Below are 60,948 nucleotides of genomic sequence, written 5' to 3' on the forward strand. Positions count from 1 at the left end.
GGGAGCGACCTGCCGCCGCGCTCGGGGTCCCAGGCGGCCAGTGGCCGCGGCGCCGGGAGGGGCAGGCGGCGTAAGGCCGCGCTCGCTTGCAGCGCGGCGGCCAGGGCGAGCGGCCAGAGCCCAGGCGGCTGTTCCCGCGGAGCTCGGCGTCGGCTTCTCCCCGCGCGGCCGCGATGCCCGGGATGGAGCGCGCGGGATGGAGCCCCGCGGACTGCCGGCTCCGGAGCTCCGACAGCAGCTGCTCGGTGCGGGGCATCCGAGTCCGTGTGCGAGTTCAGGTTTTACACATCCTCAACACCGGTCAGGTTCCTCCTGTAAAACAGGGCTGTTGATCCGCAAAGATCATTGGAAAAAAAAAAAATCCCACGGAAGAAGTCCTTACGGAAGTCAAATTAAAACGTGTGAAGGTTTATATGAAATGTCTGGAACAGATCTGTAGAAGGGCTGGGGAGGGGGTTGGGGGATAGAAAGTGACCGTAGATGGGTATGAAGTTTCTTTGGGGAGTGATAAAAATGTTCTAAAATTAGGCAGTAGTGATGCTAATAGACCAACCGCCTTTGAATCGCACTCTCCGAAGAGGTGAGTTATGTGGTAAGTGAGCTCTTCCTCAGTAAAGCTCTTTTAAACTGTGTGAAAGCTCTTTGTCACCTAACCTAACTAAAATTTGGGGGCACTCTAGTGTTCCAGAACTTACCCATGCATTATTATCTAATTTGTTCTCCATCTAATTCTTTGAATTGAGCAGCATTTTAATTTTTTTAAAGATTTTATTTATTTATTTGACAGAGATCACAAGTAGGTGGGGAGGCAGACAGGGAGAGAGGAGGAAGCAGGCTCCCCGCTGAGCAGAGAGCCCAGATGTGGGGCTCCATCCCCGGGCCCTGGGATCATGACCTGAGCCGAAGGCAGAGGCTTTAACCCACTGAGCCACCAGGTCCCCCAAATGGAGCAGCATTTTAGAAGGGAACACAAATAATTGCAGGACAGAAGGGACATGAGAAATGCCCTAGAAGATCAGAGGAAGACACTTGAAGAAGGCTTCAGAGAAGACGTGCCATTTGATCTAGGCCTTCAAGGATGGACCGGTGGCTCTACGCCCGACTTCACGACCGCAAGATCAACAGAGACATGCTCTACCGACTGAGCCAGCCAAGTGTCCCAGGGACTGGTGTCTTTATAAGAAGGTGAAATGGACATGCAACGACAGACTCCAGGAGAATGCCGTGTGAGGACAGGACAGAGATTATAAGGACGAAGCTGCTGGCCAAGGAATGCCAAAGCCAGGAAGGAGCAAAGAAGCATTCTACTCAGCTCTTTGTCGCATCTATTGCGAGGATGAAGACCATTCTCAGCAATCAGACGGTCGACATCCCGGAGAATGTCGACATCGCCCTGAAGGGACGCACGGTGATCGTGAAGGGCCCCAGAGGAGCCCTGCGAAGGGGCTTCAACCACATCAACGTAGAACTCCGTCTTCTTGGAAAGAAAAGGAGCCCTGCGAAGGGGCTTCAACCACATCAACGTAGAACTCCGTCTTCTTGGAAAAAATAGTGGGGAACACAAAAGAGCTGGCTACGGTTCGCACCATCCGTAGTCACGTGCAGAACACGATCAAGGGCGTCACACTGGGCTTCCGATACAAGACGAGGTCCATGTATGCTCACTTCCCCATCAACGTTGTTATTCAGGAGAATGATTCTCTTGTTGAAATCTGAAATTTCTTGGGTGAAAAATATATCCGCAGGATTTGGATGAGGCCAGGTGTTGCTTGTTCTGTATCTCAAGCCCAAAAAGATGAGTTAATTCTTGAAGGAAATGACATTGAACTTGTATCGAACTCAGCTGCTTTGATTCAGCAAGCCACAACTGTTAAAAACAAGGATATCAGAAAATTTTTGGATGGTATCTATGTTTCTGAAAAAGGAACAGTTCAGCAGGCTGATGAATAAGATCTGAGTTGTCCATCTGCAGAAACAGCGAGAAGCCGGATGATTTTTCAGACTTACTTGTGATATTTTAAAGATGCAATAAAAGCTATACTGATTTGGGGAGGGGGAAGCATTCTGCTCAGCGTCTCAAAAGGAACATGGCTCCACAGACCCATCACTTTTAGACCTCTAGCTTCTAGAACTGTGAGAGAATAAATTGCGGTTGTTTGAAGGCACCCAGTTTACGGTACTTTGTTGCAGTAGCCCTAGGAAACAAATGCACTTAGCCTATGGTAGGCATTGATAAGTGTTAGTTTCCTCCCTTTCCCTGAACACAAAACAAGAATTTTGGTCCTTACACTGTAGGTGGCAGGGAGGTAGTAAATGTTCTTGAGCAAGGGAGTTCTATGGCTTTAAGATTTGGAAGAGGAGGGCGCCTGGGTGGCTCAGTGGGTTAAGCCTCTGCCTTCAGCTCAGGTCATGATCTCAGGGCCCTGGGATTGAGCCCCACATCGGACTCTTTGCTCCGCAGGGAGCCTGCTTCCCCCCCTCTCTCTCTGCCTGACTCTCTACCTACTTGTGATGTCTGTCTCTCAAATAAATAATCTTTTTTGGGGTGCCTGGGTGGCTCAGTGAGTTAAGCCGCTGCCTTCAGCTCAGCTCATGATCTCGGGGTCCTGGGATCGAGTCCCACATCGGGCTCTCTGCTCAGCAGGGGGCCTGCTTTCCTTCCTCTCTCTGCCTGCCTCTCTGCCTACTTGTCCTACTTGTGATTTCTCTCTGTCAAATAAATAAATAAAATCTTTAAAAAAATAATCTTTTTTAAAAAAAGATTTGGAAGAGAAGAACCTGGAGTTGAGAAAGACTTTTTGCTTTAGTTCATCCACATCAGAGTAAACAGGGGTCTTAACTCATGGAAGAGGAGTAGAAATGCACAAGTGTCCCTTCCAGAGACTTCTGTGGTCTACTATGTTCTAAAAGGATGGCATGGTTTCATACTGTTCTAGTCCCAGGAAATTCTCTTTTTTAATTTACTTTTTTTAAAGTTTTATTTATTTACATCATCTCTATGCCCCACATGGGGCTTGAACACGTGACCTGGAGATCAAGGGTCTCATGCTCTTCATGGTTGAGCCAGCCAGGTGCCGCAGGAGAAAATTCTTATGGCTCCCAATCCAGAAAGCCGATCTCCTGATTGAAATTAGTCTGAGGAAGCTAAGGGTTGGATGGAGATCCCACTTCATGCTTTTCTCGAACTTAATTTGTTCGAAGCTCTGCTGCCTTCTTCTCTCCTTCAACAAACAACTTCTTTCCCTCTTGAGAAGAGGAGAGATTAATACCCTGTCCTTTCCGCGACCCTCCAGGGGTGAAGAATGGCGGCAGGCCACACCTCTGCTTCCTCTCTTCCCAGTTTCCCTGCAGTCTCCCCTTCTCTGATTCTTTCCTTCTGCTTTTGACCATGTTGTTCCATATTTGTGCGGTCGCTTTCTTGTTGCTAGCTACCACAATGCGCCTACTTTTCCATCACCTGTGTCACCTAGGACGCATAGTGGTACACAGGCACACACAAACACAACAGGGTTCCGTCTCGTGAGTCCATTAAAACAATTCTCTTCTGAGTCCTGCCAGCTTCCTCATTAAAACACTGCCCCTCGATTTCATCGGCGCCTGAATCCCTTTCCGTTTTGTGGGTTTTACTTTTCTGGCTCTTCTGTCTTTTGTCACAGTCTTTCTTTCTTTCTTTTTTAAGATTTTACTTATTTATTTGACAGAGAGAGATCACAAGTAGGCAGAGAGGCAGGCAGAGAGAGAGAGGGAAGCAGGCTCCCCGCCGAGCAGAGAGCCCGATGTGGGGCTCAATCCCAGGACCCGGAGATCATGACCTGAGCTGAGACCAAGAGTCCAACGCTTAACTAACTAAGCCTCCAGGAGCCCCACAGCCCTCATCTTTATTTATATATTTTTTAAAATTTTAAAGCTTATTTATTTATTTATTTATTAAGTAATCTCTGCACCAAAGTGGGGCTTGAACTCATGGCCCAGAGATCCAGACTCACACGCTCTTCCCACCCACCCAGCCCGGTGCCCTGACAAGCGCATTTCCCCAAGATTCAGGCATCCAACGCCTTTCCCCTGTTTCCATTGTCATTCTATCCTCTAGGCCAGTGATCTCCAGCTGGGGTGGGGGGCAGATCTCCCTTCCCCCGGAATCCTTGGCAAAGTCTAGAGACATGTTGGTTTGGAGGAGGGAGGGTGGTGACAGGGTGAGGACAGGGAAGGGACGTGTGTGCTGTTGACATCTAGTGGGTAGAGGGTAGGCCTATCTCTGCTAAACATCTTCCCCCGTTCCTCACAAAGAACAATCTGGTCTAAACTATGAAGAGTCGTTGAGGTTGAGAAACCCGCCTCTCGGCCTCCACATCTAACTGGATGCTTGTTACTTTTTCTAGATATTTTAATTCACTCCTGTTCCTGGCGTATTAGACCTACTGCTCCTTTATCTGACCCCTTCTTTTTCACGGCTTTCCGCTGCCAATCCTGAAAGCCCGTTATATACTAGGAGCTTAAGATAAATCAGTAAAGGGGCACCTGGGGGGCTCAGTTGGTTGAAGGTTTGACTCTTGGTCTCGGCTCAGGTCCTGATCTCAGGGTTGTGAGATCGAGCCCTACTTCAGGTTTCATGTTCAGTATGGCATCTGCTTGAGATTCTCTCTTTCCTTGTCCATCTGCCCCTCCCTCTGCTTGTGCTCTCTCTCTCTCAAAAAACAAAACAAAACAAAAAAAAACTAAAGAAAAAAAATAAATAAAATCTAAAGAAAAAAAGATAAATAAAAAGAAAAAAATAGGGCGCCTGGGTGGCTCAGTGGGTTAAGCTGCTGCCTTCGGCTCAGGTCATGATCCCAGGGTCCTGAGATGGAGCCCTGAGTCAGGGTCCCTGCTCAGCCTGGAGTCTGCTTCTCCTTCTCCCTCCGCTTCTCTCTCAAATAAATAAAATCTTTTAAAATAAATGAAAATAAAAGTAGCACTGTAAATGCGTTACTTCTCTATTCATTCATTTGTTCGTAGCAAAAGGAGAATTAAAAATAATTCTAAAAGCGTGCCATGGTTCTGATAGGCTGCCACCAAATTGTTTGCAGCCTCCTGAGTTTGCCCTCTGGCCCTCTGCACAGTTGAGGTAATCCAGGCACGGTCCCCCTCCCTGAACTCCCTTTCCCTTCAATTCTCAAGATGATTCATCACTTTCTCCAGCTCCGCTTCTGTGCTCCTTCAGGAGCCTGTACACAACCTGAGTCGAGCATTTATCTCACTGCGCTGTGTCTGTTCACGTGTCTCTCTGGGGAAAAGGCCTCTCACTGTCTCGTTCAGCATCGTAGCGTTTGTGTCTGGTATGTGCTTGGAATTCAGCAAATGTGTTGAGCAAATAAATGGACACCTTAGCCCATATTTAGAGCCTTCTCCACCAGCCGGGCCCCATCTGGGTCTCTTTCGCTGACGGAAAGATCATGGATGTGTGTACGGGTGTGCGTGTGTCACGGCCCTCCCTGCCAGACACGGTCACTGCAGTTGTGAGTACCACTGTCCCTCTGCCTTCCCAGCCTGCAACACCAGGCACAGTCATTTCCAGAAACCTCTACCTAGACTTGTTTTCGGAGTGCGAGAGCTGACCTCCACCCGGAACCAGAGGCCGCCGAGGATTGCCTTTAGACAACACGGCGGCCGCCACCCCCGCCCCCAGCCAGCCATTCTCACAGGCACCACCTGCACCCATTTTCTTCTTCTCTTTCCTTCTTTTTTCTCTTTAAGTGTGAAGGGAGCATTGAACATGCCTTTGTGGAATATGTCCGTGATGCAGCCTTTAAGCCTCTCTTGAAAATGGCCTACTCTGAAACATCTGCATGTCATTACAGCAGGGACTTTCAGATATTCTGCTTTATTTAAGCGAAAACGCTAGTATTTTTGTTGGTGACGGTTTAAGTCTGCGTCCAATCAGGAGAGGGAAAGTACACAGTAATTTGAACAAGGACAAGTTTATTCTACAGAATTACTGGGGCAGGGGTACCTGGGTGGCTCAGTCAGTGAAGCATCTGCCTTCCGCTTAGGTCATGATCCCAGAATCCTGGGACTGAGCCCTATGTGGGGTTCCCTGCTCAGTGGGGAGTCTGCTTCTCCCTCTCCCTCTGCCCCTCCCCCTGACTCATGCTCTGTCTTGTTCTCCATGTCAAATAAATAAATAAAATTCTTGGGGCACCTGGCTGGCTCAGTCAGTGGAACATGAAGCTCTTGATCTCGGGGTTGTGGGTTCGAGCCCCATACTGTGTGGGGAGATTACTTAAAAATAAAATCTTAAAAAAAAGAACCATCAACGATAGCAGGGAAGTAGAGAAATGAGGGACTGGAATGTGTGTTCGCTTCCGGGGCCACCATAACAAGTTACACACACTAGGTGGCTTAAGACAACGCACATCTGCTCTCTCATCGTTCTGGAGACTGGAAATCTGAAATCGAGGCGTCAGGAGGGCCATACACCTTCTGAAATCCTGGGTACTAACTGTTAGGGTCCGTGATCAAAGGAACGAGACTGATACAAAGCGAAAGTCAAGCAAAACTTTATTTCGCGCCAAGCATCAGGAATCAAACTACCGGTCAGAGCTACCTCTTACGAAAAGGCGGTGACGATGAACCCAACAAGGTCACTTCCAAGAAGGCCACTCTGGACGAGGCTGCTCTAGATGACGTTGCTGCTCCACAGATGAGGCCGCTCCATGATTGGAGCCGTTCCCAAGAAGAGGCCACTCCCAAGACAAGGCCACTGCTCAATGAAGTTTCTCCCCGGACAAGGCCGCTCCCAAGAAGAGGCTGTTCTGGACAAGACCATTTCCTGGATGAGGCCACTCCCAATGACGAAGAAGCAACAATGACAAGGAGGACAACCCAGATGACACAGACTCTGATCCCCACGATGCTACTCTGACCAGGCTTCCACCCGGAGGAAGCCACCACTGCGGACAAGGCCACTTGTGGTTCGGGGTGGCGAGGCATTTTGCAGGGAGGCTGCTGGTGTCTAGGGGCCGTTGGCATCTCAGGGCTGCTTATGCCTCCAGAATGCTGGCATCTAGGGGCTGCAGGTGTCAGGACCGACTGCTGGCCTCTAGGGTCTGTAGGCATCAGGACCGCAGGCGTCGAGGGACCGCTGACAACTGGACCGCAGATGTCTCAGGACCGCAGGCGTCGAGGGACCGCTGACAACTGGACCACAGACGACTGGACTGCTGGGCCGCCGGAGGCTGCAGGCTGCAGGTGATGGCTCGGGGCCGCCGCCGGAGGCTAGAAGCTGCAGGCGACGGTGCTCGGGGCCGCCGCCGGAGGCTGGAAGCTGCAGGTGGCGGCGCTCGAGGCCGGAGGCTGGAAGCTGCAGGCGGCGGCGCTCGGGGCCGGAGGCTGGAAGCTGCAGGCGGCGGCGCCCGGGGCCGCCGCCGGAGGGTGCAGGCGGCGGCGCTCGGGGCCGCCGCCGGAGGGTGCAGGCGGCGGCGCTCGGGGCCGCCGCCGGAGGGTGCAGGCGGCGGCGCTCGGGGCCGCCGCCGGGGGTTGCAGGCGGTGGCGCTCGGGGCCGCCGCCGGGGGCTGCAGGCGGCGGCGCTCGGGGCCGCCGCCGGAGGATGGAAGCTGCAGGTGGCGGCGCTCGAGGCCGGAGGCTGGAAGCTGCAGGCGGCGGCGCTCGGGGCCGGAGGCTGGAAGCTGCAGGCGGCGGCGCTCGGGGCCGGAGGCTGGAAGCTGCAGGCGGCGGCGCTCGGGGCCGCCGCCGGAGGGTGCAGGCGGCGGCGCTCGGGGCCGCCGCCGGAGGGTGCAGGCGGCGGCGCTCGGGGCCGCCGCCGGAGGGTGCAGGCGGCGGCGCTCGGGGCCGCCGCCGGAGGGTGCAGGCGGCGGCGCTCGGGGCCGCCGCCGGGGGTTGCAGGCGGCGGCGCTCGGGGCCGCCGCCGGGGGCTGCAGGCGGCGGCGCTCGGGGCCGCCGCCGGAGGATGGAAGCTGCAGGTGGCGGCGCTCGAGGCCGGAGGCTGGAAGCTGCAGGTGGCGGCGCTCGAGGCCGGAGGCTGGAAGCTGCAGGTGGCGGCGCTCGAGGCCGGAGGCTGGAAGCTGCAGGTGGCGGCTCGGGGCCGGAGGCTGGAAGCTGCAGGCGGCGGCGCTCGGGGCCGGAGGCTGGAAGCTGCAGGTGGCGGCTCGGGGCCGGAGGCTGGAAGCTGCAGGCGGCGGCGCTCGGGGCCGGAGGCTGGAAGCTGCAGGTGGCGGCGCTCGAGGCCGGAGGCTGGAAGCTGCAGGTGGCGGCTCGGGGCCGGAGGCTGGAAGCTGCAGGCGACGGTGCTCGGGGCCGCCGCCGGAGGGTGCAGGCGGCGGCGCTCGGGGCCGCCGCCGGAGGGTGCAGGCGGCGGCGCTCGGGGCCGCCGCCGGAGGCTGCAGGCGGCGGCGCTCGGGGCCGCCGCCGGAGGCTGCAGGCGGCGGCGCTCGGGGCCGCCGCCGGAGGCTGCAGGCGGCGGCGCTCGGGGCCGCCGCCGGAGGGTGCAGGCGGCGGCGCTCGGGGCCGCCGCCGGAGGGTGCAGGCGGCGGCGCTCGGGGCCGCCGCCGGAGGCTGCAGGCGGCGGCGCTCGGGGCCGCCGCCGGAGGGTGCAGGCGGCGGCGCTCGGGGCCGCCGCCGGAGGCTGCAGGCGGCGGCGCTCGGGGCCGCCGCCGGAGGCTGCAGGCGGCGGCGCTCGGGGCCGCCGCCGGAGGGTGCAGGCGGCGGCGCTCGGGGCCGCCGCCGGAGGCTGCAGGCGGCGGCGCTCGGGGCCGCCGCCGGAGGCTGCAGGCGGCGGCGCTCGGGGCCGCCGCCGGAGGCTGCAGGCGGCGGCGCTCGGGGCCGCCGCCGGAGGCTGCAGGCGGCGGCGCTCGGGGCCGCCGCCGGAGGCTGCAGGCGGCGGCGCTCGGGGCCGCCGCCGGAGGCTGCAGGCGGCGGCGCTCGGGGCCGCCGCCGGAGGCTGCAGGCGGCGGCGCTCGGGGCCGCCGCCGGAGGCTGCAGGCGGCGGCGCTCGGGGCCGCCGCCGGAGGCTGCAGGCGGCGGCGCTCGGGGCCGCCGCCGGAGGCTGCAGGCGGCGGCGCTCGGGGCCGCCGCCGGAGGGTGCAGGCGGCGGCGCTCGGGGCCGCCGCCGGAGGCTGCAGGCGGCGGCGCTCGGGGCCGCCGCCGGAGGCTGCAGGCGGCGGCGCTCGGGGCCGCCGCCGGAGGCTGCAGGCGGCGGCGCTCGGGGCCGCCGCCGGAGGCTGCAGGCGGCGGCGCTCGGGGCCGCCGCCGGAGGCTGCAGGCGGCGGCGCTCGGGGCCGCCGCCGGAGGCTGCAGGCGGCGGCGCTCGGGGCCGCCGCCGGAGGGTGCAGGCGGCGGCGCTCGGGGCCGCCGCCGGAGGCTGCAGGCGGCGGCGCTCGGGGCCGCCGCCGGAGGCTGCAGGCGGCGGCGCTCGGGGCCGCCGCCGGAGGCTGCAGGCGGCGGCGCTCGGGGCCGCCGCCGGAGGGTGCAGGCGGCGGCGCTCGGGGCCGCCGCCGGAGGCTGCAGGCGGCGGCGCTCGGGGCCGCCGCCGGAGGGTGGACCGCCAAACGCGGTTATAGCTCTTACAAGAGCTGTTACAGCTCTACTATACACCGTTGACTCCCCTGCTCTTCTGCGACTTCCACCGCTCTCCGCTCCACTTCACCGCTCTCCGCCGACTTCACCGCTCTCCGCCGACTTCACCGCTCTCCGCCGACTTCACCGCTCTCCGCCGACTTCACCGCTCTCCGCCGACTTCACCGCTCTCCGCCGACTTCACCGCTCTCCGCCGACTTCACCGCTCTCCGCCGACTTCACCGCTCTCCGCCGACTTCATCCCTCCTGTAGCAGCCGCTGCTCTCCTGCAGGAGCCCCCGGCTCTCCTGCAGCAGCCCCCCCTCGGCAGCCTGGCAGAGCAACCTTTATGGGGGTGGTTGAGCCCCGCCCCTACACAGGTGGCCAATTGAATTTCAACCTTCCCAGCGGATATACCTACGGCCTACTGATTGGATGACTCCACTCAGTCTGCCCCACCCTTACATTCCCCCCTTTTCTTTGGAGATTAGTCAAATCCTTGACTTTTCAGATGGTTCTACCTTATATTGAACATATAAGACTAACATTTTATCGCCCCAATTTTCTTTAGTATAGCAACAATACACTCACAGTTTCTTTAGTCTTAGTTTCAGTCCATGGTCAGCAGGGTCCTTTGGCTGCATTTCCCATTTCTGGAGGGCATCCTTACTCTCAGCTCGTTTGACATGACCCGCATGAACCCAGGCCCTGATGCCTTCCACTTTTACTGCTGTGGGGGTGGTTAGGATAACAGTAAATGGTCCCTTCCAACGAGGCTCCAAATTCCCCACTTGATAGCGACGTATCCAAACCAAGTCCCCGGGTTGGTAAGGATGTGGTTCCACCGTCTCTGTTCCAGTGTGGGCAACTCGGATTCCTGTATGGGCTTTTTTTAAGACAGATTGTAATGCCTGCAGTGACTGGAGTACAGACTGATCCGTCATTTCTGCTAGGGCAACCTCCTGTAGCCGAGGACAGAGTGGGGGGGGTCTCCCAAACAATATTTCAAATGGGGTCACCTTGCTTAAATAAGGTGTACATCGGGCTCTAAGGAGGGCAAAAGGAAGGAGATCTACCCATCCACCGCCAGTTTCCAGAATTAGTTTTGTCAAGGTCTCTTTAAGAGTCCGATTCATTCTTTCTACTTGCCCCGAACTCTGGGGCCTGTATGCACAATGTAATTTCCAATTTGTGCCCACAGCCTTGGCCAATGCCTGTGAGACTGAACTTACGAATGCAGGGCCATTGTCTGACCCAATTGCAAGAGGCAGCCCGAACCTAGGAATTATTTCTTCTAGTATCTTTTTTGCTACTACCCCTGCGGTCTCATGCTTGGCAGGAAAAGCCTCCACCCAGCCTGAAAAGGTATCCACAAAAACCAACATATACTTGTGCCCATATTTTCCAGGTTTCATTTCTGTAAAATCTATTTCCCAATAAATTCCTGGTTCCTTACCTCTTTCTCTTTTCCCTCTTCCCATTTTAGTTCTTCCTACATTAACTGCCTGGCATTGGGCACATCTATCAACTACATCCTGAACCATACGACCTAATTTAGAAACCTGGAACTGCTTGCCTATAAGCTCCTTGAGTTTTCGTGTCCCCAAATGAGTACCCTGATGTATCTGGCCTACTAACTTCTTACCTAGTCTTCGAGGAAGAATTATTTTTCCTATTTTTGTCTTGGCCCAGTCCCCTTCATAGTCTAATTCAACCCATTTCTGTAAATACTTTAAATCCTCTTCTGAATAGTTTGGTTTTTCTGGTAGTGCTGGAGCCGGGAGTGCAACTAGTTCTTGCACTTTTTCTCGAGCTGCTTGCTTTGCGGCTTGATCTGCTAAGTAGTTTCCTTTTGAAATCAGATCAGTCCCCTTTTGATGTCCTGGGCAATGCATAACAGCCACCTTTTTCGGGTCCCAAATAGCCTGGAGGAGAGCTAATATTTCTCTTCTGTTTTTAATTCCTTTTCCTTCTGCTGTTAATAGGCCCCTTTCTTTATAAATAGCCCCATGTATGTGCAGTGTAGCAAAGGCATACCTGCTGTCCGTATAGATGTTGGTGGTTTTTCCTTTGGCCATCTGCAGTGCCTTCGTGAGTGCAATTAGTTCTGCTCTCTGTGCCGAAGTTCCATGTGGCAGGGCTGCTGTCCAGAGTCTCTGCTCAGGAGAAACCACCGCGGCCCCTGCATACCTCTTTCCATTGACTATGTAGCTGCTCCCATCTGTGAACAGAGTCATCTCGGCATCTGGGAGGGGAATGTCTCTGAGATCCGGCCTTATTCCTGTGACTTGGGTTAAGACCTCCCCACAATCATGTGGATGGTCAGCTAGCTCTTCTGGCAGCAGTGTGGCTGGATTTAGCACTGCTGGGGGTCGGAAGGCCACTTTTGGTTCATTGAGGAGAAGGGCCTGATACCCCGTTACTCGGGCGTTCGTCATCCATCGGTCTGGTGGAGTCCGGAGAAGGCCCTCAATCGCGTGTGTGGTGGTTATAACAAGATTTTGGCCTAAAGTTAATTTGCTCGCATCCTTAACCAGGAGGGCTGTTGCGGCAATTATGCGGAGGCAAGGAGGGAACCCAGCTGCTACTGGGTCTAGTTTCTTACTAAGGTAGGCCACTGGTCTTCACCATACCCTAGAGTCTGAGTCAAAACTTCTTTAGTCAGCCCTGCCTTCACATACAAGTGGAAGGGCTTGGTAACATCTGGGATGACCAATGCTGGGGCACACAGTAAGGCTCTTTGTAATTCCCGAAATGCTCCTTCTGCCTCAGCTGTCCACACTCTACCATAGTGAGTCCTCCCTTAGCCAGTTCGTAGAGAGGTTGTGCCATCTCCGTGAAGGTAGCATCCACAGCCTGCAGTAGCCCACCGTCCCAAGAAATTCCCTCTTGGAGAGCAAAGCAAAAGCAACCGGTATTCCCTGGCAGTCTTCCATCCAAGTACTAACCAGGCCCGACCCTTCTTAGCTTCCAAGATCAGACGAGATCTGGCGCCTTCAGGGTGGTATGGCCGTATACAATCATAAGGTTCTTACCCGATATTCTCAGATGAGTGTACGTGACACCCTATATAACATGGAACCATCCTCCCCTTGCTGGAGGAAGCTGAACTTTCTCATACCCTACTGTTACCTTAATTTGTCCAGGCTTGGTTAGCTACCATATCTCTCTCGTTCATAGTTACATTGGCCCCCGGCCTTCTTGGGCTACTGATGCCTTGTGGTCATACCCATTCTGTACAAAGGAGGAGGTAGTGGAGGGTTTCTAAGTGCTTGAGACAGAATGATGTTTCAGACAGATGGACATGTTGTTCAAAGATGCAGAGGCTGCAGAGAGCCAGCATATTCAGAAACGTGCCAGCAGCTGCATGTGTATCAATCGGGTCAGGTCCCTGGCAGCCTCCGATGGCCAAGATTTGAAGCCTTGACTCCCGAGCTCCTCCCATAGGCCCTTGTGTGACCCATTGAGTCCAGACATCAGAGAAGAGGGACGAGCAGCTCACGGAGTTTCAGAGAGTTTTCTTCCTCTTGGAAGATGGCTTCCTAGACTCAAAGTGGACCCTCAGGCTCTCGTTTTTCTAGGGCTGAGAGCCAACACAGAGGTGCTAAGCAGAGTCCGAATTCATTGCACAGAATTTCCCCTGTTCCATCTCTCAGATTCTGGGTGGAGGAGCCCAGAGAGAACAGCTGTGATCTGCTCTGCCATTGGAGCAGGGCTGTCCCTGGATGCTGTCCTGCTCGTGTCCCTCGTGGGAACTTAGGAGCGTCTTATTTAAGGTCTGTCTGTATAAACCCTGGACTGGGCTACTCCATGGAGTAGATGACCGTTATGCCATATGAAGCCCTGCAAGATTTAGGGTGCAGTCCATTCAGACTCCATAGTGGAAGCGGTGGAGCCATAGAGATACATTCACACAGTCAGGCATTTTCCAGATTCAAACAGGTTGGACATCCTCCCCTTTTGGTATCCCTGGCTAATGGGAGGTGATCAGTCTCCCCTTCCATTCTTTTACGAATGGATTTAGCTCTGACAGTGGCCTTAGGGCTGTTTATCTCTCTTTTACATATCTCCTACTTTTTACATACAGAGTTGCTTTTCTCATTTCCATCAGTCTTAATTACACTTAACAGAATTTTGTACTCTTAGAAATACCTTAACCTCTACTTAAGACTAAATATAAACCAATGGTGAGTTGTTACAACAGAATTCTTTAGATGGCAAATTTATCAATCAGTTAAGCACAGAATGTGTTCACCAGCAGATTTCAAAAGTACAAACCCAGTACCAGCAAACAGCGCCCTAGCATTTCATCCCATTTGGTTAGGATCTAGATGTCCAACAAATTTAACTCCATTTGTCATTCAAGCAACCCTTCACAGTTTCAGGTTATCAAAGACTTCGGAAGCCACTTTAACAATTACTCATTAAACCCTTGAAACAGACAGTTAACCATCAGCCCAGCCATCCCTTCGCCAACAGACCTCATGTTCCACCTGGGCCCATTCCACTTCAGATGCCATGCTTTCCCTGCCAGCAAGGGGGAGGGGCCAGGCAGTCCACGTCGGGCCAGAGAAGGCAAGGAATTCCCCGAAACAAAAGAAGTTTCGGCAGCTGCTTGGGAATATTCCTTAAAGTCTCTGTCTCGAGGTTGGTTCATCCCACAGTACCAGTTCTGCTTACCAAAAGTGGCCCACTAGGCACTTATTTTCCATGCCCGGCTCTAATGAGCATCAGCATTGGACACCTTAACCCGGCATTTGACTAACTCTAGGTAGCTCGTTATAGCCCTTAACACACAAAATGAGTGAGGGAGAAGCCCCACATCTATTATGAGGAACAGAGAGATGAAAGCTAGCGTCCCCTTACTCTCTGCTTGCCACATTCCTTCAACCATAACAAAACACAATAGACAACAAAAAGACAAAAACAAACAAATTACCACAACCCCAGTGGCCCTCGTCCAGAGCCTGCTGCTGGAAGGGGGGGGGACTTCCTTTCCTGAGCTCCATGAGCTTTTTCATATTCCCCTATTATCTTGTTATTTACCTTTCTATTTGTTGTTCCTTTAGAGTTCCTATAACCTTTAAATGGTTTATTGAAATGTATACTTTAAAAGTATGAATTGTGTCCAATCAAGTTCTGGACATTTTCACCATCCTAAATGAAACCCCATTCAAACATTGGTCACTCCCATCTCTTGGCAACCTATCTTAAGTAATTATTAATTTACTTTCTTTTCCTATAGATCTGAGTTTTCTGGACATTTCACATATAAACAGGATCATACATGTAGTCTTTTATCACTGGCTTCTTAAATTTGGCCTAATGTTTTCAAGGGTCATCAATATTATAGCATATATCAGTTGCCTTATAGAGTACAATATAGGTTTCTGATCCTTTTAAAATTTTGTATATTGTATGAGGTAGAAGTTTAACTTCATCCTTTAAAACAGGTGCTTACTGCTATAATTTCCCTTTAAGTACTGTTTTAATGGCATTCCATAAGCTTTGGTGTGTTGTTTTTGTTTTTGTATAGCTCAATGGATTTCCTAATCGGATTTTTCTCTTTGTCCTCCTGACCAAATTTATGGAGTGCATTGATTTCTATGCACTTTTAATTTACCCAGAGCTTGCCACTGGTGGGGGCTATCTTTATCCCCAACCGTCTAAGGGGACTTGAACCCCTCAACTGTCAAAGGGAAGGCAGGGGACTCGAACCCCCGACCGCCCAGGGGGACTCGAACCCCCACGACGGCGCAGGGGGACTCGAACCCCCCGACCGCCCAGGGGGACTCGAACCCCCGACCACGCAGGGGGACTCGAACCCCCCCGACCGCCCAGGGGGACTAGAACCCCCTGTCGATCTATCAGCAGAGGGATGGGGCGTCCCCGCATCCACTCCAGCCCTGGGGAGCATGGCTGCGTCCAGCTTCTCCCCGGTGGGCTATACCCTGGAGCTCCAACCAGACAGACGGATAGGATCCCAATACCTCGGAACCCAATACTTCGAAACCCAATGCCTCGAAACCCAATACCTCGAAACTCAATACCTCGAAACCCAATACTTCGAAACCCAATACCTCCAGAGGCTTTCCCTAAAAATTCTGATGCTGGCTCAGTTCTCGTCGTTTGATCCCGGACGAGCCCCCAAATGTTAGGGTCCGTGATCAAAGGAACGAGACTGATACAAAGCGAAAGTCAAGCAAAACTTTATTTCGCGCCAAGCATCAGGAATCAAACTACCGGTCAGAGCTACCTCTTACGAAAAGGCGGTGACGATGAACCCAACAAGGTCACTTCCAAGAAGGCCACTCTGGACGAGGCTGCTCTAGATGACGTTGCTGCTCCACAGATGAGGCCGCTCCATGATTGGAGCCGTTCCCAAGAAGAGGCCACTCCCAAGACAAGGCCACTGCTCAATGAAGTTTCTCCCCGGACAAGGCCGCTCCCAAGAAGAGGCTGTTCTGGACAAGACCATTTCCTGGATGAGGCCACTCCCAATGACGAAGAAGCAACAATGACAAGGAGGACAACCCAGATGACACAGACTCTGATCCCCACGATGCTACTCTGACCAGGCTTCCACCCGGAGGAAGCCACCACTGCGGACAAGGCCACTTGTGGTTCGGGGTGGCGAGGCATTTTGCAGGGAGGCTGCTGGTGTCTAGGGGCCGTTGGCATCTCAGGGCTGCTTATGCCTCCAGAATGCTGGCATCTAGGGGCTGCAGGTGTCAGGACCGACTGCTGGCCTCTAGGGTCTGTAGGCATCAGGACCGCAGGCGTCGAGGGACCGCTGACAACTGGACCGCAGATGTCTCAGGACCGCAGGCGTCGAGGGACCGCTGACAACTGGACCACAGACGACTGGACTGCTGGGCCGCCGGAGGCTGCAGGCTGCAGGTGATGGCTCGGGGCCGCCGCCGGAGGCTAGAAGCTGCAGGCGACGGTGCTCGGGGCCGCCGCCGGAGGCTGGAAGCTGCAGGTGGCGGCGCTCGAGGCCGGAGGCTGGAAGCTGCAGGCGGCGGCGCTCGGGGCCGGAGGCTGGAAGCTGCAGGCGGCGGCGCTCGGGGCCGCCGCCGGAGGGTGCAGGCGGCGGCGCTCGGGGCCGCCGCCGGAGGGTGCAGGCGGCGGCGCTCGGGGCCGCCGCCGGAGGGTGCAGGCGGCGGCGCTCGGGGCCGCCGCCGGGGGTTGCAGGCGGTGGCGCTCGGGGCCGCCGCCGGGGGCTGCAGGCGGCGGCGCTCGGGGCCGCCGCCGGAGGATGGAAGCTGCAGGTGGCGGCGCTCGAGGCCGGAGGCTGGAAGCTGCAGGCGGCGGCGCTCGGGGCCGGAGGCTGGAAGCTGCAGGCGGCGGCGCTCGGGGCCGGAGGCTGGAAGCTGCAGGCGGCGGCGCTCGGGGCCGCCGCCGGAGGGTGCAGGCGGCGGCGCTCGGGGCCGCCGCCGGAGGGTGCAGGCGGCGGCGCTCGGGGCCGCCGCCGGAGGGTGCAGGCGGCGGCGCTCGGGGCCGCCGCCGGAGGGTGCAGGCGGCGGCGCTCGGGGCCGCCGCCGGGGGTTGCAGGCGGCGGCGCTCGGGGCCGCCGCCGGGGGCTGCAGGCGGCGGCGCTCGGGGCCGCCGCCGGAGGATGGAAGCTGCAGGTGGCGGCGCTCGAGGCCGGAGGCTGGAAGCTGCAGGTGGCGGCGCTCGAGGCCGGAGGCTGGAAGCTGCAGGTGGCGGCGCTCGAGGCCGGAGGCTGGAAGCTGCAGGTGGCGGCTCGGGGCCGGAGGCTGGAAGCTGCAGGCGGCGGCGCTCGGGGCCGGAGGCTGGAAGCTGCAGGTGGCGGCTCGGGGCCGGAGGCTGGAAGCTGCAGGCGGCGGCGCTCGGGGCCGGAGGCTGGAAGCTGCAGGTGGCGGCGCTCGAGGCCGGAGGCTGGAAGCTGCAGGTGGCGGCTCGGGGCCGGAGGCTGGAAGCTGCAGGCGACGGTGCTCGGGGCCGCCGCCGGAGGGTGCAGGCGGCGGCGCTCGGGGCCGCCGCCGGAGGGTGCAGGCGGCGGCGCTCGGGGCCGCCGCCGGAGGCTGCAGGCGGCGGCGCTCGGGGCCGCCGCCGGAGGCTGCAGGCGGCGGCGCTCGGGGCCGCCGCCGGAGGCTGCAGGCGGCGGCGCTCGGGGCCGCCGCCGGAGGGTGCAGGCGGCGGCGCTCGGGGCCGCCGCCGGAGGGTGCAGGCGGCGGCGCTCGGGGCCGCCGCCGGAGGCTGCAGGCGGCGGCGCTCGGGGCCGCCGCCGGAGGGTGCAGGCGGCGGCGCTCGGGGCCGCCGCCGGAGGCTGCAGGCGGCGGCGCTCGGGGCCGCCGCCGGAGGCTGCAGGCGGCGGCGCTCGGGGCCGCCGCCGGAGGGTGCAGGCGGCGGCGCTCGGGGCCGCCGCCGGAGGCTGCAGGCGGCGGCGCTCGGGGCCGCCGCCGGAGGCTGCAGGCGGCGGCGCTCGGGGCCGCCGCCGGAGGCTGCAGGCGGCGGCGCTCGGGGCCGCCGCCGGAGGCTGCAGGCGGCGGCGCTCGGGGCCGCCGCCGGAGGCTGCAGGCGGCGGCGCTCGGGGCCGCCGCCGGAGGCTGCAGGCGGCGGCGCTCGGGGCCGCCGCCGGAGGCTGCAGGCGGCGGCGCTCGGGGCCGCCGCCGGAGGCTGCAGGCGGCGGCGCTCGGGGCCGCCGCCGGAGGCTGCAGGCGGCGGCGCTCGGGGCCGCCGCCGGAGGCTGCAGGCGGCGGCGCTCGGGGCCGCCGCCGGAGGGTGCAGGCGGCGGCGCTCGGGGCCGCCGCCGGAGGCTGCAGGCGGCGGCGCTCGGGGCCGCCGCCGGAGGCTGCAGGCGGCGGCGCTCGGGGCCGCCGCCGGAGGCTGCAGGCGGCGGCGCTCGGGGCCGCCGCCGGAGGCTGCAGGCGGCGGCGCTCGGGGCCGCCGCCGGAGGCTGCAGGCGGCGGCGCTCGGGGCCGCCGCCGGAGGCTGCAGGCGGCGGCGCTCGGGGCCGCCGCCGGAGGCTGCAGGCGGCGGCGCTCGGGGCCGCCGCCGGAGGGTGCAGGCGGCGGCGCTCGGGGCCGCCGCCGGAGGCTGCAGGCGGCGGCGCTCGGGGCCGCCGCCGGAGGCTGCAGGCGGCGGCGCTCGGGGCCGCCGCCGGAGGCTGCAGGCGGCGGCGCTCGGGGCCGCCGCCGGAGGGTGCAGGCGGCGGCGCTCGGGGCCGCCGCCGGAGGCTGCAGGCGGCGGCGCTCGGGGCCGCCGCCGGAGGGTGGACCGCCAAACGCGGTTATAGCTCTTACAAGAGCTGTTACAGCTCTACTATACACCGTTGACTCCCCTGCTCTTCTGCGACTTCCACCGCTCTCCGCTCCACTTCACCGCTCTCCGCCGACTTCACCGCTCTCCGCCGACTTCACCGCTCTCCGCCGACTTCACCGCTCTCCGCCGACTTCACCGCTCTCCGCCGACTTCACCGCTCTCCGCCGACTTCACCGCTCTCCGCCGACTTCACCGCTCTCCGCCGACTTCACCGCTCTCCGCCGACTTCATCCCTCCTGTAGCAGCCGCTGCTCTCCTGCAGGAGCCCCCGGCTCTCCTGCAGCAGCCCCCCCTCGGCAGCCTGGCAGAGCAACCTTTATGGGGGTGGTTGAGCCCCGCCCCTACACAGGTGGCCAATTGAATTTCAACCTTCCCAGCGGATATACCTACGGCCTACTGATTGGATGACTCCACTCAGTCTGCCCCACCCTTACACTAACCTTCCACGCCTCTTTCTAGCTTTTGGCGATTGTTAGCAATCTCAGGCATTCCTGGGTTTCGAGATGTCTGTGTCTCCGCAAGTCTTCACAAGGCGCTCTCCCTTCTATGGACCCCAATTCCCTTCTTCATACAAGGACACCAGTCATCGGATCAGGATCCACCCTAATCCAGTAGGACCTCACTCGTGTCTGTAAAGATTCTATTTCCAAATAAGGTCACAGTTACAGGAACTGGACGTTAGGACTTGAACATATATTTGAGGCGGGGAACACAATTCTGCCCATTACAGATAACAGGAAGTAAAGATTCTCAACAATGCAGGAATAGCAGATAAAAGAAGTCACTACCCCAGCTGGGGATGCAGCACCCAAGGAATAGCCTCTACCTGGGCCTCCCCGGGGTGAGATCTACAACTTTTCGGAGAGAGCACCAAAGTTGCTGGGGTGCCACTTCTGGTGGAACTTGCTGGATAGAGGACGCCAGGGAAAACTGCTCACAGGAAGGTGCCTCAGAGGCATTGCACCAGAGAACCGTCCAAGGGATACAGCAGGGGAGCTTCTGGCCAGTGTGCCCGGCAGGAGCTTGGCACTGGAGAAGCGGCCTGCGCTTCCGAATCTGGGCACGGGGGAACCCACTTGTAAACCCCAGGAGCCTGCCAACTGGGCTCACTGCGACCAGGAAGCAAACTCCTTTTTTCCTGCAATCCCTCCATAGCTGCCTGCTGACACGTTTAATATGATGCCGGTTGGCAAAGAAAATATATTTAAAGGGCTCAGATCCCTTCTCAGAGAGGAGGCAAGAAGCATGAATTTGCAGCTGAGGTAATAAACTCGTAACTGGTAGAGAGACATACCATTGTTTCAGATACTAATGGACATCTCCCTTCACCCTTCTTTAGTCTCTGCTTTCCTCAACCTTCTCCCCGCCTCTGACATCCTCACCATAAGCCCTATCACTTTACCATTCAGTTGTTCTAAACTTGACACCCTCCTATCATATCCCCCTCGAAAAGAAAAAAAAAAAAAAAAAAAAGGAGACAAATATGGTACTTGTGGCAGACGGTCCTCTAATCCGGGAAGCAGAGTTAGACCAGAGGCAGGAGCAGCTTTCTCAGAGCAAAACAAATTCCGGCAACTCATAGTAGCTGACCAAAGCGGAAAGGCCCCAGAAGGGATTCTTGAAAGCGCCTCATCTGGGGAATTAAATTGATCACGAATTGCTGACACCTGGCTGGGACAAGTCCTTTAAGGGGGAGAGGGCCGAGCAATGGCTCTTCTGTATACAGGAATGTCAACTCTAACCTCCTGGGGGTAAGCACCTGTCTATCCCCAGGCACCACGTGCAGGAGGTGTTGAAATCTTGTTAAATGGTTGATGCCAACCAGAAGAGCAACTCAAACTCAAGGTTTCCTGCCATTTTCCAGGAGTGGTTGTTACCAAAGGATCTCTAGCTTACCATCCCACCCCCTCCCAGTACCCTGCAGCCACAATCCGACCCACCCCACCCACTCTGGCTGATCTGGAGCTCAGCCTAGAGGCTTCTGCAAAGGTACTGAGCAGAGACGGCTTGAGGGCCAAAAGGGATAGAGGGTACTCTGAGAGAAAGGAGAGATGGTTTTATCATCCATATTTTACATATTTTACCTGTAGCCCAAGACTTAATTTATCAGGCACATTCAGATGTATCTTCTGATTTTATTTCGATTTTTCAAGTCTATTTAGAGGTAGGTATGACAGAGTTTATTGTTCTCATTTTACAAGTGAGGCCACTGAGGCAGGGAACAGTTAATCAGAAGTGAGGCCGAGTCTGAAGGAGCCCAGAGTTTCTGGAGAATGATACAGCCATGTGTCAACCTCCAGCCACATCCCCTGCCCCAGCGGAAGCTATGTGGGGCCTCTTGCTACTGGATCAGCATACACTGCCATGCCCTGGAGTGTGTGCACAGGCGTGATAAGAGTTGTTGAAATGGTAGTCACAAGGAAGGCAGAGGTGAAAGCGCTCACCATTACTAGCCTGGCTTTAGGGTCAAGACACCCCAGTCTACATTAGACTTAATTTGATGAACGCCAGCACACCAACTTAGGGTCTTAGGGCTGTGCCTCCCTACCAGATTCTCAGGCCCAGGCCTTGACCCTTTCCTCAGGTGCTTCCTCAGGTTGATTTCTTCAGGAGACCCAGAGAATCAAAACTCTGATCAGGCATGCTCTGCCCTTGAAAGTTTTTCTTGCCCTGGGGCTTAGGAACCACCTGTTTAAGCAGAAAAGTGAGAGTCTGCAGAGGGCTCTCACTCAGCTCACCAAGGTTGAGAAGCTTTTCCAAGCAGTCACAGCTGGAAGCATCACCAGACCCCTAAGGAACCCCTCTACCCCTTCAGGCACCATACAGCCAACGGGGATCCAGGGCAGGGAGAACACCTCTAGCTGGAAAAGGTGCCGCCTACCCGCAGCAGAAGTCTCATCGTGGATTTCCAGAGGTCCCTGCAGGCCTTGGGTTACAAAGAGTTGGCTTGGTCTGGAGGGGGAGCCCTGGATGAGTCCTTGCTTCCATCTGGATGACTCTGGTTGAGCCCTTGGTTACAGGGTTGGGGAGTCCCTTTCCACACCAGGTCTTACTGATTTTGCTCTTTCCATATCATCCTCTCGGTGTCATGCCTTTTATCACTAGGCCCCAGAAGAAAGGATTCTGCTGGGCGGGGAACTCTGCACCTTCATCTCAGACCCAGGATTCAAGTCTTCCGGCTTTCTTTTTCCTGAAGGAAAAAAGGACCGGTTTGGATCAGAGAATTCTGGGGAGGGAGAACTACTGGAAACGCAGGCCCTGGTGTGGCGGTGCAAGAGTTAGGGCAGCCCCTCCCTGCCCACCGTAGCCCACCTCCAGGAAGAGGTTTCATGGCACAGCCTCTCAAGCAGCGGGACCTCATCCCTAATACTGAAGGGACGACTGCTGCTCCTCCTCCTATGACGGAGCAGGTTTCCCTTCAAACAGCGCCCGTGGGAGCCCGGAACAGAGAGGAAAGCTGCCAGACACCACTGAGCACGCCAAGGTGGTCGTCGGTCCCGCTACACCGAGCCCTCGACGCGGGCCACACTAACCCCCGCACCTCCGGGAGGAAGGTCAGCGGCCGCAGCCTCCTCCCGGTTTGGGCTCAGCCCAAGCTCTCCGGGACGTCGTGCAAACACTGGAGCCTCCCCGGCTTCTGGTCCCGCCCCCAAATCGTCTCAGCGACCTGGGGACCGGCTTGAGGGTTCCCGGAGGGCACCGGAACCGCCCTCGACGAGGCCTCTCTAGGAAACGGGAATTTCCCCTGTCGTTAGTATTCAGTTCACGTTTATTGGCCTAAGAACTAAAGAACCGGAAGATGCCCTTAAAAAACGTGGCGGCACTCTAGTCACTACAGCTGCCTCCGTAGCTCAAGAAACTTGGCCTGGTCTTCAGCCGCCGGCGGCCCGGCCTTCCGAAAATGACACCATCCGGTCCACTCTGGTTCACCGAGGACAGAGCCACCTGCCCTCAACTATAATGGCGGCGGTGCCCAGTTTGGCTTCTTGCCCCTAGGGAAGATGGCTGCCAGGTGGCTTCACTTAGTTTCTCGCCACCCCGGAAGACGGGGACCGGCGATTGGGCGGTGCCCGAGGGCTCGGAGAAGAAGGCCCTTGGCGGTTGGGCAGTGCTGGCTAAGGCTGGTTTAAAGGAGCCGGAGGTAGGAGCCGTCGAAGACCCGGGATCCGCGGGAGGCGGCGGTAAGCGGCGCGCGGGGGAGGGCACCGAGCGGCTGGAGGGAGGGCGGGAGGAGGGAGGGAGGGAAGCCAACATTTGAACCATCTGGTCCCGGGCTGGGGAGCGCGCTGGGCGGGGAGCCGGGGGGTGGCGGGAGAGGGGGTCTGTGGGCGGGACCTCCCGGGATTGGCGTGAAGAGGGTATCTGCTTGACAGTAGATCCCCGGGGATCCGGACTGAGTTCGTGATGCTCAAGCTCGGGCCACTCCTATCTGAGTGGAGCTTTGCGGAGCCCAAACTCCCAGGGAGAGAGGATCCCCGCGGCGTCTCATTGGAGGAACCGCGCTGTAGGATTCTTTCCGCAGGGACCCAGTCTGGGGGATCTGCTGGGGCGGGGGAAGGGGGAGGACCGTCGGTGTGTGGGAGTATAGCTTCGGAGTTCTGGGCCACTCGGTGGCAGTGGACGAGGATTGCAGAGGGATCCGGCGGAAAGGGAGACTCCCAGGACCGGGATCCCAGCTGATCCCGGGAGATCTCAGGGCGGATTCTGTAGGGACAAAGGCCCCAGAAGCTCGGACCGTGGGAGAACTGGCGCCGCTGCAGGCCAGGTTCTCCCAGCAAGTGCCAGTCAGAACGCGGGTGGATCCAGTGATCTCGGGCGACGGCAGCGGGAAGACACCCGCTCCGGACGGCCAGCCGGGGGCGCCCTTTCACGCCCCAGGGCTTCGGCCCTTGGGCTACCGGGAGCCGCGGGCGGACCATGAAGGGCGGAGCCCCAGGGGAAGGGCTGGCCCTCACTCCCCGCTCCCCCGCTCCCCCCATCCCAGGCTGCGACCTGGGATCCCCCAGGGACTCCCCGGAGCCGCCGCTTCCCCAATGGACTTGCCCGGGGACTCCAGGTGAGAGCGCACCCCGCCCGCCTGTCTCGAGCACGGGAAACGGGACCCTGGCGGCCGTACCGGGGAAACCACAGAGCCAACGACAGGCTCAGGCGACCGTCCTCTGCTTCTCTCATCTTCCAGTTCACCTGGCCGGTCACGTCTGTGCCGCCAGCCCCTGGCTCGAGCATTATGGGGAGCCCGGAGCCCCAAACGGCCGAGACTGCAGTCTCTAGCGGCCCCCTCACCTTTGGAAAAGGCCTCTCGGCGGGTTTTGGCTGTGGTGCTGGAAGATATTATGGCTGCCCACATGGTGAGCTCCCTGAACTGGGAGGCCCCTTTCTCCCTCAGGCCCCTCTTCAGAACCAAAGTCAGGCCAGATCACTAGTGAGGATAATTGAGATCCAATTACCTCATGCTCACATCCATTGCCAAGCAGCCTCCCCAAAGCTCTTAGAGATCTCCTTGGCTCTCACTTAATCCAGCCTAGGTCTGGGCAGGGTCTTTAGTGCCCATTCCCCACAAAAATCCCTGCTGGGCTGGAACCCCATCTCTTCAAGTGCTCTGAAGTATGAGAAACCCTTGCTTTCTTCCCAGCCCAGCGTCTAGGCAGTTCTTGGGAAACAGGCTGAGGTCTTTGGCTCCATTGCACAGGTTAGAAAAACAGGGCAGTGACTCACCCAAGGTCACTCCTTTCCATTTCTCTAAACAGCCTGTGTGCGATTACTACAGCTCTGGACATCTACTCTCTGGCCCAGAAACGGATTCAGTTAAATGCCCTTCTTTGGGTTCTTAAGCGAATTCTAGCCGTAGCCTCTGTCACTTCTGTGACATATGGCCCTGTTAGGCTCAGAAAGGCCCTGTCCAGTCCAACCTCATTTCACCGCCTTGCCCTTGACACTTCCTCCTCAATTAGGTTCCCCTGGTGTCCCAAGAAGAGACCCCCACCACACAGCACCGCAGCAACCGGCAGGATTCTGTCCTCAGCCAGCCGCCTGCCTCGCCACCCCAAGAGGCTACGTGGCCCTCACAGACCAGGTGAGCATGGCGGGTTGGACGGTAGGCTAGGAGCCCACCTGAGCCCCTCTGATCTTCTTGTTTCCGCTCTAGGCCTCCCGACCCACTGCACTTGTGCCGAGAGCCCTTGAGCCGCATCCGCCGGCCCTCTTCTACCCTGAGGCGGCGATCAAGGACAACCCCTGGCCCAGAGGAGGGCCCTTCACCAAAGGTGGACTGGGCCCCCCAGCCTACTCTGGTGGTGATGCTAGAGGACATTGCCAGCCCAAGACCCTCAACTGAGGTATGAGAATTTGGGGGTAAGGACGTAAGGGGTTCAGCTGGGATAGGTTTTGCCCAGAGCAAGGAGAACAGCATTCTCTATGGAAGACACTGAGGAGAGACCTATATGATAAAGTCTTTGGTGTGAACCCTGGCAGGCTTCTGGACGCTTGAGAGGGTCAGAATGTGGGGAGCTAGAGAGGCCATAGGGGGCTTCCCTGCCTCCCCCAAAACATCCTTTATTTACATCCAGGGTTTTGCTGATGAGACTCCCAACTTCCTCATCCCCACGAGAAGGTGAGAGGCCTGGGGCAGGGATTATCGAACTGTCCAGGCAGCAGTTGTTACCCCAGCAGCTAGAGCTAAGGGCATCAGAATTTGCTTGTCCGGTAGCACCTTCCGAAGCCTTCAGGGACTGGGGAGGTGCTGGCTTGGGTGGGCCCCTGAACCGGGAAGCTCCCTCAGCCTTTACTTGCCCCCTTCACCCCAGAGCCGAGCCCGTGACGGTTGTTCACCAGTCAATGCCTCCGTCCAGGGACCTGGATCCCCCATTCCAGCCATCTGCCCTGCCTGAGGACCCTCCGGAGACCCCACCACCAGGTAAGGACTCAGAGGGATGAGATTTAGGGCTCTGGAAAATCCTGGCTGAGCTTAAAAGTATCCAGGGCAGAGGTGGGGGATGAAGGGAAGAGGCTTATCTCCCTCCCTGAGGGGAGTTTGGTGCGTGAAGATGGGGTATAGACTTCAGAGGCCTGATGTTCAACTCCTAAATTTAGGGCCTGGTATTTTAGGTGTGGGCTTATACCTTTGTGAGGAAAGCTTAGTGGTTGGGGGAGGGGCTGAGGCTACCAAAGTAGAGCTTAGGCACCTGCAGCCGAGGAATGCCCACCTGAGCCTCTCCTTCTCCTCAGCCCCGGATCCTGTACTGGAGCCCCCATCGGTCCCACCGCCGTCCAGCCTTTTACGCCCCCGTCTCAGTCCCTGGGGCTTGGCCCCCCTCTTCCGTTCCGTCCGCTCCAAGCTGGAGAGCTTTGCTGACATCTTCCTCACGCCCAACAAAGTCCCACGGCCCCCACCCCCATCACCCCCCATGAAGTTGGAGTTGAAGATTGCCATCTCAGAGGCTGAGCAGTCCCAGGCTGCTGAGGACACTGCGTCTGTCAGCCCCCGGCCCCCTATCCGCCAGTGGCGAGCCCAAGACCACAGCCCCCCAGCACCTCTCTCTAAGCCCTCTCTGGGCCGAAGCCACTCCTGCCCTGATCTGGGACCTCCTGGCCCAGATGCCTGCAGCTGGCCCCCTGCTCCCCACCACCCAAGCCGGTCACGGCCCCGGCGGCACACCGTGGGTGGTGGGGAGACGGCCCGACCCCCACCACCCCCTCGGCCCTGTCTCCGGAAAGAGGTCTTCCCTCTTGGAGGAGTGGGAGGCTCTCCTACCCTTGTCACAACTTGCTCGTCCACCGCATCTTCCTCCTCCTTCTCTGAACCTGCAGAACCCAGGTAGTGCTCTCCATAAACCCTTCTTTTCTTTTCTTTTTTTTGAAAGATTTTATTTATTCATTTGAGAGAGAGAGAGCGAGTACATGCACAAGTTGGTGGGGTGGGCAGAGGGAGAGGGGGAAGCAAACTCTGCCTTGAACAGGGAGCCTGATGTGGAGCTCGATCCCAGGACCCTGGGATCATGACCTGAGTCGGAGTAAGACACGTAACTGACTGAGCCAGCCATGTGCCCTTCGATAAACCCTTTTTAAAGCCCTGGCACAGTCTGGGCTCAGCCTCCTTCCCTATTATCCAGTGGGCAGGAGATGGAGGTATTGCTATAAATTTGTCCATGAGCCTTCACTTTCTCTGCAGGTTGGGCTCAACCAAAGGGAAGGAGCCAAGGGCCTCAGAGGACCAGGTGCTTTCAGACCCGGAGACCAAGGTAGGAGTACAGATGGCGGGGAGGAGACAAGTGGGAGCCTGAGGCCATGCTGCACCCTTATCCTCTGCCCTGTTTTCATAGACCATGGGAAAGGTTTCTCGATTCAGAATACGCAGAACACCATCCCGTGCTCAGCTAAACCTTACACCAATGGGGCTGCCTCGTCCAATCCGGTGAGTGGCTTATCGTACGTGGAGCTGCCTTGGTGAAACAGGTGTAGGCTCAGATCCCCTGAAGTGTGGCTTTGTCTCCGCTCAGGGAACGTAATCCAGCTTGGAGGAGTCCATTTGGTCTGGACATGGTTTGCACCATCTGTAGATGGTAGAACCATCTGTCTGCCTTAGGCAGCATTCCTGGCCCTAGCATGTCCCAGAAACTGAAATATAGACCAGGCCTTGCTTATCATTTTTCCAGGGTACAGTGGCCCTGGGTTTTTCAGTGCCTCTGCTCTTTGCTCCCAGGTTGAACAAGAAGGAGTTCAGCTTAGAAGAAATTTATACCAACAAGAATTATCAGTCGCCTACAACCAGGAGGTGAGACACTTTGAAGGCTTGGGGGTGATAGAGGGAAGGCTGGAGCCACGGGCCATGCTGGTAACCAGCATCCCTCCCTGCCTGGTCCAGGACCTTTGAGACCATCTTTGAGGAACCCCGGGAGCGCAATGGGACTTTGATTTTCACCAGCTCAAAGAAGCTTCGGCGGGCTGTAGAATTTCGGGACAGCAGCCTTCCTCGGTCCCGGCGGCCATCTCGTGGGGTGCGGGCTGCAGGTGGCAGGACCCTCACCCCCAGCCTGCCCCCCAGCCCAGACGTGGGACCTCTGCTGCAGCAACGGCTAGAGGAGCTGGATGCCTCACTCCTGGAGGAGGAAGAAGTAGACAGGGAGCAGCCCCGTCGGACTTAGGAGCTCCATCTGTTTGTCCATCCGTCCTGAAGCATCTGAGGCAGTTATATATTTTTCTCTATATTTCTAGTAAAGTTTTCGATATGTTTCTGATCCTTTTGTATGTCTCTACCTGAGTTTGAGATTGATTGACAGGACCGGCTCCTGTTTGTACTTCGGCCCCCAAAGACTGGGCAATGGGGAAGGTGCCAGGGAAGGCAAGGAGGATGGGATACAGGGAAGAAGTGGGGGAAGGATCATGGGAGATACTTCCTTGACTTGAAAATTTTCCTGTGTGGAGGAAAACTTCGGAACCAGCTCCAGAAGATACGGAGACCCCGGACTCTGATCAGGGTTCTCTAAATTCACTTACATCAAGGAGGCTGAGGGACCCAGAGCGGACCAAGGCCTTCGTCAGGATGGCCCTGAATTCCTCCTAACATGCAGGCGTGAACTTGCTTCTGGATTCAAGAGATAAAAGGAATCGCCTGTAACTGAGCACCTGCAACAACCTTAGTATGCGCCTGACGTGCACACAGTGCCGGGAGCAGGAATGTTCACATTTACACGTAGGAAAGCAGGTTGAGGGGCAGTTGGCGGAGCATGCGGCTCTTGGTCTCAGGGTGTCGTGAGTTCGAGCCCCACGTTGGGCGTAGAGATTACTTAGAAAAAAAGCCAGTTGAGGGTGTAATGTGGCGTCCTCATTAAAACGGTAACCCAGGCAACCAGAGGCCGGAGTGGCCTTCTCCATCTTTCCAACACTCGGAGGCACCACGGGGCAGTGACTAAGAGCACAGGCTGCGTGTGCAGTTAGGCCGGAGTCCAAAACCGGTGCGGGCACCTAAGTGTGGGTCAGCGCCCCTCCCCCACTGTAAACGGGCCTGAGAACCGCACCTTCCTCCAAGAACGACTGTCGGCCACAGGAGCTCGCAGGGGGCAAAGCAGCGGACCCTCGGACGCAGGTGGTTCTTCCCTCCCGTAGCCGACTCCCTCCCACTGAAGGGAGCGGTAACCGGACGCGGTTTCCTCCCCGGCGCGTCCGGCGCTCGCAAGGCACTCGGCGCGCTCGGGCCGCCCCACGCCGCCGCACCCCGCGGGCGATCCCGCAGAGAGGCCGGCGCTCGCCAGTGTCCCCACGCGCGTGCGCGAAAAGCCAGGCGGCCTGTGGGCTAAGCCAAGCGGCGGAAAGAGGGAGACGACGTATCCGGCCGTGGAGCGGAACCTTCCGCGGCCGCCCGCCGCCAAGCGGCCAACCGCCCCCGAGGACTCGCGCAGTACATCACGACTCCGAGTCTCGACGCTGCCTGAAGGCGGACCAATGAACAGAGAGCAGGAAGAGGCGGGGTCGCCCGGGGGACCGCCCCAAGCGCCTACTTCGAACCAGTCGAGTCACAAGACCCGATGCGGGGCGGGGCTAGTCTGACGCATACCCAATCCAAGATTTGAGGGCGGTTACATATCACCCACTCCCCGGAGCTTGACTCCGCCCTTCGCCTTGTCGTACACTTCTCAACCTATCAACGACGAAGCTTGTGGAGGGGTGAGGGGGAAGGGGGCGGAGAGTGGGAGGAGGCCGAGAGAGGAAGGAGGCGTAGGCTGAGGAGGAAGAGGGAGGAGGGGCAGGGAAGTCCTGGCGGAGAAGAGGCCCAAGACGCCAAAGGAGACAACAGGAGGGTGCGCTGGAGCTCCCCCGCCTCCCAACGGCCGTTCCGGATCCCTTACGGCGCAAGTCAGGCAGAGACGGAGGAAAGGAGGAAGAGACTTTTATGTCGGCAGACAGAGAAGCTCTACCCGTCACCGTTGCCTCACATCCGGGGCTTTGGAGGGCTGGCCCCGCGGCCCCGCCCCCCCCCTAGCCTTTCATGGCGACCGGAGGCGGAGGCTGGAAGAGACAGGCCTGGAGGAGGCCCCTTTAAATCTCCTTAAAGGGGTGGCCGCTGAACTCGGCAGACTACATCGGCAACCTTAAAGGGGAAGCCATCGAACAGAAGCTGACAAACTGAGAACTGTGCTGTTGGGCGAGCTGGAGCGAGTGGGGATTCTCTCCTCCTCTTCTCCCCCACGCAAGAAGTTCTTTAAACTCAGCTTAAAGGGGAAGTGGCCGCTTGTGGAGGACCAGAAACTTAACTCCTGAGCCCTTAAAGGGGGCGGCCTGCTGTTTGGAGGACCCTGGACTCCTTAAAGGGGTGGCCTCTTTTAGCCGGAGGACTTGAGACACTTTTAAAGGGGAGGTCTGCGTTTCGGGGCGAGCTTTCGGTCCCTTTTAAAGGGGTGGCCCTTCCTCTTCCTCGGGGAGACTTGTCTCGACCCCTGGCAGGGGGCGGCCACCGCACTAGGCCGGCTGGACACCATCGGGTCGTCTTAAAGGGGTCAGGGGCTGGACTACTTGAGGCCTCGCCTTAAAGGGACGGCCGCCCCGTTTTCGCCGTCTCGGCTCCGCCGGCCCCACAGGGGGGGCCCTCGGGCTTGTCGCCCCGGGGGCGGCGCCGGCTCCCCGGGCCTTGGCCTTGGGGCCAGCTCGGGGCCAGCAGATCCTGCTTTAAAGGGGAAGCCGTGGCCTTTCCGTCCCTGTGTAGCCGCCAGCGCCGCGCCTGCGACCCCGGGCCTGCGGACAGGCCGCTTCGGGCCCCGCCGCCTCCGGATGCGGCGCTGAGGGCGGTCGCCATGGAGACGGCAGCGGCCGCGGCTCCGGGCCCCGGCTGGGCCGCGGAGGGGGAGCGGCGGCGGCGGCGCTGCTCGCGCCGAGACCGAGACCGGGAGCAGCGGCGCCGCCGAGGTCCCGGCGGCGACGCGCCCCGGGCCCTGTTGGCCGCCCCGCGCGGCTCCTCGTCCTCCTCGTCGCCGCCACCGCCCGCCAGGCCTTGGTCGTCAGCTTCGTCCGGAGAGCGGCCCGGAGGCCCGAGACGACGGCGGCCCCGTCCCAGGCCTCGGCCCCCGCGACCCCGAGCTCGGAAGCGGCCTGCCGGCTCGGGCAGCCGCGGGGAGGAAGAGGAGGAGGAGGAGGAGGGGGGCGCAGACGACGGGGAGGCCGAGGAGGAGCCTGAGGAAGAGGAAGAAGAGGAGGAGGACTTGATCGATGGCTTCGCCATCGCCAGCTTCGCCAGCCTTGAGGCCTTGCAGGTGGGGCCTGTTGGAGCTGGGGACCTTTGGGGGCTTCAGAGGGGCAGAGAGAAGGGTATGGTGCCCGGAGTGGGTGGAGTTGAGGGGGGAATGCTGGCACCCCAAACCAGAGCAACCGGCTCCTCTGGCCAGGCCTCTGCCCCACCCTGGGGTGGGAGGAGGTAGAGTAGTCTCCAGGGACCAGCCTGGTTACCCGGCCCGAGAGCCACTTTGGTGGCCTGGTCACCCCTAGAGAGGTCGGGAGCTTTCCTTTCTCCGGCTACGTTAGTCCCACCTCCTCCTCCACAGAAGGATGCATCGCTTCAGCCCCCAGAGCGACTGGAACATCGGCTGAAGCATTCTGGGAAGCGGAAGAGGGGGGGTTCCAGTGGGGCCACTGGGGAGCCAGGGGACAGCTCTGATCGGGAGCCTGGACGGCCCTCTGGGGACCGGGCCCGAAAATGGCCCAATAAGCGGAGAAGGAAAGAGGTGAGCTTGTCATGGATCCTTGTCCTTTAAAACTCCGGACAGCGTGCTCTTCCCATAGAGTGGTTTTCCATTAGCCGTGTTGCTGCTGCTCATAAACAGTGACTCTCTGCTCTAATGGCAGCACAGACTTGAGCCCTCACTCCTCAATCCGGGTCTGACAGAGACATGTCCACACTCAGGCTTTTCTGCTTTTGGCTTGCCCTATCTGAAATAAGTTGGTTTTTCAGAGCTGTATCAGAAAGACTTGGTGGAGCCCTAAATGAATTAGAGCAGTCTGAATTAGAGCAGTCTCCGGTCTCTCCAGGCAGTAGCAGTCTAGCAAGAAAGAAACAATCTGAGCAAATACCTTGATCCAAACCTGAGAAGCTACAGAAGGCGGAGATCCGGGAGGGATGCTGCAGAAGCCACATGCGGAAGCCGCTCATTCTGCCTGGGGGATGGGAGGAGAGTTGTGGTTAGGGAAAGCCCCCTAGGATGTCTTAGTCAGGCCTTGAAGGATAGTCATAAGTTGGCTAAGAGGAGAAACAGGCAAAGTTGTTCTGAGCAAAAGCACCGAGATGTGAGAATGTGTTCAGAAAATGGCGAGAGCACTGGGGACAGGGGTGGGCCATAGTAGGAGAAGCAGCTAGAGAGAGAACGCGTGTGTCGTGCGGGGCCTGCGGTTCCTTGCTGGGGAGTTTAGACTTGATCCAAAGGCCTCGCCAGCCGGCCTTCCTTACCTCTGGACTCTGGTCTTTCTCAGGCGTCCTCCCGTCATTCTCTGGAAGCTGGATACATAGTAAGTGCGCTCTCCCTGTACCGGCCCCTCCCCTCCCAGTTCCTCTCTGAAAGTCCCCTCTGTCCCTCGGGCCCTACTCCTCTTCCCTCTTGTGACACCTCTGTCTTTCCTTCTCCCCAGTGTGATGCAGAAAGCGATCTGGACGAGAGGGTGAGTAGGGCTAGAACTTGGTGGGTGGGCAGTGCTGTCATTTGTGAAGTGAAGTGCGGCTCAGGGGTCTGCCACGTACAGCGAGAGGGAGCCTCCCCCTTGAGTGGGGAACATAGTTAGGTTGAGCCACGACTGGATGGGGAAGGGGGGTACGGGCAGATTGAATGGGTAAACGACTTTTTTTCTTTGGTAACTAGAGCGGGTTTCTAAAGAATAGAAAGCCCATGTCTTGGTGTACCATCTTTTCCTAAGCCTTGGGAATACCAGCGCCTCCCCACAGAAATTCAGGGTGGCTGTCGAGCTGAGCCGGTCATTCCTGCTCGCTGCTGGGCCCCTCTCCCAGAATCTGAGCAGAGACCACGGTTGTGGCAGCGAGGGCACCAGACCCTTGTGACCAGTGTAGAAACGTGTCTTACGAAGTTCTGTTTCGGTTTGTTGTTAGGTCGGACGTGCTTGTTTTGAAGTGATGTGTTTTAGTCGCTCTTCTTTACCCTTGCAACTAACTAAAAAGTGTCTTCCCTGATGGGTGTCTTTTTTTCATTTAAAAAAGTGGCTGGCCAGGGCCTGTGGTGAACCAGAGTTCGGGCTGTCTACAGGAGGTGCCCACTGTCTGGTCCTAGCTAGTTGTTGCCGTGCGAGCATAGGAGCCGGTTCTTAAGAGAACCTGCAAGTCTGCGTTTCTACGAGGAATTCCTGGATTTGTAAATATCAGCAGTTAGTTTCAAAGGGTTTTGCTGACACTTGTGGCCCAAACGGATCTGTAAGTCCGGGGGGCGTATGGGCAGCAGTTAGTGACAACTGACATTTCTGGCTTTGATATGCCTACTTCTCTGACACACGGGTGCCGCCTCAAGTCAGTCCTCCTGGCCTTTCAGATTCGGGGGCTTAGCTGTCCCACCCCTTTGTTCAAGCACAGGCCCCCGGAACCCACAGTCTTTGCTGGATTTCACCGAAGCCGGTAGAATGGACTTGGCAGCACTGCCACTTCCTAGCAGGCCGTGGGGGCTGTTTGCTTTCCTGGGTGAGGGCCTCGCCTGACCCAAACCTGACCCTGTCCCTGCCCTTCTTCCCCAGGTCTCCGATGATGACCTCGACCCATCCTTTACTGTCTCAACCAGCAAAGGTTGGTCTCAAGGGCTGGGGCTGGACACAAGGGAGGGAATTGGGGGGAATATGGGCCGCAACTGAATCCATCTGCTGTCCTGTCCTCACAGCCTCGGGCCCCCACGGCGCCTTCAATGGGAACTGTGAAGCAAAACTCTCCGTAGTCCCTAAAGTGTCGGGCCTGGAGCGGAGCCAGGAACAGCCCCCAGGGCCCGACCCGCTGCTAGTGCCTTTCCCCCCGAAGGAACCACCGCCTCCACCGGCCCCTCGGCCTCCTGTCTCACCCCCTGCGCCCTTGCCGGCCGCCCCCAGTCTGCCACCCCCACCCCAGCCCCAGCTGCAGCTTCGGGTCTCGCCCTTCGGCCTCCGCACTTCTCCCTATGGCAGCAGCCTGGACCTCAGCACTGGCAGGTGAGTGGGCCAGGGCTTTGGTCTGGTCTGGAAGGACCTGGTCACTTTGGCGCCAACCCCTGCATTCTGTGGCTGGGACACGGGATGGTGCCTGTGGGATGTGACTTGAAAAAAGGATTCTGAGGCTGAAAAGCCTGAGAGACACCGGGTGCAGCAAATGTGAAGTGATGACTCACCTCCAGGGCTTCCCAGGGCCGTGTCACTGGACGTCCCTGTGCAGGGAAGTGCTCTCTGTGCCGTTTCCCAGCTTGATGCGCTGCTGAGGCCTTTTCGTAAGGCACATCTGCTAGGAGTAGTGTTCTTCAGAACACACTTTGGGAAATGCTGACATGATTAATTAAGGGTGCTGGCTTTGGAGTCAGTCGGAGCTGGTTCAGATTCTTGCTCCGCCGCTTGGTGTGGCTGTGTGATTTTTGAAAAGTCACTTCATCTCTCTGAGCCTCAATTTTCCGTTTCGGTCAAAAAGAACTGGTAATGGTCCCTTTCTCCTGGTAAAGCTGTCGTGAGGATGGACGATGAGGTCGTGCAGTGTTTCCCAAAGTGTGCCCGTGTGTCGTTAGCCGGGCGCGACATCATTTCAGCTGCTCCGGGGGCAACCTTTGTTTTAGCTGTTGATGGGCTTTAGAAAAACACGATCAGTACCTCAGCCCTTTGACGTCACACGTATTGCTGGGGCGAGGCTAAGTTCAAAAGCAGGGAACTGAGTTAAGTGAAAAAAAGTAAACGGTGCAGGCGGGTACGTGGCTGCGGCAGCCGTGGGGAAGGTGGTGTGACGTGGCGGAGGCTTGGACTCGCGTGGAAAGCGGGGCGCAGCACTCGGCCTCCAGCGCGTGCTCGCGGAAGGGTGAGAGTCCCTGATCCCGTTCCTGGTATCGGTGCTGTCCCCATCATGTCATCGTCAGCGTTCTCTTTCCTTGTTCTTGAGAAAACTAAGGCTCAGAGAGGGGCAGTGGCTTGCTCAAGGTCACCCAGGGTGTTCATGGCAAGACGGGCCTAGAATTCAGGTCGCCTGACTCCTAGGCCAGGCCAGCGAGGTGCTGCTTCCACTGTCTGAGGGTGGGAACCCAGGTGGCCTGTTGTAAGGAAGCGTCACGGTGAGCGACGGGGTTCGTGCCGCGGCTGAGGCCGGGGCGAGCCACATGGCCGGAGACGTCCGAGGCAGCTGTGCAGAAGAGACCTAGAGAGGGAGGGGGGGCTGCCGGGTGCGGGGTTACCTCAGTCTGAGGACGGGCTCCCCGGGGGGGCGTGGGGGGTCCTGGGGCCGGGTTCTACCACCTTCCGTGTTGGAGAACCAGGGTCAAGGTATCGCCCAGGCTTCTGACCCCCTCCCGGCAGAGCTGGCACCTCCCAGCCCCTCACTCATCTCCCCACTTCTCTCCCCAGCTCTTCACGGCCGCCCCCCAAGGCCCCGGCCCCTCCCGTGGCTCAGCCTCCCCCCTCATCATCCTCTTCGTCCTCTTCCTCCTCATCTGCCTCCTCCTCGTCCGCGCAGCTCACCCACCGGCCCCCGACGCCCTCACTGCCCCTGCCTTTGTCCACCCACAGCTTTCCCCCCCCCGGGCTGCGGCCCCCCCCCACCCCCCCACCACCCCTCCTTGTTCTCCCCTGGCCCCACCCTGCCCCCACCCCCACCCCTGCTGCAGGTGCCAGGGCACCCTGGGGCCTCAGCCGCTAACGCCCTTTCTGGTGAGTTTGGGGTCCTGGCCGGGGTGGGGGGTGGGGGGCCATGGCCCCGGGCTTGGGCCCAGCCGGCTTTGGGGCACCTGGACCTCAGCAGACGTCAGGGCTCGAGGAGGGAGTGTGGCTCAAGGCCAGGAGGGAAGGCCAGTCACCCGGGCCCGAGGAGGCTGTCCTGGTGGCGGCAGACATTAAAGCCTTCTCCCCCTCCCCTCCCACAGAGCAGGACCTGATCGGCCAGGACCTGAACTCTCGCTACCTGAATGCCCAGGGTGGCCCCGAGGTGGTGGGGGCAGGGGGCTCGGCCCGGCCCCTGGCCTTCCAGTTCCACCAGCACAACCACCAGCACCAGCACACCCACCAGCACACCCACCAGCACTTCACCCCTTATCCCCCGGGCCTGCTGCCACCCCACGGCCCCCACATGGTGAGCTCCTCACTGGGCCGCTGATGAGGCCCAGAGACTTGGAGGGCGGGTGTGGCCTCCAGGGGAAGGTCCTGGGACCCTGGCCGGCAGCTCACTCTTCCCTTCTCTTCCCTAGTTTGAGAAATACCCAGGGAAGATGGAAGGCCTTTTCCGGCACAATGTGAGTGTGTGTGCGTGCGGTGTGGTGTGTGGGCACAGAGGCGTCCCGGTGTGTGGCCCTGACGGTCGCGGCGCAGTCTTCAGCTTCAGAAGCGAGAGCCTTGGGCCTGGGAGAGCTCCCTGGGTGGCTCTAGGGTGGAGGCCCGGGGACTGGCGGGCAGAGCAGACGGGGCCGCGCCTCCAGCCCCAGCTTGGACCAGTCCCCTTCTCTCCGCAGCCGTACGCGGCCTTCCCTCCCGCAGTGCCCGGCCTCCCTCCGGGCCTTCCGCCGGCTGTCTCCTTTGGCTCCCTGCAGGGGGCCTTCCAGCCCAAGGTGAGCTCCCGATCCAGACGCCACCGCCTCCCACCCCTACAAACCCAGACACCGCCGTGCCCCCCGCCCCCTGCCCCCCCACCCCGGGGTCCACATACCCTCTTCCATTCCCCAGAGCCATGCCCTTTCTCCTGCCCTCCCAGTATGGACCCAGCTTTCTTCAGAGCTGTGCTCCCTGCCTGTCCCAGCCCCCAACTTGGTTCTGGACCCCGTTTATGCCTGGTGCCAGCTCTCCTGACTGACCCCTCCACTCCCCTTTCCCAGAGCACGAACCCCGAGCTGCCACCACGACTGGGGCCAGTGCCGAGCGGGCTTCCCCAGAAGGGGACACAGGTGAGGGGGGTGCCGAGGCAGGTCCCTGAGGAGCTAGAGTATCTGTTGAAGGAGAGCAGGGTTGATTGAGAGTGAACCCCTGATCCCTCCCTCTACTGTGCGATCGGGACTACCCCTGAGAATCTGACGAGAGGAAGTCTCTGTAAATGACAGTTTCCCAGGCATAAGGAATAGGAATTTCATGAAGTTGCCCCAGAAATAAGATCACTAGGACAGTGGTTTTTTGGTTTGTTTGTTTGTTTGTTTGTTTTTAAAGATTTTATTTATTCATTTGACAGACAGAGATCACAGGCAGCGAGGCAGGCAGAGAGAGAGAGAGGGAAGCAGGCTCCCTGCTGAGCAGAGAGCCCGATGCGGGGCTCGATCCCAGGACCCTGAGGTCATGACCTGAGCCGAAGGCAGCGGCTTAACCCACTGAGCCACCCAGGCGCCCCAGGACAGTGGTTTCTGTAGGAGTTTTCAAATTTTTTAAATTACAAAATCGTTGTTTTTTTTTTTTAATGACATCATACCAGGAAGTCCTGTCCATAAAACAATGAAAAGATAAGCTGCCCCTTTGTGAAGTGGCACAGGGAGCAGCCTTCGAGCCCATGGCTCTGGGAACATCGGGAGAAGCACAGGATATGTTTCCGAGGGGGGAGACTAGACCAGATCTCTTACGGTGTTTCTAGCAGCAGTAAAAGTTTTTTTCTAAAGAAATCTTACACGGAGTCTCATGACATAAAGCTGTTAATAGGATGACTTGTCTGGTTGAGAAACTTGTCTTGCCTGCCCACTAGCCCAGTCAGCCCCCAGTCTTCCGAGCGGAGCACGTCCTCGGGGCCCGGTTCGGGAACTTAGTGCGGGAAGGGAGATGCCCAGTGCGGGAGATGGGGAAAGGGGTCTTCGTAGGAGCGGGAAAGGCGTGACGGAGCCGCACAGGGGCTCCGGTGTTTGGGTGGGGATTAGGGACTGTGGAGACGAGAGGCCCAGGACAGTAAACAGGTCTGAATCGCCGCCAACCTCTGCTTTGCCATCCCCAGATCCCCGACCATTTCCGGCCACCTTTGAGGGTGAGTTTGGTGAGGACCTCAGGCTGCATGAGGCTGGGGGCTGGTGTCAGGGCACTTGGCTGAGGGTGGGTCTGGCTTGGGAATAAGTGAGAAGCCCAAGACGTGGAGGCAGCCAGATTTGGAGCGGCAGAAAGGGCGAAAGGCTTATGTGCCACAGACCTGGGTTCCGACGTAACGGGCTGTGGGACCTTGGGCAAGACAGTTTCTCTCTCTGAGCCTCAGTTTCCTAGGCCGTGAAGCGAACCTAGTCATCCCTCAGTTGTAGGGGTGACGAGTGGGGATGTTGTGTGGAAAGGCTGGGCCGAGGACCAGGCCTGGAGTGGGTGACGAGTGAACATTCTTTCCTTCCCTTTCCCTCTGGTTATCCTTCTGGGGCGCAGAAGCCAGGGAAGTGGTGTGCCATGCACGTGCGCGTGGCTTACATGATCCTGAGACACCAGGAAAAGATGAAGGTACTGGGGCTGGAGGGCTGGGGCAAGTGGGCTGGCCTGAGCCCTGGGCATCTGCCTTTGGCAGAGCTTGGCCGCATCTTGGCCAGAAACGTCCCCTCCTGTCCCCGGTCGCTGCCTGAGCACCTTCACAGTTAGCACTAGCTTCTCCGGCTGAGGAGAGGGGGGGTGGCCCGAGAGGGCTCTGAGAGGTGGAAGTCAGGCACCCGAGCCCCAGCTTGGCGCCCGCCAGCCCTTGGGGGGGCCTTAGGAGTGGCAGGGCAAGAGCAACCCCCCCCCCGGCTCCTCACTCACCACCCCTCTCCCTGTCCCACGCAGGGCGACTCCCACAAGCTTGACTTTCGGAACGACCTCCTGCCCTGCCTTCCGGGGCCCTATGGGGCCCTGCCCCCTGGGCAGGAGCTCCCCCACCCGGCCGCCTCCCTCTTCACTGCGACTGGTGAGTCTGGCCAGCCCTCTCGGGGCCGGAGGTTCCCTTTCTGTAGCCCGAGGCCCACCTTGCGCCCACTCAGCCTCACCGGAATCTCCCACCTCTCTGCCCCAGGTGCCGTCCACGCTGCAGCCAACCCTTTCACGGCAGCTCCCGGGGCCCACGGACCCTTTCTGAGCCCCAGCACCCACATTGGTAAGAGCCAAGGGCACGTCGGGCAACCCCAGCCCAGTCCCTAACTTGAGGAGTTCTCAGGCTGGGGATGGAGGTTAGACCTGAGAGGCAGCTGGAATGGGGACCGGCCTGGTGCCGGTTGCTTTGTGACCTTGGACGAGTTACTCTAACCCCTCTGAGCCTTGACCTCCTCACCTCCGTGCAGTGGGCTAGGGCAGGGCAGAGTGCCTGCCAGGCTCCGCGGGCTCAGACGCGGTCTCTGAAACAGCCAGCGGTGAGGTAGTGCGCCCGAGGGAGGCTGTGCGGCCCAGCAGAGCAGCGGCACTGGCTCCGGCTCCTAGCGCTTTCGGCGGCCTTTGTGGGGAGGTTTCAGCTGGGTCCGGGTAGAGAGGGCATTGAGCCTGATGGCACAGGGGACGTGCTCGTGGAAGAGAAAGCTGCGAGGTGTTCCCGAAGCGGAATAGGCTCGTTGTTCTGCCTGGCTCCGTGCGCGAGCTTCGGGTCGTCGGGTCGGGAAGGGCCCTGCATGTCAGGTCGTCAGGCGGGAGGAGTCTGGCAGGGATCTCCCGGCAAACGGTTTGCGGTAGAGCTGGTCTGGGCGGCCCGTGTGGGGGATTCTGGGGTCAGAGCCTGATCTCGGGGGTCAGAGAGGCGCTGGGGCTGGCGGGGGCGGGGTGCCACGTGGTGGCTACATGACTGACCGTTGGCGAGTCACCTCACCTCTCTGAGCCTGTTGTGTCATCCTGAAGCGGGAGTGGTCCTGTCTGCCTCTCGTGGGGCTTGTCGTTGGTGAGGTTCAACACCACGATGCATGTCAAAGCTCAGCATCTCGCACGGCCCAAGGAGCAGCACCCCGTTGTTAAAACCGAGTCGCAACGGCTGAGGGCTCCAGGGCCTGCTTGCTGAGCTGCGCCTTCCCTGCCAGTCTGCCCAGTGCCCTGACCATTGCCCTTTCCTCCCGCAGATCCCTTTGGGCGTCCCACAAGCTTCGCCTCCTTGGCTGCCCTCTCCAACGGGGCCTTTGGAGGCCTGGGCAGCCCGACATTCAGTGAGTGCTGGGCGGGGCGGGTGGGTGGCTGTGGCAATGGGCTGGAGGCCAGGGGTGGGGGGGTCCCCGAGCGGGGCCTCCTCCTCCTCCTCCTCGTGGCTCCTGTCACCCTCTGCTTCACCCTCTGTCTAGACTCCGGCGCCGTCTTTGCCCAGAAAGAAAGCCCAGGGGCCCCACCAGCCTTCGCCTCCCCGCCAGACCCGTGGGGCCGCCTGCACCGCAGTCCTCTGGCCTTTCCTGCCTGGGTCCGGCCCCCTGAGGCCGCCCGGACGCCAGGCTCAGACAAGGAGCGGCCTGTGGAGCGGAGGGAGCCCTCGCTCACCAAGGAGGAGAAAGACAGGTGTGCCTCCCCACCCTGCGCGCTGCCTGCCCTCCGTGCCACCGGCCACCGGCGGCTGCGCCGACCGCTGCAGGCCCTGCCTTCTCTCCCCAGGGACCTCCCCTTCTCGCGGCCCCAGCTCCGCGTTTCTCCGGCCACTCCCAAGGCCCGGGCTGGCGAGGAAGGGGCCAGGCCGCCCAAGGAGTCCGTGCGGGTCAAGGAGGAGCGCAAGGAGGAGGCCGCCGCCCCCGCCGCCGCCGCCGCTGCCGCCGCCGCTGCTGCCGCTGCCGCTGCCGCCGCCGCCACCACCGGGCCTCAGGGCCTTCACCTGCTGTTTGAGAGGCCCCGGCCACCCCCCTTTCTGGGCCCTAGCCCCCCGGAGCGCTGCGCCGGCTTCCTGGAGCCGACCTGGTTGGCAGGGCCCCCTCGCCTGGCCAGGCCACCGCGCTTCTATGAGGCTGGTGAGGAGCTGACCGGCCCCGGGGCTGTGGCCGCCGCCCGCCTGTACGGTCTGGAGCCCGCCCACCCCCTGCTCTACAGCCGCCTGGCGCCACCACCGCCCCCCGCTGCAGCCCCGGGGACCCCTCACCTTCTCAGCAAGACCCCCCCGGGAGCCCTTCTGGGGGCACCGCCTCCGCTGGTGCCCGCGCCCCGGCCCAGTTCCCCACCAAGGGCCCCTGGCCCCGCCCGGGCTGACAGGTGAGGGGAGGGGAGGGGCGGGGGCACAGCTCTATCCCCCTTTCCTGATGACAAGGTCCTAGAGCTGAGGTTTGAAGCCAGGGCTGGAGGGCAAAGGTCGTGACCTCACCAGCCACCTCTGAGGTCACTGAACCTGGGAGCCGAAGCCCCAGCCCCCGCAAGATCAAGCATCAGATGGACCTTGGGGTCACTGGGAGGGCAGAGGTCACAAGCCTCTAGAGAAAGGGGTGTGTGTGAGTGTGTGTCTGTGTGTGGATGAGCGGTGAGAGGGGGTCATGTCAGGGGTCACAGCTCGTGACCTCCTGAGGTACACCATCGCTCCCCCTGAGGGCCCCTAGGCCCTTGGCCTGCCTCCCCAAGGGCTCAGTAAGCCAGAGGCCAAAGTGCCCCCCCCTCCCCTTCACCTACCACCCAAGTCCTCATGCCCTCTCAGGGCTGGGGGAGGAGGGGCTGACGGAAGGGGGGTTCCATGTACATATTTATCTCCCCTTCCACATAGCCCCCCAGACCTTTTGTACATTTTTACAGGGGTGCCCCTCCCAATAATCCCCCTTCCTGGTTAATTAAATCCTCAGACTGGTGCTGTGTTCCTAGCCTCTGGCCTCTCTGTGGGGGGGAGGGGGATTGTAGAGCGAAGAGCCGGGAGGGGACAGGCAGGAACCCGGGGCTTCTCCCTGGGAACACGGAGTCAGCAGCAGACAGAGCAGCAGGGGAAGGGACCTGGCTACCTAGGCTGGAAAGAAGGGCAAATGCTTCCTGCTTGGCTGACAGCCCAGGTCCCCCCCCCCCAACCCCAACGTGTTCCTGTTAACCTCTGTGTGCCACCCCAAAAGGCTCAATCTCTCAGCTTCAGACTCCACCTCTTAGTGGCTCAATCCCCCAACTCCGTTTCCAAGTGCCCCCAGGACTCCTGGGCCCTGCCCTCCAGAACCCTGTTCCCCAGAACCCTACCCTAGGCTGGGGGTGGGGGTGGGCAGAGAAGGTCACCGCGTACCACACACCAAAGAAGGGGGTCGGCCCGGGGGTGGGCCACACAGGCAGCTTCTGCAGCAGCCTCTCGGCGGCAGCCCCAGCCTTCCCAAAGCAGCAGGCGCCCCCAGGCTGGGGCCCAACCTAGAAGGCAGGGGTCCGTTTAACAAAAACATAACGTTGACTTTTTTCCCCGGTGGGGCTTATTCTGTAACATGACTTGCGGATATTTATATAAAAATGAGTGTTACAATGAGGCCCCTTGGCTGCTCTTTGAGTGCGTGTGGGTCATCTGGGGGGGGGGGCGGGGTGCGGAAGGGGAGGATTGGGTCAGGGAGGCATGAGGGAGGACAGCGCTATCCGTGTCCTGGTGAAGGTCCCCCTCCCTCCCACCTGGGAGAGCTGTCCTTTTGCTTGTGGATGGATGGACGGGAGCATTGGGCGTTGGAGCTTTTCGTTTTCTGCAACCCAGGAGTACCTATTCTACTTGATTCAAACAAGACAGAAGGATAGCAAAACTGAATTTCCCATTTACCTGCCAACCCATGCTCAGCCCCGTTCCTTTCCTGAGGTAACCCTTCAGTCATTTGGTCTGTGCTCTTCAGGCCTGTTTCTGTGTGTTCATCTGCGCTTCATGTATACGCATAGTTCTGTTAGAAAAGATACACAACTTTTTTTTTAGAAACTATTGGTTTTCCTTTTATAAATGGTCACTATAAAATGAACATAAATATATTCTATAAAGGGAAAATGTCTTATAATCTTATCCCTCAGAGCTGACCACTACTAATTGCCAGGAGAATCTTCTTCCAGTTACTTTTCTAGCTGTATGCTTCAAATACTGTGCAGAAGAATGGGGTCCCGGGAGATGTCCAGTTTCGCAGCTACCTTTTCACACTTAACGTTGTTTTTTGACATGATCGTTAAAAACCCAAGTGACTAAACCAAGCTAGAGAGGCTGGCTCTCACCCAAGCCGCCCAGAATTGCCTTGTTCCGCGGTACTCACCACCTTAGGAAAGATGGCGGCCAACGTTCTCTGCCACCACTGCACATGCCCAAGGCCTCGAGGGACAGCTCAAGCCTGGACTGTTCCAAGAGAAACCAGAAACGGTTGACCAGAAGGACACGGCAGTCCTTCCATTCAGCTTCTTTTGAGAAATCTAAAAATCCTTTCACACACAGCTGCTTTGTCTATGGCTGCCACTTGAGATGGGGCGGGATCTCCAGATTGCGCTGTCTCCTCCACTCTTGTTTAAGAAGGAGCCGTTATCACTATTGAGGTACTTCCCTGTTTCCCATACACATTCGGGCGTGGAACTCTCAGAGTACTTCCTAGATGCGTGTATCCAACCTCTCCTAGATCCCTCCAAAAGTAACTTAGATACCCAGTCATCTCCTAGATCTGATGCTGTGCCCCCAAGCCCGACCCATTTCCATCTCTGTTAGCAGCGCCCAAGTCAGAAAGCGCCATCTTCCCTCACCTGATTCATAGTCTGCACTGCCTGTTATTCTTTCTACCACTTTCTGCCACTGTTCTCTTCATCCTCCCCGCCACTGAACTCATGGCCGGGGACACAGAGGCAAACAAAACCCCAAATCCCAGCTCTCCTGGAGCTTACCCGCAGGTCCAGGGAGGAGCAACAGAACAGGCTTCCAGAAGAAAAGGAGGGTGAAGGGCAATCCCCAGGGCTGCCTTCTTGGGGCCTGTCCTCCGAACCACTACGCTCCATTGACCCGTCTCTGCGTGATCTGATCTGAACTCAGGAGCTCCTCAGGCAGAGGTAAAAGAGGACTCCAGGAAGACTTGACTGCCAGAGAAGAGCAAAACAGAACCAAAATCATTTCAGCATCACGAGGCTGCTATTTGGAAATGCATTTTTGTTTGTTTTGAATGAACTCAGAAGTGTAGCTATGTAATCTTGAGCAATGTGCTTATTTCTGGGCCATGGTTGATGTAGAATGGAGGGGAGTTTTTTAATTTGAATATCTAATTGGCTCTATTAAATGATTCATAGATTGGGCAGAACCCCATCTAGCAAATGGAGGGGTTTTAAACAACTTCATTGAGATATTATTCACATACATATAATTCCCCCGGTCTTTGATGACTGGCTTCTTTCATTTAGCAGGATAAGTGTTCAAGGTGCATCTGTGTTGGAGCTCATACCAGTCCTGCATTCCATTTTATTGCCAAACAATACTCCATTATATGGCTGTACCACATGGTGTTTACCTGTTCTTCAGCTGATGGACGTTTAAGTTGTTTTCTTTAAAAAAAAAAAAAAAGTATTTATTTATTTATTTTGAGAGAAGGGGAGAGAGAGTATGTGAGATGGGGGAGGAGCAGAGGGAGGAGGGGCAAGCAGAGTCAGGGGTGGGGGTGGGGTGAGGGGTGGGGGCTGGGTCCCAGGACCCTGAGATTATGACCTGAGCCAAAACCAAGACGCTTAACTGACTGAGCCACCCAGGTACCCCAGTTCTTTCTTTTAACCGTTATGGCCACTGTGAATATCCAGGAACGAGGTTTTGTTTTTAATTCTTTAATTCTAATTTTTCATTTTAATTCCAATTTTTGTTCTTAATTCTCTTAGGTATATACCTTGGATTGGAAATTGGAATTGTCATGTTGTATGGTAACTCTTATGTTTAGCATTTGGGGGAGCCCCCAAAGTAGTTTTCAACATGGTTGCACTATATTTTTTTAAGATTTTATTTATTTGGGGCGCCTGGGTGGCTCAGTCGGTTAAGCATCTGCCTCCGGCTCAGGTCATGATCCCAGATTCCTGGGATTGAACCCTGCATCAGGCTCCCTGCTTAGTGGGGATTCTGCTTCTCCCTCTCCCTCTGTCCCTCCGTCCCTCCTCCTTGCTCGTGCATGCGATCTCTCTTAAATAAATAAATCTTTTTTTTTAATTCTTAAAATCTCCCACCCACTCTGCGTGCTGTTCCCCATGCCTGTGCTCTCTCTATATATTTCAAATAAATACATAAAAAACTTTTTTAAAAAGATTATTTATTTGAGAGAGCACATGTGCACAAATCTGGGGGGCAGGGCACAGGCAGATTAGAAGGAGAAGCAGGATCCCCCCTGAGCAGTCAGCCAGACAGGGGTCTTAACCCCAGGAACCTAGGACCATGACCTAAGCTGAAGGCAGACAGACTCTTAACCAACTGAGCCATCCAGGCGCCCCAGATGGAGTTTTGTAATAGTTGTCCTCGTATTACTATATGAATTTGCTAAGTTAATTAGCACAGACTTCTTAGAACAGTGCCTAGCACAGAGAAAGTGCTCGAACAATGGTTGCTGTCATTATCCGTTGATGCCTTAAAAAAAAAAAATATTTTCTTTAAGGCAGACACTTAACCGACTGAGCCACCCAGATGCACCTTGGTAATACCTTTCTGATTTGACACTCCAAGAAGAGATCACAACCAGAGCCAAAAACCAACAAGAGTTGGATGCTTAACGGCCTGCATCACGCAGGTGCGTCCAGACTTCCTAGTTTTGCCTCATGTCCCTTGCCTGTTCCAGGATCCCACAAGGACACCACCTTCTGTTCAGTCCTCAAGTCTCCTTAGGCTCCTTTGGACCGTGACTTATCTAAACTCTCCTTGTTTTTGGTGATCTTGAGTTTTGAGGAGTATTGGTCAGGTATTTTAGAAAATGACCCTTATTTGGGATTCGTATGTTGTTTTTCTTAGGATGAGACCAGATGTTTGGGTTTGGGGAGGAAGCAGAGGCGAAGGGCTGTTTTTATTACAATGAATCAGTGGTACACCCCTTCTAGACCATCTCTCCATTGTTGTGGCTGAGACAGCACTTGTCAGTTTCTGCTGCCAAATTAGTCTTTCCCCCTTCTTTGCCTATTCTACTCTTCAGAAGGAAGTCCCTCTGCAGCCCGGACTGTGGGAGCTGGGAAATTACGCTCCACCTCTTTGAGGACGGAGTATCTACCTACGTTACTTGGAATTCTGTATGGGAAATTTGTCTCCTCTCCCTTTACATATTTATTCAATAATTTATTTATATTATGATGGATTCATGGATATTTCTTTTCTACTTATGTTATATCAGTACTATTTTATTTATTACTCCCCAGTTTTCAGTTGGCTCCTGTGTCCCTTTCATTATAGGTTGCTGGTTTTTTTTTTTAAGCAGAAGCTGATTTTTTTAATGTTTATCCTTTTATATCTTTCAGTTTTGTCTCATGTGCATGTATTATCTGTTCTTAAAAATTAAAAACTGCCAGTGTAATTAACATAAAAATTGTGTAGCTTATAACAAAAAGGTAGAAGAGGGGTGACCGGCTGGCTCATTTGGTAGATCATGTGACTCTTGATCTTGGGGGCATGGGTTTGAGAGGACTTAAAGAAAAATTATTTTTAAGAATGTATTCATTTTTTACTTTTTAAAATATTTTATTTATATTTTTAAATGTTTTTAAAAAGAAGGTAGAATAAAAAGTTTCCTTCTTTCCCCTGATCATTCCTGTTGCTCCATTTCAGCTTTCCAGAGATACCGTGTTAATTTCTCATTTGTTCCTCCAGAACAATTCTTTTTTTCTTCTTTCAAACAAATGTTTACAAATAGTACATACTGTTCCGTATGCTGTTTTTCCAAAGTAACTATCTCTTGCAGGCTATAGCATTCCTATGGAAGGCTCTACCGTAATATACTTAACCAGTCTCCATTCGTGGATATTTGTGTTCTTTCCAGTCTTACTAGAACAAAGAGTGCTGCAGCGGCTACCCGCCTCTTTGTATACGTGAGCAAATGCATCTGCAGGATAAATTTCTAGGAGGAGAATTGCTGAGTCGAAGAGTACATGCTTTCAACATCCAGATGCTGCTGCATTGTCCTGTCCAAACCTTGTACCAGCTGCCAGTTTTCACTCTCACCAACATCATAAGAGAAGACCTGTTTCCCCACACCCTTGCTAACACGGAGAGCTAACAAGCTTTTTGATTTTTGCCAATCCCATAGGTGAAAGATGGTGACTCATAGAAGTTTGAATCTGCATTTCTTTTAAATTTGAGTGAAGCTGAGCATCTTGCTGGACACTTACAAGTCCTCTGTGTCTTTGTTTTCTGTGAATTCCCTTTTCAAACATCTGCTCATTCCCCTCTCGCCCTGCTCTCCATTTCTTTCTCTTTTTTTTAAGATTTATTTATTTATTTATTTTTAAAGATTTTATTTATTTGGCAGACAGAGAGGCAGGCAGAGAGAGAGAGAGAAGCAGGCTCCCTGCTGAGCAGATGTGGGGCTCGAGCCCAGAATCCTGGGACCATGACCTGAGCCAAAAGCAGAGGCTTTAACCACTGAGCCACCCAGGCGCCCCAAGCTTTATTTATTTATTTATTTGAGAGAGAGAGAGGAGAGAAAGAAAGCACGCACACACAGGGGAGAAGCAGGTTCCCCACTGAGTAGGGAGCCCCATGTGGGGCTCAATCCCAGAACCCTGGGATCATGACCTGAGCATCATGACCTGAGAAGGTGGACGCTTAACTCACTGTTTTGTTTTGTTTTTTTAATCACCTTTGGTTTGTGCCTCAGTGAAAGCTACTCCTTCATTTCTTCCATTACCAAATACTTGTTTACCTACTGTGTATCAGACTCTGTTTTAGCAATGTGACAGTGAGCAGAGAGGGCAAAGGTAATTCCGCTCTGGGAGATTAAAATTCTAGAGGGGGTAGACGGAGAGTAAAGGAACAAATACATGTGGGTTGGCAATACTTGTTGGGGGGAAAAGTAGGGTTTGGGCTAGCAAGTTCTGGGGTGCTATTTTATGTAGATGGATTCAAGGTTTCTCGGAGGGTTGTCCAGGGAGCGGAGGTGGGAATACAGTGAGAAAAGGAAACGTGCGGTCATCTGGGAGAGGCCTGCTCTCGGCGGAGAGGCCCTGAGGCAGGAGTGTGCTTGGTGGGCCGCGGGATCAGCCGGAGGGCCGAGGGGCCTGGAGCAGAGTGGGCGAGAGGCAGAGCTGGTGGAGGTGAGATTCGAGAGGAGGTAAGTGGAGACCAGATCGCGCTGGGCCCCCGAGGCCTTTGTAAGGACCTTGGCTGCTTCTCTGAGAGAGGCACTAGCCATTCCAAAGCTTATTTCGGCTGTACCTGTATAAAAAAATTTTCTGGAGAGTTTTGGAGCAGAGGAATGACATTATTCAATTTAGCTTTTTAAAGGACCATACAGGGTGCTTGGGTGGCTTAGTCGGTTAAGTGTCTGCGCTTGGCTCAGGTCCTGATCTCAGGGTGCTGGGATCGAGTCCCGCATCAGGGTCTCTGCTTAGTGAGGAGTCTGCTTCTCCCTATCTCTGCCTCTACACACACACACATTCTCTCTCTCTCTCTCTCTCTCTCATAAATAAATAAAATCTTTAGAAAAAAATAAAGGACCAAACGACAGCACGGTCTAGGAATTGAGACATTACAGTACAGGTGCCGCTGGGAGCATTTCCCATCATTAGCCTGTTCAGCTGGGATGTTTAGGAGCCGGGCCTGCTTTAAGCAAATCCAATGTATGAAATTTCAGATGCACCTGATTTTCTTTAATGGACTGGGCAGTCACAGCCACGGCCATGGGCTCAGTTTGGCCATGGGCTAATGTGGTGATCCCAAGCCCCTAATCCCAAAGATTTTACTCATGGATGACAAATAAGCCTACCTTTTTTTCCCATTGGAAGGAATCATCTCCCCAAAGCCCAGCACCCACACCCTAGAACTGCCTTCTGTTGACCCCTTTGTACAAAGCCATAAATATGCGTGTTCAAGAATGTTCCGCAGAAATAGGTAGGTTAGGTGGTAATAGCTGCCCAACTTTGTGAATATACCAAAAATGCCTGGATTGTATAATTTAAAGGGTTGGAATGTATGGTACATGAATTGTAATTCAATAACAATAATAATGACAAGGGATGTTCCCAGAAATACTGTTCATCATAGCACAAAGACTGGAAACAACCCAAATATCTATCCACAAGGATCTGTTAAATACACTTGTAGGATCATCAGTGCGTAAACATGGAAATGTCAAAAAGAACGGGGTGTGTCTGCCTTTGCAAATGTGGGAGACAGAGAAGGCTCTCTGTGATGGATTGTTAAGTTTTCAAAAATGAAGGTGAGAGGGGCGCCCGGGTGGCCCAGTGGGTTGAGCCTTTGCCTTTGGCTCAGGTCATGATCCCAGGGTCCTGGGATCGGGCCCAGTGTCAGGTTCTCTGCTTGGCGGAGAGCCTGCTTCTTCCTCTTTCTCTGCCCGTTGCTCTGTCTACTTGTGATCTCTCTCTCTGTCAAATAAATGGATAAATCTAAAAAGAAAAAAGAAACACATCTGTTGGGGTGGCTGGGTGGCTCAGTCGGTTAGGCATCTGCCTTCCCGTCGGGTCATGATCTCAGGATACTGGGCTCCAGCGCTGCATCAGGCTTCTTGCTCAGCAGGAAGCCTGCTTCTCCTTCTCCCTCTGCCTGCTGCTCCCCTGCTTGTGCTCTCTCTTAATATATAACATAAATAAATAAAATCTTTGAAAAACATGTTTATGTGTAACTCTCATGCAAACATACATTTTAAATATCACGAGAAGAATTTAAAAAATACAAAAATCAAGAATTGGGGAGAGGAGTGCTCCGTCTGGCCGAGGGAGCAGCAGTGCCTAGTGGCTGAGGTGGAAATGTGCTGGGCGGCCCGGGGGATCAGCCAGAGGCCATGTGTGGCTGTCGCTGGCTACGGATCAAAGGGAAGACTGTGACAGGCATCTGTGGGGCACTTTCTACATGTTTGGCATTTGGCTGTGGGCGGTGGTGGGTAAGACTGAGGTATTTTTCCCAATTCCTCCCAACTCCCAGAATGCCTCCTCGGTCCTGGAGGGAGCCCTCGCCGGTCTTGGAGGAGCCCTCTCTCGCCTTCTTTCACTGCCTGCCACCCTTTCTCCAGCAAGTCCAGAGTCCGCAACGCCTCTTGAGCAAAGGACTTCACCTTCCTGAACCTTAGTCTCCCCATCTGCAAAATGGGAAACCCGATCTAAGTCTGTCTCCGTGGAACTGTTGTGAGTTCTAAAAAGTAGTTGGAATTGGGGCGCCCGGGTGGCTCAGCTGTGAAGCGTCTGCCTTCAGCTCAGCTCATGATCCCGGGGTCGTAGGATCAAGCCTCGCCTTGGGCTTCCTGCTTGGCGGGGAGCCTGCTTCTCCCTCTCCCACTCCCCCTGCTTGTGTTCCCTCTCTCGCTTGTGTCTCTCTCGGTCAAACAAATAAATAAAATCTTTTAAAATAAACAAATAAAAGTAGTTAGAATTACTGTGAATATTAGTCTGCCTTCAGCACTGACTACTCGGGTTGCCTATTGAATAAAAAGAGTATAATTATTCTCCCAATTACACAGACCGGCAAGGCTGGTACAGCTACGCCCCTTTTGTAAGGAAGTTCAGCGAGGCACGAAGATGAAAAGGGCTTTCAGACTTGGTGAAAAATTCAAGACGGGCAGAGTTTAGGGTCGTACAAAAATAGGAGTTTGAATCCGTGCTTTGCAGCCTTTTCGCCTCGTGACTTTAGGCTAGTTAGCTCTCTGAGTCCAAGAGTTAACCACAACCTCTCAAAAAGGGACAAGGAAAAAAAAAGGGGGGGGACAAGGCCTCAGACCTCACAGGACTTCAAGGATTCAAAGCTGCTGGAAAAGAAAAGGCCTCCCATAGGGCTTGGCGCACGGCAGCTGTCCAGGAAATAGCTGCTGTTAGGGTAATTATTCTGGAAAGGTTCTGCATGATAATATGTAGGGACCAAGGTGTCGCCTGTGTTAGGGGCCGAGGTCAGATGGCAGACTAGGTCTTGCGGTCTCTAACTCATTCCCTAACACGGGCTCCTGCCCTCCCCCGCCCCACTGTGAATGAGGAGGAGAGGTCCTCAGGGATGCAAATGAATGTTGACTTTTTTCATTAACAAAACAATGAGCTCGTTGACACCTGCGGTAGAAATGTTTAAAACTTTGAAAGGAGAAAAATCGGTTCACACGTGTTTGTTGATGTACTCACACTCGTCAATAAAGATTTCCCAAGGCCTGCTGGGATAACCCAAGGTTGGACCCCTGTTGCGGTCTCTAAAATTCTGTGTGAACCAAAGCCTCCTAGTGTTTCAGACCAAAGGACGCTAACCCCTCAGGGCTGGGGGTGGTGCAGGAGGACTTCGAGGAAATGTGTATGAAGAGCCGGGAACCACTTAGAAACGAAGCAATTTTTCTTGTCTAAGGAAATCAGTTTATTTTACCCCAAACCTCCCCACCCCAACCTTAACTTCAGGAAGACGCTGACCACAACCTTTGGGGGATCGAGGAGCCGCTGACGGTCTCCCGGGGAGCACATGGGGAGGAACACGGTGAGGAATAAGGAATGAGGGCGCCTAGGCCCATTGTGCTGGCCGCAGAGCAGGCTGGTTAGTGCACAATAGAGAGAGATGAAAAAAATACTGATTTCATACACGTGAAGATACTCACTGAAGCATTCTTTCTAGAACGAAGGGAACGGAAACAATTCCAGTGTCCAAAATAAGAGACAGAGAAAATACATCATTTGACATTCACACAGTGAGTGGACCAATACGACTTTTTAAAGATATGTTTTTTAAGATTTTTAAATTTATTGGACAGAGAGCGCGAGAGAGGAAACACAACAGTGAGTGGGAAAGGGACAAGTAGACTTCCTGCTGAGCTGGGAGCCCGATGCGGGGCTCGATCCCAGGACCCCGGGATCATGACTTGAGCTGAAGGCAGACACTTAACCCACTGAGCCACCCAGGCGCCCCCCAGCACGGCTTTTTAAAGTATGAGACAGTGCTGCAAATGGGACAACAGGATTTTTTTTAAAATGAAATTCAACAAGTCAATTAAGAAATACATAGGGAGGGGGTGCCTGGCTGGCTCAGTCAGAAGAGCATATGACTCTTGATCTCTGGGTCATGAGTTCAAGCCCCATATTGGGTGTAAAGATTACCTGAAGAAGTCAACTTTACACACACACACACACACACACACACACACACACACACACATGCCTGGGTGGCTCAGTCTGTTAAGTGTCTGCCTTTGGTTCAGGGCACTCTCCTGGGGTCTTGGGATTGAACCCATAATCAGTCTCCCTGCTCCGTAGGAAGTCTGCTTCTCCATCGCCCTCTGCTGCTCCCCCTGCTCATGCTCTCTCTCTCTCAAATAAATAATATATTTATTTTTATATATAGAGAGAGAAGTAAAGGGGCAAGCAGCGGAAGAATAAAGAGAAAAGGTTTGCTGTACCAGGATTGTTTCAAGGCTGTAGTAATGAAATCAAGATGCAAATCAATAAAGAACAACAAACCAGTGAAACAAAATAGGTAAAAACTTGAAAATGCACATGAAAGGAAGCGTGGCTGAAGATCTCATGAAGGGATCGATGCTCAGCATCACCAGTAATCAGGGAGATACAATGAGATGCCACATCGATTTATATGCAGTCTGTGGCAACCGCTAAGAAGTCAGGTAACACTAGGTGCTGGAGAAGAGCCGTAGGTCTCCTGCCCATGGCTGGCAGGACTGTATATCCATTTTGGAAAGCAATTTATCATTTTCTTGTAAAATGGAACACTCACATACCTTGAAACATGGCAGTTCCACTCTTGGGCAAATATCCAGGAGCAAGTCTTATATGTGTGCTCCTATGAATATATGACTATATTAACATGATATATTCATATGAATATATGAATATTCATAACAGCTGTGAATAAACGGCAAAAAGAAAATCCCAACAACAACAGAAAGAACTCCAACTGCCCTTCAACAGGAGAATGGATAAGTACATGAAGGTACATAGACCAAATTAAATACTACAGAGTGAGGGGTGCCTGGGTGGCGCAGTGGGTTAAAGCCTCTGCCTTTAGCTCGGGTCATGATCTCAGGGTCCTGGGATCGAGCCCCACATCGGGCTCTCTGCTCAGCAGGGAGCCTGCTTCCTCCTCTCTCTCTCTCTCTGCCTGCCTCTCTGCCTACTTGTGATCTCTGTCTGTCAAATAAATAAATAAAATTTAAAAAAAAAAGAAATACTACAGAGTGAAATTTGAATGAATCATAGCCACACATACCATATGGATGATTTTTTAAAACTTATTTATTTGTTTGAGAGAGAGAGAGTGAGAGTGCATATGGGGGGAGAGGAGGGGCAGAGAGGGGAGAGAATCTCAGGCAGACTCCGTGCTGAGTGCAGAGCCTGAGATTATGACCTGAGCCAAAACCAAGATTTTTATTAATATGATACTGAGTGTAAAAAAAGAAAACAGGAAGCCAAGGACTACCTACACCACGATATCCTTTTTCTAAAATTCAGAAACACTACAGCTAAACAACATATTGTTTCATCATCATATTGTGGAAAAAGCTACAGAACTAAAGGCAAAAACCAATAAACACTAAATTCAAGATAGTGGCTTCCTGGTTTGTAGAGGGGAGAAGCAGCTTGAATAGGATAGAGGTAGAAGTCATCAGAAGATGTGAATTATTGTCAATATGATCTTAATATTAATAAGTAAATATATAGGGGCACCTGGGTGGCTTAGTCGGTTAAGTCGACTCTTGATTTCGGCTCAGGTCATGATCTCAGTGTCATGAGATCGAGCCCCGGTCAGGCTCCACACTAGGTATGGAGGCTGTTTGGGCTTCTCTCTCCCTCTGTCCCTTCTCTCACCCCTGCGTGTCCACACACACTCTCTCACTCAAAAAAAACCTAAGAATATAAATAAATGAACAAATAAAAACATAAAGCAAGTAAATGAATAAAAGAGGGTCATGCACAGAAAGTAACAATGTGTCACAGATTAAGGATTTTAATTAAACCAATTCTTTATACCTGAAGTCCTTTCTTTAAAAAAAAATGAGCATGTACCATACGCTACTACTTGTGTAAAAAAGTTAGGTGGGGGGACTATCCATTATCCATACATATAAAATGTTATTCATAGAACAACAGTCTCTCACAAGGCAAGCGGGGACTGGGTGGGATAGGAAGTCATGGGTAGGGAGAGTTCCTTCTTACTTTACACCTTGCGTACTATAGGGATTTTTGTTTTATTAATTTATTTACTTATTTTAAAATTTATTTATTTGTTAGAGAGAGCAAGCGATCACAGGCAGACAGAGAGGCAGGCAGAGGCAGAGGGAAGCAGGCTCCCTGCCGAGCAAGGAGCCCGATGTGGGACTCGATCCCAGGACGCTGGGATCATGACCTGAGCCGAAGGCAGCTGCTTAACCAACTGAGCCACCCAGGCGTCCCTGTTTTATTTATTTTTTTACCCTGTGCATAGACTATCTTTTCAGCAAGAGTAGTATCAAAAGAAATTACAATACAGGTGCTTGGGTGGCTCAGTCAGTTAAGCATCTGCCTTTGGCTCAGGTTATGATCCCAAGGGCCTGGGATCGAGCCCCGCAGCGGGCCCACTGCTCAGGGGAGCCTGCTTCTCCCACTTTCTCTGCCTGCCTCTATCTCTCTGTCAAATAAATGAATAAAACCTTTTAAAAAAAGAAATTAGAATAAAAATGGAGGGGTTTTTTTTTAAGGTTTTATTTGACAGACAGAGATCACAAGTAGGCAGAGAGGCAGGCAGAGAGAGAGGAAGGGAAGCAGGCTCCCCGCTGAGCAGAGAGCCCTATGCGGGGCTCGATCCCAGCCACCCAGGCGCCCCCATAAGGATTACTTTTTTTAAAAAGGAAAAAGAATTTATAGATTCACCATACCGCCCAAGATATAAGTGTACAAGATTGCCGTCACAGCACAACACAAAATTAGCTACCCACCATGGTATAGCCACACAAGTGAGTACTCAGCCACTGTTTAAACATAAGAGATTGGGGCACCTGAGTGGCTCAGTGGGTTAAAGCCTCTGCCTTCAGCTCAGGTCATGATCCCAGGGTCCTGGGATGGAACCCCACATGGAGCTCTCTGCTCTGCGGGGAGCCTGTTTCCCCCTCTCTCTCTCTGCCTACTTGTGATCTCTGTCAAATAAATAAATAAAATATTAAAAAATAAAAGTAAGGGATGCCTGCGTGGCTCAGTTGGTTGAGCAACTGCCTTTGGCTCAGGTCATGATCCCAGAGTCCTGGGATCGAGTCCCACAACGGGCTCCTTGCTCCGTGGGGAGCCTGCTTCTCTCTCCGCCTCTGCTGCGACTCTGCCTGCTGTGCTCGCTCGCTCTCTCTCTGACAAATAAGTAAAATCTTAAAAAAATAAAATAAAATAAAATTAAGAGATGTCTGTATGTATTAACCTGGAAAGATGTTACACATACATTAAGTGTAAAAAGACAAATGCAGAACAATATATATAGTATGATATCATTTGCAGGCATAAAAGACACACATATGCATGGAAAATTCCTGAGCAAATGCAGACAGCTGTTAACACCAGTTACTTCTCAGGAGTGAAATTGAAAGGGTAAAGGGAAGGACATACTTTCTGGTTTATATTTAATACTGGATTTTATTTTTTTTTTATAAACAGCAAACACTTATTACTGCTGTAATAAAAGAAATCTATTTTAGGGGTGCCTGGGTGGCTCAGTTGGTTAAGTGTCTGACTCTTGATTTCAGCTCAGGTCTTGATATCAGGGTCATGAGTTCAAGCCCCATGCTGGGCATAGAGCTTACTTAAAAAAATTAAATTAAAAATGTATTTTAGAAGTTCAAAACAGGGACGCCTGGGTGGCTCAGTTGGTTAAGCAGCTGCCTTCAGCGCAGGTCATGATCTCGGCATCCTGGGATCGAGTCTCACATCGGGCTCCTTGCTCAGCGGGGAGCCTGCTTCTCCCTCTGCCTCTGCCTGCCATTCTGTCTGCCTGTGCTCGCTCTCTCCCTCTCTCTCTCTGATAAATAAATAAAATCTTTAAAAAAAAAAAGAAGAAGTTCAAAACAAAGTATTACATGTCAATGACATCTCAGTGAAGCTGGAGGGTAGTTCATAAATTATAAAGAAGCCATGTGGGGCGCCTGGCTGGCTCAGTCCATAGAGCACATGACTCTTGATCTTGGGATTGTGAGTTTGAGCCCCATGTTGGATTTAGAGATTAGCTTTTTTAAAATTTTATTTATTCATTTGACAGACAGATCACAAGTAGGCAGAGAGGCAGGCAGAGAGAGAGAGGGAAGCAGGCTCCCTGCTGAGTGAAGGGCCGGATACGGGGCTCGATTCCAGGACCCTGAGACCATGACCTCAGCCGAGGTAGAGGCTTTAACCCACTGAGTCACCCAGGCGTCCCTACCTTTTTTTTTTTTTTTTAAATAAAGATTGTATTTATTTGTTGTGGGATAGTAAAAAGAGAAAGCACCAGCCAAGAGGAGAGGGAGAAGTAGGCCCCCTGAGAGCAAGGAGCCGGACCCGTGGGCTCAATCCTAGGATCCGAGGATCTTGACCTAAGCCAAAGGCAGACGTCTTCGAAGTGCCCGGATGTAGAGATTACTTAAAATAAAATCCTAAGGGGCTCCTGGGTGGCTCAGTCAGTTGAGCGTCTGACTCTTGGTTTTTTTTGCTCAGGTCATGATCTCATGGGTTGTGAGACCGAGCCCCACCCCCACCTCCCCAGATCAGGCTCTGCTCTCAGTGGGGAGTCCGCTTGAAGACTCTCTTCCTCTGTCCTCCCCCGCTAGTGCAGGCCTGTGCATGCTCTTTCTCTCTCGAATAATCTTCAAAAATATATATTTTTAAAGATTTTATTCATTTATTTGAGAAAGGGAGAGGGAGAGAGTGAGAAAGAGATCATGAGCAGGGGGAAGGGTCGAGGGAGACCCAAACTCCCCGCTGAGCTGGGGACTCCCTGCCCCCACGGCAGGACTTGATCTCAGGACCCTGACTGAGATCATGACCTGATCCCAAGGCAGATGCTTAACCTTAACCGACTTAATCGCCAGGTGCCCCATAAATAAAATCTTTTTTGAAAAAAGAAGCACCATGGGCACCTGGAGGCCACAGTCCGTAGAACATCCAGCTCTGGGTTTCAGCTTAGGTTGTGATCTCAAGGTCATGAGATCAAGCCCCACTTTGACTTTGCACTCAGCCGGGAAGTCTGCTTGAGATTCTCCCTCCCTCTCCCTCTGTCCCTCCCACTCATGCTCTCTCTCAGATAAATAAATAAATCTTTTAAAAAATAGAAGCAATGTAAAAAGAAGCAAATTTTGCTCACTGCAAAAATTTTTTTAAAGAAAATATAGAAGCACATGAGTAAGAGAAGATGACAGTTTTTGCCTTCTTACCCTTAACAAAATGTCGTATTTAATAGTTCGGGGTATATTCTTTTAAAAATTTTGTCTGTCTTGGGGCACCCGGGTGGCTCAGTGGGATCATGGGATCATGACCTGAGCCAAAGGCAGATGCTTAACAAATTGAGTCACCCAGGCACCCCTAAGTACATGTATTTTTAAAAAAATAAGTATAGGGACGCCTGGGTGGCTCAGTTGGTTAAGCAGCTGCCTTCTGCTCAGGTCATGATCCCAGCGTCCTGGGATCGAGTCCCACATCGGGCTCCTTGCTCGGCAGGGAGCCTGCTTCTCCCTCTGCCTCTGCCTGCCTCTCTGTCTGCCTGTGCTCCCTCTCTCTCCCTCTCTCTCTGATAAATAAATCTTTAAAAAAAATAAAAAAATAAGTATAAAGCAAACATTTATGTGACCTCTACCCTAGAAATATTATTTTAAAATTGTTTTTGGGACGCCTGGGTGGCTCAGTTGGTTAAAAGTGGCTGCCTTCGGCTCAGGTCATGATCTCAGTGTCCTGGAATCGAGCCCTGCCTGGGGCTCCTTGCTCAGCGGGGTCCCTGATTCTTCCTCCGCCTGCCTCTCCCCCTTCTTGTGCACTCTCTCTCTCTGACAAACAAATAAAAAAAAAACTTAAAGAAAATAAAATTGTTTTTAAGTTTTAAAAAAATAAGAAAACTAAAACAAACACCTGTGTACTTATATCCTAGAATTAGTAAACATGTGTTCTGTTAATTTTTTGGTTCCTTGTTTTTAGTTAATAAGACAACAAAATGGAATGTGTTTTATCCTAACACCTTGTTTTAGAATACAGTACTTCAGGTTTACTCTCTTGTGAAAACTTCAATGGACCAAGGCCAATATGGACAGTTGATATTCTCCTTTTGAGGTTTCAGTAGTCTTAGAGTTGGCCCTGAGTGAAGATTCTTGTGTCTTTCCAATAAGACTTCATTAATCTTTGAAAAACTCGTGGCTTCCTGGCTCAATGAGATACCGCAGGCTTACCTTGTACCTTTCAGCCGGAGTCACAGACTCGGCCTTTTCGGCAACCAGCCCTTCCTAGTTCCTTTTTAAGACTACGATCTGAACACTAAGTTGCTTTGTTAGGATGCAAAACTGTCAAAATAAATGCAACTTTACAGATACAGGTGAAGTCCTCTTTGCTCTGTGAAATAATAGTTATCACTCTCCCCTTTTCCGTTATTCATGAGGTGGTCCATCTTTTCAATATACTTACTGGTCATTTGCGTTTCCTTGCCTCCCAACTGCTGCTTCTTTGCCTGTTTTTCTGTTGTTAAAACCTCCATGGCATGTCCAAATTGTTTTGCTTTTATAAATAATGCTGTGCTGGACATCTTCACACCTGCACATTTGCTCATTTTTCTGATTCATTCCTTAGCATAAGTTTCTTTCTTTTTTTTTTTTAAAGATTTTATTTGTTTATTTGACAGACAGAGATTACAAGTAGACAGAGAGGCAGGCAGAGAGAGAGAGAGAGGGAAGCAGGCTCCTTGCTGAGCAGAGAGCCTGATGTGGGACTCGATCCCAGGACCCTGGGATCATGACCTGAGCCGAAGGCAGCGGCTGAACCCACTGAGCCACCCAGGCGCCCCTCATTCCTTAGCATAAGTTTCTAAAAGTGGAATGTCTGGGACAAAGGACATATTTTATTTTATTTTAAAAAATTTTATTTATTTGAGAGAGAGAGAGAGAGAACAAGTGACAGGGATAGCAAGAGAGAGCACACGCAGGGGGGAGAGGGAGAAGCAGGCTCCTGAAGAGCAGGAAGCCCAGCGTGGGAATCGATCCTATGACCCTGGGAGCAGGACCCAAGCCAGATGCAGATGCTTAACCTACTGAGCCACCCAGGGGTCTCTGGGACAAAGGATATATTCTAAATTTACAACTTTTTTTTTTCTTTTTAAGAAACAATCGTTTAAAAAGCCAAATCAGGGGCACCTGGGTGGCTCTGTAGGTTAAACCTCTGCATTTGGCCGAGGTCACCATCCCAGGATCCTGGGATCAAACCCGAGTTGGGCTCCCTGCTCCGCCAGAAGTCTGCTTCTCCTTCTCCCTCTGCCACCCTCGCTTGTGTTTCCTCTCTCTCAAATAAATACATAAAATCTCATTTAAAATCCAAATTAAAAAATACTGCGTACATGTACACACCCCAGCCCCCGCAGCGTGTGTGAGTGCCTGTCTTTCCACCCCCTTCCCGGAACAGAACGTCATGATTTTAGTTGCCTTCTTGGAGGGTTGCGGGTGTTTTGGATTGGCGTGCTTGCTTAAGAACGACAGGATCCCACCCGCAAGGTCCCTGCACTGTGTTGGCTGTGTTCGCGAAGGTTCCCAGTCTAGGGATGCCGGGGTGGTCCAGTCGGCTAAGCATCTGCCTCGGCTCAGGTTGGGATCGAGCCCTGCATGGGGCTCTCTGCTCAGCGGGGAGCCTGCTTCTCCCTCTGCCCGCTCTGCCTGCCTCTTCCCCTGCTTGTGCGCTCTCTCTCTCTCTCTCTGACAAATAAATAAAATCTTTTCTTAAAAAAAGTTCCCAGTCCTCCTAGAGAGGAGAGAGGGGCTGTAGTAGCTCACCACCCTCTCCAGGCCTCCAGGGATCTCAGCCACTTGACAGCTGCCTTGCAGAGGCTCCGCTCAGAGGTCCCCCCGGAAGAGCTATTTGCTGAATCTGGCAACTCTGCTCCCAGGTTCCCGTTCTGCTCCTCTCACCTGGACTGCAGCAGTTGCCCCCGGGGCCTCACCCCTACAGTCCTTCTCGACACTAGCCTCTGCTCACAGGCTTCCTGCTACACTTGGAATCCCATCTGAACTCCTGAGCTTGGCCTTCAGAGCCTGTCCAGTCCAGGCCCGGCCCTTCTCTCCATCTCAATGCTGACAGTTCCCCAGTTCCCTGCAGTCCCCTGGGCCTCCTGGATGTTTCCTGTTGGGATAAGCTGGGCCAGCCTCCGAGTCTTTGTACTTATTTACCTCTACTTGGAATGCTCTCTCCCCCAAGCATCCTCTGCTCAAATGTCACCAACACCAGAGAGGCCTTGCCAGGCCGCCTTTGTCTAAAACAGCACCTCCCCTGCCCGAACCCTGCTTTCTACTTCCCTAACACACATTACCTGTCATTATTTTATATGTCGACTTAGTGTGTTTGTTCTTGGTCTTCCCTCACCAGGAATGTAAGCTTGATAAAAGCTGGAACTTCAAGTGTTTTACTGGTTTGTTTTTCCAGTATTATCTCCCCTGGGCCTAGGATAATGCCTGGCACTGCTCGGAGCTGGATCTGACCGTCTGTCCCACACCACAGTTGAGGGCACAGCCGTGAGTCAGTCTCTCTGGGTTCAAGCCCCGATCTTCTTGCTGCTTTCCAGTTGCGTCACTGGGGCAAGTTACTTAACCATCCTTTCTACCATCTATAAAACAGAGGTGATAATCTACTGTCATTAGGTTGTTTTGAGAGCTAAATGAGTTAATCCACGTGAAAACATAGGCTGGTGTTTGTCACTATTACAGTTTCTGCGGGAGTTAAACACCTACGGGTTCTTATTATACACACACACACACGCACATATACATATATATATGCAAACGTGACCCAACTCTGACCTACCAGTGTATGTGCCTGTCACTCCCCCAGACCATGGGTATAGACGCGGACACAGAAATT

The 60,948-nt window shown here is 55.0% G+C and overlaps 2 protein-coding genes, 1 long non-coding RNA gene and 1 pseudogene across 6 annotated transcripts; 2 read left to right on the forward strand and 2 right to left on the reverse strand.

Moving 5' to 3' along the window:
• Window positions 1-12,449: 12,449 nt before the first annotated feature.
• Window positions 12,450-12,567, reverse strand: LOC122896202 (annotated as a pseudogene).
• An 8,385-nt stretch (window positions 12,568-20,952) lies between these two features.
• Window positions 20,953-22,568, reverse strand: LOC122896013. Its single transcript, XR_006382346.1, has 2 exons — window positions 22,150-22,568; window positions 20,953-22,027 (listed from the first exon to the last, which is right to left on the reverse strand). It is a non-coding gene; the product is annotated as an uncharacterized LOC122896013 (long non-coding RNA).
• Window positions 22,569-22,886: 318 nt separating this feature from the next.
• On the forward strand, window positions 22,887-28,070 carry PRR14 (proline rich 14). 4 transcript variants are annotated; one of them, XM_044233946.1, is made up of 12 exons: window positions 22,887-23,018; window positions 23,822-23,893; window positions 24,017-24,185; window positions 24,789-24,910; window positions 24,983-25,172; window positions 25,404-25,447; window positions 25,686-25,750; window positions 26,062-26,650; window positions 27,005-27,074; window positions 27,156-27,247; window positions 27,536-27,607; window positions 27,698-28,070. In XM_044233946.1, the coding sequence occupies exons 2-12, from the start codon at window positions 23,871-23,873 to the stop codon at window positions 27,975-27,977; spliced, it is 1,716 nt and encodes a 571-aa protein (XP_044089881.1). In that variant the 5' UTR covers window positions 22,887-23,018; window positions 23,822-23,870; the 3' UTR covers window positions 27,978-28,070. The 4 variants fall into 4 exon arrangements, with proteins under 4 accessions (XP_044089881.1, XP_044089879.1, XP_044089882.1 ...); XM_044233944.1 differs by having other exon boundaries at window positions 22,892-23,018; window positions 25,641-25,750; XM_044233945.1 differs by lacking the exon at window positions 22,887-23,018 and adding an exon at window positions 23,189-23,341 and having other exon boundaries at window positions 25,641-25,750.
• Window positions 28,071-29,543: 1,473 nt separating this feature from the next.
• On the forward strand, window positions 29,544-41,093 carry LOC122896010 (autism susceptibility gene 2 protein homolog). The gene is given in 19 exon segments (XM_044233943.1): window positions 29,544-31,076; window positions 31,365-31,544; window positions 32,287-32,322; window positions 32,443-32,472; window positions 33,547-33,595; window positions 33,687-33,987; window positions 35,371-35,554; window positions 35,556-35,673; window positions 35,886-36,091; window positions 36,207-36,251; window positions 36,468-36,563; window positions 36,828-36,896; window positions 37,919-37,948; window positions 38,329-38,400; window positions 38,716-38,836; window positions 38,942-39,022; window positions 39,966-40,049; window positions 40,182-40,389; window positions 40,483-41,093. Coding segments are annotated over 19 exon segments (2,955 nt in total). The 5' UTR covers window positions 29,544-30,620; the 3' UTR covers window positions 41,072-41,093.
• The last annotated feature ends 19,855 nt before the right edge of the window (window positions 41,094-60,948 follow it).

This window comes from Neovison vison, chromosome 14 (assembly GCF_020171115.1).
Source record: "Neovison vison isolate M4711 chromosome 14, ASM_NN_V1, whole genome shotgun sequence".
NCBI lineage: Eukaryota > Metazoa > Chordata > Mammalia > Carnivora > Mustelidae > Neogale > Neogale vison.

Coding starts and splice junctions, on each gene's coding strand:
- PRR14 (XM_044233944.1), top strand. CDS start 23,871: ATGGACTTGCCCGGGGACTCCAG. Junction 24,911..24,982: donor ACGTGGCCCTCACAGACCAG/GTGAGCATGGCG, acceptor TTTCCGCTCTAG/GCCTCCCGACCCACTGCACT. Junction 25,173..25,403: donor GCCCAAGACCCTCAACTGAG/GTATGAGAATTT, acceptor ATTTACATCCAG/GGTTTTGCTGATGAGACTCC.